General features: G+C 41.5%; 4 protein-coding genes and 1 long non-coding RNA gene across 5 annotated transcripts in view; 3 read left to right on the top strand and 2 right to left on the bottom strand.

Annotated features, from left to right (window-relative positions):
* LOC115638223 (olfactory receptor 14C36-like) overlaps nucleotides 1-487 on the top strand; it is a 936-nt gene extending 449 nt beyond the window's left edge. The window contains exon 1 of the mRNA XM_030539802.1: nucleotides 1-487. This exon is cut by the window's left edge and continues 449 nt beyond it. Within this exon, the coding sequence (XP_030395662.1) occupies nucleotides 1-487 (487 nt within the window).
* Nucleotides 488-18,897: 18,410 nt separating this feature from the next.
* LOC115638012 (olfactory receptor 10A7-like) lies at nucleotides 18,898-19,872 on the top strand. The gene has a single exon (XM_030539611.1). The coding sequence runs from the start codon at nucleotides 18,898-18,900 to the stop codon at nucleotides 19,870-19,872; it is 975 nt and encodes a 324-aa protein (XP_030395471.1).
* A 9,866-nt stretch (nucleotides 19,873-29,738) lies between these two features.
* Nucleotides 29,739-31,373, top strand: LOC115638010 (olfactory receptor 14C36-like). Its single transcript, XM_030539610.1, has 2 exons — nucleotides 29,739-29,813; nucleotides 30,411-31,373. Exons 1-2 carry the CDS (start codon nucleotides 29,739-29,741, stop codon nucleotides 31,371-31,373), a joined length of 1,038 nt encoding a protein of 345 aa, XP_030395470.1.
* A 10,368-nt stretch (nucleotides 31,374-41,741) lies between these two features.
* On the bottom strand, nucleotides 41,742-45,247 carry LOC115638207. Its single transcript, XR_003997405.1, has 3 exons — nucleotides 45,206-45,247; nucleotides 43,477-43,572; nucleotides 41,742-41,892 (listed from the first exon to the last, which is right to left on the bottom strand). It is a non-coding gene; the product is annotated as an uncharacterized LOC115638207 (long non-coding RNA).
* Nucleotides 45,248-45,275: 28 nt separating this feature from the next.
* LOC115638009 (cytosolic phospholipase A2 gamma-like) lies at nucleotides 45,276-62,635 on the bottom strand. Its single transcript, XM_030539609.1, is given in 13 exon segments — nucleotides 45,276-45,310; nucleotides 48,190-48,252; nucleotides 49,509-49,565; nucleotides 50,036-50,092; nucleotides 51,247-51,300; nucleotides 51,667-51,789; nucleotides 51,792-51,806; nucleotides 53,824-53,929; nucleotides 55,239-55,437; nucleotides 58,692-58,834; nucleotides 59,785-59,858; nucleotides 59,861-59,900; nucleotides 62,567-62,635. Coding segments are annotated over 13 exon segments (1,035 nt in total).
* Nucleotides 62,636-72,089: the final 9,454 nt, after the last annotated feature.

Here is a 72,089-nt window from a genome sequence, read left to right as displayed (position 1 = left end):
TATTGTCTACTCTGCCCTGCACACTGGGAACACCTTCAGGTTGCCCTTCTGCCAGTCCAGTGTCATCAGTCAGTTCTTCTGTGAAATCCCTCAGCTACTCAAGCTCACCTGCTCTGACTCATATCTCAGTGAAATTGGGGCTATTGCCTTTGGTATGTTTTTAGGTTCAAACTGCTTTGTTTTTATAATTGTGTCTTATGTTCAGATCTTCAAAGCAGTGCTGAGAATCCCCTCTGAGCAGGGCCGAGGTAAAGCCTTCTCCACCTGCCTCCCTCACCTCACTGTGGTCTCTTTGTTTTTTTGCACTGGCTTCTTTGAGTACATGAAACCCACCTCCAACTCAGCATCAAATATGGATCTCATGATGGGTGTTCTATATTCCCTGGTGCCTCCAATAATGAATCCAATCATCTACAGCATGAGGAACAAGGAGATCAAAGCTGCATTAAAGAAACTGATTGTGTGGAGGTTAATTACCAAGAATTAAAATGTCTGTCATTAGTACTTGATTGAGATTTCATTCTGAGCTTCTTTATGGATATAATCAACTGATGACAAAATTGTCCCCTTGAGAAAATAGGGTGCAATCTGTTTATGAAATCATAAAATCCAGACTAACTCCACTGAAGTAAAATGAGTTAATTTAGAATTACATCACTGTAAAAAAGATCAAAATCTAAATATCTATCCATAAATGTACACACACACACACCCTTCTATCTGTCTTATACTGCTAACATCACCTTGCTATCTGAGCATGTTGCACAGAATATCAATAGCCATAGCTAAGTCACTAGTAGACTTCGTGAATTTTCTTGAGCTTCTCCTTTTTGGCAGGATAAAATTTGTGATCGGGGTATGAGAGGTTTGGCTTGTTTGTTTACTTGGTTGCTTCTTTTTCATGTTGTTTCATTCTATTTATTCATTGCTTGGCTTGCTTCTTTGTTCCAGGTCACTTTTGGGGAATAGGAATTTGCAGGGTGGAATATGTTTGATTAAATCTGGATATCCATTTATTTTGTCATCTATTCATTGTGTCAATGTCATAATGTCTTTTAAAGGATTTTCTGGGTCACTTAAATTTTCCTTTCCCCAATGATGAAAAATTTAAAAAAGTTTCTGTAGGTTTATGGATACCTGAGTTCCTGTTTAAATGTTTGTTTTAGTGCTGATGGGATTTTTTTGTCTTATTTATAATGTGATAGGACACCTAATCCTTATAAAAATATGTATATAATCTTTTTTAAAAATAAATAATTAATTAAATACTGTATTCTCCTTGCTATGGTGAAAAGGCACTTTGGAAGAGAAAACTATTGCAATGTTTCCTAAAGACAAACTGAGTCTGGGTAATAATCATAAATGTTTATCCTACAAAACAACTGCAGTTACACTTTGTTCCTACAGTGGTAAATAAATTGTACTTTGTATGGTGAAGGCTGGGCTAGTCATTCAACTTACTACTGGTCACAGCTCCTGTGGGAAGAACTGCAGGTACCAAGCACAGTGGGAGAAATAACGGTGGGCACACAAATTGCTATAGACAATTTGAGAGGGAAAATCACGTCATTCAACTCTTAGAGAGGGACAGATGGAAGACGGAGACATGGGACGTGCACTAAAAGACCAGAGCAGAAAGCAGAGGTTATTCTAACCGTACAACCATAACAAATGAGATTCAATCATTTGTTTCAAAGGAAAGATTGGGATCTGGCCAATGGTCTCTTATCGTCATGAGGATCCAATTGTGTCTAGATCACATAAGTTGGCTGCATTATTATTGTTATTATTATTTATTGCCAGTTATCTGATCATAGAAGTCAATCAGGTTGGTCAAGCATGACTTGCCCTTAGAGAATCCATGGTGACTGTTGCTGATCACCTTCCTCTCCTCCAAGTGCTTCAAAATGGATTCCTTTAGGACCTGCTCCATGATTTTGCCAGGGACTTAAGTGAGGCTGACCAGTCTGTAGTTCCCCAGGTTCTCTCTTTCGTCCTTTTTTAAAAAATGGGCACTACATTAGCTTTTTTCCAGTCATCTGGGATCTCCCCCAGTCGCCATGAATTTTCAAAGCTAATGGCCAATGGTTCTGCAATCACATCAGCCAACTCCCTCAGCACCCTTGAATGCATTAGATCTTGACACATGTACTTGTGCATGTCCAGCTTTTCTAAAGAGTCTTTAATATGTTCTTTCACCACTGAGGGATGCTCACCTCCTCCCCATTCTGTGTTGCCCAGTGCAGCAGTCTGGGAGCTGACCTGGTCTGTAAAGACTGAGGCAAAAAAAGCAATGAGAACTTCAGTGTTTTCCACATTCTCTGTCACTATGCTGTCTCCCCCATTCAGTAAGGGTCCCACATGTTCCCTGACCTTCTTCTTGTTGGTAACATACCTGTAGAAACCCTTCTTGTTACTCTTCACATCCCTTGCTAGTTGTACCTCCAATTGTACCATGGGCTTCCTGATTACATCCCTGCAAACTCTAGTAATATTTTTATACACTTCCAAAGTCCTCCAAAGTCATCTGTTCAAATTCCACTTCGTGTAAGCTTCCTTTTTTAATCTAAACTCTCAAAGCTTCACTGTTAAGTCAAGGTAGTCGCCTGCCATATTTTCTATTCCCTTCTGCACATTGGGATGGTTTGTTCCTGCACCCTCAATGAGGGTTCTTTAAAATGCAGTCAGCTTTCCTGGGCTCCTTTTCCCCTCATATTAGCCTCCCAAGGGATCCTGCGCTCAGTTCCTTACTGGCGTCAAAGTCTGCTTTTCTGAAGTCCAGGGTCCATATTTTGCTATGCTCCTTTCTTCCTTTAGTGTGGATCCTGAACTCAATCATCTCATGGTCACTGCTGCCTATCTTGCCACCTCCTTCTACATCCCCTACCAATTATTCCCTGTTTGTAAGCAGCAGATCAAGAGGAGCACAGCCCCTAGTTCAGAGGTAGGCAATCTATGGCAGGTGTGCCGAAGGTGGCATGTGAGCTGATTTTCAGTGGCATTCACACTTCCCAGGTCCTAGCCACCGATATGGGAGGCTCTGCATTTAAATTTAATTTTAAATTAAGCTTCTTAAACAATTTAGAAACCTTTTTTTACTTTACATACAACAATAGTTTGTTATATATTATAGACTTCTAGAAAGAGACCTTTTAAAAACTTTAAAATGTATTACTGGCCCGTGAATAAATGAATACTCGGCACATCACTTCTGAAAGGTTGCCAACCCCTGCCCAGTTTGTTCCTCCAGCATTTGTACCAAGAAGTTATCCCCATCACTCTCCAAAAACTTCCTGGATTGTCTGTGCACTGCTGTATTGCTCTCCCAGAAGATCTCAGGGTGATTGAAGTCTCTCATGAGAATCAGGGCCTGTGATCTGGAACCTTCAGTTAGTTGTCCAATGAAAGCCTTGTCTACCTCATCCTTTTGATCTGGTGGCCTACAGCACATGCCCACCACGACATCACCCTTGTTGCTCTAGCCTCTAAACTTAACTCAAAGACTCTTAACAAGTTTTTCTCTAGTTTCATCTTACCGCTCTCTTATATATAATGCAACTCCTCCAACTTTTCTGCTTGTCTGTCCTTCCTGAACAGTTTATATCCATCCATGACAGTACTCCAGTCATGTGAATTATACCACCAAGTCTCTGTTATTCCAATCACATCATAATTCCTGGACTGTGCCAGGACTCTCATTTCTCCCTGCTTGTTTCCCATGCTTCTTACATTTGTGTATATGCACTCAAGATAACTCGCTGATGGTCCCACTTTCTCAATATGAGACAGGAGTCCTCCCCTCTTGTGCTCTCCTGCTCGTGCTTCCTTCCAGTATCCCATTTCCTCACTTACCGCAGAGTTTTGCTCCCCTTCCCCTTTTGAACCTAGTTTAAAGCCCTCCTCACTAGGTTAGCCAGTCTGCTTGCGAAAATGCTCTTTCATCTCTTCGTTAAGTGGAGCCCATCTCTGCCTAGCACTCCTCCATCTTGGAACACCATCCCATAGTCAAAGAATCCAAAGCCTTCTCCCTGACACCACCTGCATAGCCATTTGTTGACTTCCATGATTCAACAGTCTCTACCCGGGCCTTTTCCTTCCACAGGGAGGATGGATGAGAACACTGTTGGAGCCCATGTGGAGACGCAGGAAGGGGTAATGATCTGAGGGCTTGATGAGTCTTGGCAGTCTCTCCCTCACATCGTGAATCCCAGCTCCTGGCAAGCAGCAGACCTTTCCATTTTCCCAGTCAGGGCGGCAAATAGATTACTCAGTCCCCCTGAGGAGGGAGTCTCCCAATAGCATCACTCATCTCCTTCTCTTGGAAGTAGTAGTTAAGGAACCCCCATCCCTAGGACAGTGCATTTCATGCCTTCCAATGAGGTGGAGTCTCCTTCTGCTCCTTTTCCTCAGATGTATCATCTATTCCACTCTCCACATTAGTACCAATGGAATGAACATGAAAATGGTTGCTCACCTATATCTCCATTGCTGGTACGCGGACGCTCTTCTTCTGGAGGTCACATATTGCTAAATTTCACCCTCCTTCTGTCCCGTCTGCGCAGCCTGCTCTGATTCTTCAGAATGTTGCGCCCATAGAAGCATATCCTGACATTTGTCCAGGACAACTTCATTTCCTTGTATGCAACACAGGGTCGATACTTGTTTCTCCAGTCCTTGAAACATCTTTTCCAATATGGAGACCAGCTTGCACTTGGTACAGACAAAGTCACTTCTGTCCTGTGGAAGAAAGGCAAACATAGCACATCCGTGCAGATAACAACAGCTGAACGCTCACCATCCATATTACTTTCCTTCTAGGAGCTTCCTCAGCTGTTGCAGTAACTATTCAGAGATGCCTGCAAGATGAAAGCATCAGTGCACTTTCCCCAGGTGAACTCCCAGGCAAACTGCCTCTCATAGACACATAAACTCATAGACTTAAGATCAGAAGGGAACATTATGAACATCTAGTCTGACCTCCTGCACAATGCATCTGCACAATGCAGGCCACAGAATCTCACCCACCCATTCCTATAACAAACCTCTAACCTATGTCTGAGTTATTGAAGTCCTCAAATTGTGGTTTAAAGATATCAGGGTGCAGAGAATCCTCCAGCAAGAGACCCATGTCCCATATTGCAGAGGAAGGTGAAAAACCTTTAGGGCCTCTGCCAATCTGCCCTGGAGGAAAATTTCGGTTAAACCCTGAGCAGGTGGGCAAAACTCACCAGCCAGCATCCAGGAAAGAATTCTCTGTAGTAACTCAAATCCCACCCCATCTAACATCCCATCACAGACCATTGGGCGTATTTACCTGCTAATAATCAAAGATCAATTAATTGCCAAAATTAGGCAATCCCATCATATCATCCCCTACATAAACTTATCAAGCTTAGTCTTGAAGCCTCTGTTAGCTCATCTGATTTGCTGCTGACTTCCTTTTTATAACAGTCAGGCCCTCTCAAGGCCTACCTGGAACAAAGAACTCCCAATTCACACTTTTCAAACAATCAAGCACACGGTGAAACTATCAAACTATCCCTGGAACAGATACTCAGGTACTCACCAAAACAGCCCCTTTAATGCAGCACTTAATGTACCTCCTCTTGGACAGATTCCAGATAAACTCCCTCTGTTAGTCTGGAGTCACTAGAGTCAGTCTGGTTTCATACAGGTGTAACAAGGAACAGGATCCTGTCCAATATTTTCTTCCAACATGTTCAACTTCTTATGAAAGTTGGGTTCCAATATGAACATGAAGACTCAAAAATTTATGGTGTGAAGAGCCGCATGTTGCAAACTTTCAAGTCTGATCCTCTTAATCCACCTGGTTGAGAAGGAGCAAGTGGAGTGACAAAGTGCTGGGCCCTAGAGGGATTTGAACTGGCATTAATCTCTGCTGCTTGGGACAAGCTTCCTCCATTGGAAGATTGCATATCCCATGGTAGCCCTGCCTCGCTGTTTGTCTCCCTCTAGTGACTAGATCACATAGAAATATTGAGTCTTCTGCAGACTTTCAGCTGTGGGAGCTGGTTCTTCAGCAGCAGCAGTATAGCATGTGCTTGCAGATCTGGCACTGGTGGGCCAACATGGATCTTTCAGAAGCACCCTGTCAGCTGAATGAAATCTGTTTGAAAAGCCAATGAAAAAAGGTCCTGGATTGTTCTCAAGACCTTGGCATTTCATATTATTTTAAACTGATCTCTGGCCCAAATCCCTTCCCCTCTGGATGAGCTCTGTTGGCATTGTGTTCCTCAAGGTAAAGCAGCAGGTGAGAGTGAGCAGGAGAAAATGTCAAACAGTAAAATGGAGCATGTGTGAGACTCTATATTCATTGGACATAAATAAATCAGTTGTTAGCTTCACTGAAACCAATGGCCATGGGTCTCCTTTCACCTTGGTTGTGATCTGACATCCAATGTAATCTCTCCTTTTCAGGCTATTCCACTGTGGATAAATAAAATGCCTGTGTGCCAGAAGGAGAGACAGAACAACCACCAAGAGATTGTCTGTCAGCAGCTCTAAACAGCCTGTCCTCCACTTCCCATGCCCTGGTGTGGACAGCACCATGGGAAATCACACCTTAAGGGTTTGACATGCAGCAACCCCATGAGTCCTGTTTGGTTTCTTGCCCTATAAACCCAGGGGGCTATCCGGGAAACATCCAGGCAACTGTGGATCTTCTGTTGTTGCTAAGACTGTTCCTTCTCCTTACTGTAGAGCTTCTGGCCTGACCTCGGCTTCTTTCAGACTCTGCCTCCTGACTCGAACCCTTAAACCTGACTTGGACTCTGACTCTTGGTATTGATACTGGCCTGGAACTAACCAGAAACTCCTTGGCTACTCCTAGCCTGAGGTTTGCCCCAGCTCTGACCCTTAGTGCTCACTGCCCTTGGCGGGAACTCAATGAAGACTAGGTAGTCTGGTGCTTAGAGCACTGAGGTGGGAGTCTGGAAATCCAGAGCCTCTACACCAGTGATTTTATTTTCAAAGTATTTTTCCACTGTGGAACAGCTTCAGCAGGAGAGACTGAGAGAGACCTTTGCCCAGTCACTTGGGCAGTCTCCAGAAAGCTTTTAGATCCCTGTTCAAATCTTTTTGGATCCTTATGCAGTGGGGGACTGAGCACACTGACTGCAGGGTTAAAAGTTATAGGAGAGATTCGCATCTTCTCTCCCACCTCCCGCCCCCACCATGGGCATGTTTTGTGTGAGTTTGCATCCAGAGCCCAGTCTGCTAAGCAAGCTCTGAACATGACTTCCTCGTCGGGCCTTGCAGGTGAATTAAGGGGAGGGACGCCAATTTTTCCTGGGTTCATGCATCACGGTGGGGCTTTGGTGTCCAGGTGCCTACAGTGCAGGCAGAAACAAGAGTCCAGATAATGTTTTACTGCAGAAATTTAGACACCTAGTGTGTTTAGACACCTACAGTGTTAAGGTTGGAGGGTCAGTTGGAGGGTCTCACTGTCTCCTCTAACTCATTCTTCCTTTGCTCTGACTCCATATTCTCCCTTGTCTGAGGGCTCAGGCCTCACTATGCAAATTGCTGGCACCTCCATCTCTCTTGGTTCCCAGAAGTATGAGAGAGAAATGCCGACACTTTCTCCTCTTTAATCCACACCCACAGCTGAACGCTGCTCCTCTGCCAATCAAGATGAGTGGGACAACCCGCTGCAGCCCTGGCCCAGACCAGCTGCCTCTCCCAAGTACTCAGAGTGAATCTCCAAATGATTCTGAGACCCTCTGGAACTTTACAGGAATTGGAAAAAAGCAATTATCCAAACCGAGATAGTTATAATATGGCTCCAGCCTCTCCTACTCTCCTGACTCCTGTGAGTAACCCATGCTCAGGAAAGTGGTACCTTTAAATGCAGTGGAGGTGCTGGTATAAATAAGGATTTCTGTAGTGAGGTTGGCTAGCCTGGACTGGGATGTGAAAGGGCTCAGTGTCACATTTCAGCCCTGCACAGCAACCAGCTCATCTTGCAGTTGTACAACACCTGGAGCAACAGGTCCTGGGCCATGATTGGGGACCTTGGCTGATTGTACAATGCAAACAGTAAATTATATTTGTAATGTCAGCAGTAAAACTAGCAGGGATTCACATTTTGATTAAAATTTCAGCTTTTGATCAAAAAATAATATTTGTTTCTGCTGAAAACTAAAAAACAAAATCAACAATAAAACCCCCATTGGTATGAAAATGAAAAAAAAACTTTAACTGAAAACGTATTTAACCCACCAACCATTAGTTGAAAAACTAATTTTCAGACTGTTTTTTTTTCTTTTCAGGTTTTCCAATAAAAAAATCAAAAACTTTTTGAGGAAACCTAACATTTTATATGAAATTGTTCTTTAGTTAAGATCCCAAATGTCTTTCAGAAAAAGATTTCATAGAAACTTTGTGACCAGCCCCAGTCATGAGGTATAAGCAGTGAGATCTCATGTGATTTAGAAAATTGTTTGCGTCAGTGCTGTTGTCTGTGCCATCGACACAGAGTACACAGCAATGAGTCTCCAGACTCAGTCATTTAAATCTCTTTGACAAGCACTGTCAAGGGAGACACGACCTTCTCCTGAAAAGGTACAAACATGAGCAAGCATTTCTATTTCATAAGGAGCATGCACCACCACATGAAATTGTGGATTGTGCTCATCATTAAAATAGCCATACAGCATCAGATCAATGGTCCATCTAGCTCAGTATCCTGTCTTCTTGACCATAGGCAATGTCAGGGGCTTCAGAGGGAATGAACAGAGCAGGGTAATTTTTGTGTGATCCATTCAGCTTCTGGCACATGGGGCTCTTTAGCACAACAATCCAAGTTGTGAAGAAAACTCAGAGTTAAACTTGAGCTCTGGCACCTGAATCCTGCTCATCAAACTCTGAAAAATGAGAGGAGTCATCACTTCAAGCTGCAAAGATCTTGGAGTTCTAGGTAAGCACTATGCCCCCTACTGCTCCAGATTAGCATTGATTTTTGCTCCTGGCATCCATGGCTACCAACCATTATTTTTTTCCCCATTTAGATATTTAATTTGTCCCAGGCCCATCTTATTGTACATTAAGCAACAGATTCTAATCCTTACACAATTCTCCATGGGCTCTTATGTCATGCTCATCACTGTAGCATCTATTAGAAGTCAAGGCTTGAGTCTGTCCAGCTCTCCAAAATGTGTAATCATCTACCCCAGTTCAAAGTGAGTGTTCTCAGGAACCAGAAGACAGAACAAGAAGTAATTGCCTTAAGTTGCAGTGGGGGAGGTTTAGGTTGGATATTAGGAAAAATTCTTTCACTAGAAGGGTGGTGAAGCACTGGAATGGGTTACCTAGGGAGGTGGTGGAATCTCCTTCCCTAGAGGTTTCTAAGCCCTGGTTGGGATGATTTAGTTGGGAATTGGTCCTGCTTTGAGTGGGGGGTTGGACTAGATGACCTCCTGAGGTCCCTTCCAACCCTGATATTCTATGATTCTATGATTAACTTCTGCAATGAACAGATTATGTACATTTTTAGCCAAAGATTTTTGTCTTTCCAACCATTGATTTTATTTCGTTTAGTATTGGTTACTGTTTTTTTAGTTTTCAGCAGAAAACAATGTAATTGTTGGATCAGAAGTTGAAATTTTGATTAAAACTTTCTACAGGGACAAAAGCATCCCTGCTAGCTTTACTGCTGACAATACAAATACAATTTATTATTTGCATTGTGCAATCAGATAAGATCTCCAGTTATGGACCAGAAGCCCGTCGTGCTAAGTGCTGTGCAAACACAGGATGAATTGATTACACTGAATGGCTGAAATGTAACGCTGTTAGGTCCCCGAACCTGGCTCGATTGCCTCACTGCAGCAGCCCTTATTCACACCAGCACCTCCACTTCATTTAATGATGCCGCTTTCCTGATTACAGGTTAATCACAGAAGTCAGAAATGCAGAGACTCTGGTGCTGTACGTACCACAGGCCTGATAAAATGAGGATCCCAGGAGCAACCACAGCTATCTCCATGGGCAGTTAGGAGAGGTAGCTGGCCTGGACCAGGCTGCAGGGGGCTGTGTTAGGTCACCCATAACCAGAGCCTTCTCCATGGATGCTTAGGAGAGGCAGCTGGGATGGGCCAGGGCTGCAGAGGGCTGCCCCATGTCACCCGATTGGCAAAGGAGCAGTGTTCAGCTGCAGGTATGGGCTATAGAGGAGAAAAATTGAGCTTGTCTCTCTTGTGCTTCTGGGAACCAAGAGTTGCTGAAGGTGCTGTCTGTTTGCCCAGTGAGGCCTGAGCCCTCAGATGAGGGAAGAGATGGAGTCAGGGCAGAGGAAGCATGAGGTAGAGGAAACAATGAGATCCTTCAACCTTAATACTATAGTTGCCTAAACACTGTGCCTAAATTTCTGCAGTAAGGGGTCATGACCCCCAATTTGAGAACACCTGGTTTACAATAATATGAAGCGAAAAGTTCCTGAGAGCAATCCAAGATCTTTATTCATTGGCATTTCAAACAGATTTCATTTACCTCATGGGGTGAATCTGAAAGCTCTGTATTTTAACAATTCCATCTCCAGATGGACTGAACCTAGGAATGCCACATCTGTAAGGACACACCATACTGCTGGCACTGAAGAACCAGCTCCCACCACTGAAAGTCTGCAGAAGATTCATTGTTAAAATGGGAATCTTTCATGGAGGTCACAGAAGTCACAGATTTCATGATTTTCCAGGACCTCTCTGACTTCTATAGCAGTCAGTCTGACTGACCCCAGGGCTGTTTGAGCAGCTGGGACAGCTCTGGGGCCAGTCACACTGGCTTCTGCTCGGGCAGCCCCAAGGGATAGCTGTTTGGGTGGAGTCGGGGTCAGCCACACTGTCCACTAATCGGGAGGCCCCAGGCACTTGCCCCCAGGGGCTGCCTGAGTAGCACCAGTCTCAGGCTCTGCCCCAGGGTCACAGTGAGGCCCTGGGCCTCCCTTCCGAGCAGCAGTGGGGCACCAGTCCCCACCTCCCCCCAGAGCAGCAGCAGCAACAGTGCTCTAGAGGCCTCCAGAGTCCCCAGCTCCTCTAGCTTTCTCTCAGCCTTGCTCCACTCCCAATACCCTGCTCAGCTCCCTAGCAGCCAGGCCCCTCTTTCTCTACAAGCAGAGAGAGAGTCCTGAGCTTCTGGTTGCCCTGGCCTTCTTATAAGGCCCAGTTAGTCTGTTTGGGGCATGGCCCCAGCTGCAGCCACTTCCCTCAATCAGCCGTGGCTTTGCTCCCAACCCCAACTCTCTCCTGGGCTGTTTCAAGCCCTGCAGGGCAGGAATGGGTAACCACCTCGCTACAATGGGCATGAGATGGAGGGCTTCTGAGAACTCGGCCAGAGTGAGAGGCAGCTCCAGCTGGTCCCGGTCACCTGTGCTGACCTTCGGAAGTCCATCGCAAAGCACTCCGCAGGCATCTATGTTGGTTGGATCCGGGGAGAAAAGACCAGTGAAGAAGGAGGGAAGAAATAAAGGACAGGATCAGGGGCTGGGACAGGACATAAATCTAGGATGGGAAAATGGTTAGGGCAGGGAACAGGGACAAAATCAGGAGCCTGAGCGGCAGAGCTACCGGGACACAATGCCTCTTGACCCGGCATGGTGGTCAAAGGGGCAGCAAGGGGTTGAGTTGCCCCCACAGCGCTAGGCTTAGGCGCCTCACCAACTGAGGCACCCACAGTTACAGCACTGTGGGATGGCGAGGCTGCTGCCTTGCCTCATGGGGAAGGATGCTGGCAGGCGCAGAACCCAGCTGCTTGGCTTCATCCATTGTCTCATTAGGCACAGTGGTGTCAGCCAGATTACCAGTCGTGCATGGGCAGATGGCCAGGTCCTGAGGCATTGCAGTGGCCAAAGCAGGGGCAACCTCCTGAGGCAAGGGAAAAGTGAGAGAGGGAAGTGGCAGATTACAAGGGCTGTGACCGAGGCTCTGTGGTTGGAGTCAAGCCCAGTCCTCAATCTCATTGAAAATAAAATCAAAGTCCTCCTCAACAGCAGTTGGGGCAGTAGCAACTACAGTATCTACAGGGTGCATGGATGGCAAAGCAACAGAGGGGCACCTTCCATAATTTATAATTTCACTGTCCAGCACATAAACTTAGCAAAGTTGCTGCTCACATTGCTAAAACATAGGCATTCCTAAGAAGTCTTAGGCATTAGATATTTAGGTAAATATATTTCAGAAGGCTTGTACAGATATGCCCCAATCTAATATAAAGTAAGATGGTGTGACAGAACAAGGAAGAGGGATGTTGTGTCCAAGATGTAAGGAACAAGGGAAGGTAAAAAACAGATGTCATGAAACATGTAAAATGTACGTAAGCTGTGCATCCCAGTTGTTTGACTCAGGCTATAAATGTTAGGAGACCTCGTCTTAACCTGTTGTGTGGCCGAGGGGACAGCAGAGATTCCCACTGCTGACTGACCTGCTCCTTGTCACAGAGCACTCATTTTTCAATGTATTTGTGCAAATTGTGCAAATCATTAAGGCTGTGCCTTCTAGGCAATAAACCTGGCCAAATGCCTTTGTCACCAAACTGTACCTGTGGTCTTTCTCTATGAGTGTCTTCAAGGTCTGCTGAATTAGCAGGCTGCACTCTCTGCTTGTGCTAATACCACCAGAGCTCCAAGGACAGAAGAATTGAGCTGCTGGGACAGCAGAGACCAACAACATTCCACTCTGCTGCACCCTAAGAATTAGTGACTTCTAAATGGCCTGGTTGAGACACACTGTCAAGGACTGTGTGTGAAAAGGACATATGGCCACGGTCACTGCTATATAGCAACACATGGTAATCTCTAGGAATGCCTTCTTTTCCTAAAATGGAAATGTAAGTCACCTGCTCAGATCATTAGTTCAAATTAAGTCACCTGCTCAGTCGCAGTCCTGCACTGATCTTAAATTGGTGTCAGGCAGAAAAAAACATGCACTTTAGTGTTTAGGGTTTTAATTTAGGATTAAAGATGCCCATGTCCCATAATTTACTCTGTCACAGACTCTTTGTGTGACCTGTCCCATTCACTTAGAGCCTGATTTTAAAGACATTAGGTGCCTAAAGGAACAGATAACCACCTACCAGGAATTTGAGACATGACTAGGAGATTAACTCCCATTAAAATTGATCAGAGTTAGGTGCATAGCTGCTTTTGAAAACTCCCACTAGATGCCTGAATACCTCTAAAAATCTGGTTGTAAGTAATATAGGGGCCAAACTCCAACTGATTTCAATAGGATTTAGGCACCCAACCTGCCTAGGTTCTTTTAAAAATCCTACTGGGCTCCTATCTTTTTATTTAGATACCAAAATACTTATAAAACTCTAGACCCTTGTCTCTCAGTGACTCCGTTCCCCATCTGTAAAATGGGGATAATATCACTTCCCTACCAGCCCGGAGTGGTGAGAGGATAAACACATTAATGGTAGTGAGATGCTGGTATACTATGGTGAGGTGGACTGTACAAGCATAAACGGATACCAGTGTCTCTTAGGTGTCTTGTGTGAAGTGAATTTGGTGTATCTTGGTTCATAAGAAGTGTCCACAGGGGAAAAAAAATCCATTGTGGTATTAAATTAGGCTAATTTGGTTTTAATGATAGATTTTTCATAGTTGTTTTATTTGTGACAAAAAAATAAATTCTAATTAGTAATATCAGTGTATCAGTGTCAAGCAGTTACTCCTCACACTTAGAATAAAATATCACAAATAAGAGAAGCATGGTTTATTGGTGAAGCATTTCAAGGTGCTCAGACTGCATGATAATGAAATAAACCAATAAAAAGAAAAGTGAGACAACATATAAAATCAAAAATCAAGTAGATAAATCACCACAGCAAATATTCAGATTGTGTTAACTTTGGAATGTGTGTAAATTTATTTGGGTAAACTTTATACAAAAAGGATTCATTTTTTCATCAATAGAACGGTTTGTAAGAGGATAGCTAGATAATCACTGAGGCTCTTTTACAGTATTCTAGCAGTGTACAAGAAAATGAAAGTGGATGTAATTCTAATTTACACTCAGTTTTATACAGCCAGTTTGGTATAAAGGCCCCTCAGTGTAAGCCAGAATCCGGCCTCCAAGCTCTTATATTTATATATGGTCCCATATGCAGGAGCGGTCAGAAAGGGCAAGTGCAGGTAGTGGCATGAGATGACAAATACATCACCTCTTAATATGGTCTCACTTGGCATTAAGGTTCTACTTCTAAGTTGTTTAAAAAGAAATAGTACGTGAGCAATAGATGTTATCAGCATGTTACAGATCTGATTAGTATGTGTTGTTGATGGTTATGTGTCTTCAAGATGTTGTTGAATGTTATAAACCATATTTAAAAGCAATTTATTCATCTGTTGGACTCCGTAACAATTGATTGACCATGAATTAAAATATTTATTAAGCCTTTATAAACTATTTGTAACTGGAACCTTAATATAATGTGGGACCCAAGTTATATGTTGTATTAATTCCGACACGTCCCCAATTCGGCAAAGCACTTAATCATGTGGCTAACTTTAAGCACGTGAGTTGTCCTAATTTGCTGAATTGCAGCCATATATAAGAGTAGAGATTTGAGTTCCCTTTATGTAGCAATGGGTGCCTCTGTCCTGTATACAGAATGTGGATGCGGTGAGAGGGCAGAGATCAGATTGAAGCTGAAAACGTCAGTGTGAATTTCCTAACATTTGACTCTGAATTATTCCTCATTGTCTTTTGTCAATGAGAGACTCTGGTGCTCAAGGACTGCAGCAAGTGGACCTTCAAATGCTGCTGCTTCCAATGGTGGTATATTGCTTCACTGCTAACCCAGCATTCATCCCATAAGTGTGATGAAAACAATTCTTTGAAGTCAGAAGTTCTTCTCTCCCCATGACCTACACCAGAGGTTGTTTCACTCTATTACCCTTGATGTCTATTTGTCTAAAAATAAAATAAATCTTTATTCTCATGCTCTTCTTCATAATTGAAAATGCTCATTAGCAGAGGTGTCAAGGGAGATTTCACTTCTTGTCTGCAAGATAAATGATGAAACAGGACAGATATTCACTGTCTGCTAAGAGAAAGAAGGCAAGACGCACCAAGGATGGCAGCAGCATCAGAGTCTCTAATCAGGAGCAGACAGGTCTCTTTACTGAGAGATTGGAAGCCCATGAAGTAGGTGGGAATAGAAGACTGCAGCACCTGTATTCTTGTCTTTGGATGAAGTGGTCACAACTGAGATTTGGGTTTCTTCTGTACCTGTGTTAAGGTAAACACACTTTCCCACTCTCTTAGTTGACAATAAAATTATGCAGTATAGAAATCCTTTTCCACTCAACCTACCTGATGTAGGATTTTTCTACTCTGGAGCCCTACATAAGTCACAGGGTTATGTAAAGAGTGAACTAGTTTGGTCCTGTTTTAGCTCTCATGCACCTAAGTCCCACTGAAGCCAATGGGACTTAGATACATGCATAAACCTATGCAACACTAAAGTGATATGCTGAAGAAGTTGGTCATGTCCTAAGGCACCTGATCGAATTGGGGCCTTAGAATTGTAGAATACTTTGAAGATGAAAAGGACTCAATACATGTAAATTGTTCATGCTATTTTAGTGTTTAAATGGGGAAAATATGTCCTAAAAGAATCAGACTTATTCTGTAGCAGTCTTGCGGTAAATGAAACTTCAAGACTCTTTTTTATTAAATTGAGGGCTAGATACACAACCGCGCTACATCACCGCAGCTGCTGTAGTGAGTATGGGGAAGACATACTATGCCCACGCCGCCAGGAGAGCATTCTCCCATTGGCATAATTACTCCACCTCAAGAAGAGGCAGAAATTATGTCGGCAGAGGAGCATATCCTGCCGACATAGTGTGGTGTGGACACCACTTTAAGTCTCTGTAACTTACATGGCTTTTTCACACCTCTGAGCAAAGTAAATTACTTCAAATTAAGCGGTAGTGTACACAAGCCCGTAGATTAACCATGAGGGAAAACAAAGATGTGTTTATTTACCTTTTCCATGCAAGGATTTCCTACTGTAAGGGCAGTTTATATTTTGCTGTGGTTGGTCAATAATAAGCCAACTGGAAAATGTCAACTATTTTTCCACAGGACATTTCAATTCCCCTCTCACATATTTTTTTCTAAATTTCCCATAAAATGTCTTGTTTTTTGAAAGCCAGTCTTGGTTAGAAATACTTAGGTTTTGGTAGACATGTCTGATTTCCAAAAAACATTTTTCTGAAAACTGAACTGAGAAATTGCATTTTTTTAATTAAAAGAGAAAAAATATCCCCACATTTTGTGTTTTTTTCAAGAAAAAAAATATTTTTACAAAAAAATGAATAGTTTCCATTACAACTGTTCCTTTTGTCAAAAAACCTTTTATCATTTTAAAATATTTCAATTTAAAAGTTTCAATTAACTAGTAAGATTCAACAAATATACATTGTGAATTTCCTTTAAATTAAATATTATTATTAGCACAAACCCAGATATCTGTAGTGCAATTTTAAGCTGGATATTTATCTTCTAGATGCTATAGTTGAGACTACCAGCCTCAGGACATCCTATAACAAGCAGGAGAAATCTCACGGCCTGCCTCAGGTTTACATACAGCCTTCTGCCCTAACTCACAGCAGAGAGTTGAGGGATTTGAATCTACAGCTGTGAATAGAGCTGTGAACCCCTCTATTCGGCACTGGTGAGGCCACACCTGCAGTATTGTGTCTAGTTTTGGTCCCCTCACTACAGAAGGGATGTGGACAAATTGGAGAGAGTCCAAATTGGAGGGCAATGAAAATGATTAGGGGGCTGGGGCACATGACTTGCAAGGTGAGGCTGAGGAAACTGGGGTTATTTAGTGTGCAGAAGAAAAGAGTGAGGGGGGATATGATAGCAGCCTTCAGCTACCTGAAGGGGGGGCTCCAAAAAGGATGGACCTTATCTCTTCTCAGTGGTGGCAGATGACAGAACAGAAGCAATAGTCTCAAGTTGCAATGGGGGAGATCTAGGTTAGATATTAAGAAACATTATTTCACTAGGAGGGTGGTGAAGCACTGAAATGGTTTACCTTGGGAGGTGGAGGAATCTCTATCCAAACAGGTTTTTAAGGCCCAGCTTGACAAAGCCCTGGCTGGGATGATTTACTTGGTGTTGGTCCTGCTTTAAGTAGGGGATTGGACTAGACGACCTCCTTAGGTCTCTTCCAACCCTAATATTCTATTATTCTATGATTCTAACACCTGCAGTCATGGTATCTCCTATCATAGATCATAAGAACATAAGAACATAAGCATAGCCATACTGGGTTTGCCAATGGTCTATGTAGGTCAGTATCTTGTCTTGCACTATTGACCAGTACCTGAACTTCAGAGGGAGTGAAGAGAACCTGGCAATTATAGCTTCCTGGCTTCTGGCAGTCAGAGGTTTTGGGTCACCCAGAGCATAGGGTTGCATCCCTGATAATCTTGGCTTCTAGACACTGATGGTTTTGAAAGTCCCAGACTTCACTTCCTTTTATTTACTTTATTCAGAGAACCATCCAGCCTCTCCTCAAACTGTTTTGTTTCTTTCATATATTTTATAGAGTCAGAGATTCTCAGGCCAGATGGACCACTGTGATCTCATGAGTTCTACATGAGTCTGACCTCATGTAGAACACAGGACTTCCACAAAATAATTCCTGTCTGAACTAGATCATATCTTGTGGAAAAATAACCACTCTTGATTTAAAAATTGCAAGTGATGGAGAATCCACCACAAGCTTTGGAAAGATGTTCAATTGATTAATTATCTGTTGAAATTACACTTCATTTTCAGTTTGAATTTGTCTATGAAGTGTCAAGTTCCCATATTCCTGTGTGTGTGCTGATAGTTCAGTTAATATAGAGAGCCACATAATGGAGATTCAAATAAACAGGTTTCTACTGTATTTCTCATTAAGTGGAAATTCTCCCCAGGAAGACCCTGGTGGCTGCCGGGACTGATGGTTTTTGTCACTTTCACAACTTCAGTTAAAATATAATACTGATAAATATCATTGCAGGTGATGAGAAGGTGGTAACCAGTGTTACAGACTTACGCCTTGACTACTTATTTCCATCATTTTAACGTTTTCGGTTGTGGGGAATGGCTGGACACAAGAGCAATCTTTCTGTCTGTGCAATTGTAATTACAAACACAGACATAATGTAAATAAGTAGATAAAACATGCATTTTGCCAGCTGATTTTTAGCCCATGTTGAAGAGAACAGTCAATGCAATAACAAAAAACAAATTGCATACCAATTTAAAACTAATTCTTTTTAATGCTCTCTTTTGAAGTTAAGAAGTGACTTGATTACAGTTTGCAAGTACCTACATGGGGAACTAGAATTTAATAAAGACAAATTCTCTGTCTGAAATACACAATGTAGTCTCTCAAGGTCCTTTCCAGTGCTACGTTTCTATCATTCAAGGATCTATATTAGACAAAATCAAGACTGGACTCTATATGTAGAGGATGTTTCTTCGCCCATTTGTTAAGAGGTGGGGTAGAAGAGAAGATCATACAATGATTATGTCTGTCATTTGTTGGGTTTAAGGATGGATCTTTTCATGGATTTTTAAGACATAGGATTTTCTAAGAAGTAGCAGAAATTAAGGTACACAAATACCATTTCACGTCAACCTTAGCTGTATGCTTAACTCCCTTAGATGCCTTTAAAAATTCCAACCCATGATTCTAGACACCCTGGCACTCAATTGTGAGTCTTCCAACCAACCATTTTAGTCTTAGCCAACTGACTTGTGTTATGTAATATTTATGGAATTACATTTATATTGCTGCATAAAAACTTAAGATCATTTTCATCAAATAATGTCACAGACTTCCATTTAATTGTCCTAGATACACCTCATGGCAAAAACAGACCAGGGAAATCAAACAACCATCACAGAATTTATCCTCCTGGGATTTGGGAGTCATCCTGGACTGCATGTTTTTCTTTTCCTGCTGTTTCTAGTGATCTACATTCTCACTGTGGCTGGAAACGTCCTCATCATTGTGTTAGTTGTGGCTGATCAGCACCTTCACACCCCCATGTACTTCTTCCTGGGGAATTTGTCCTGCTTGGACACCTGCTACACTTCCACCATCCTGCCTAGGATGATGGCCAGTTTCCTGACAAATGAATATGTCATTTCAGTAAATGGCTGTTTCTTGCAATATTATTTCTTTACCTGGCTAGCAGGATCTGAGTGTTGTCTCTTGTCTGTCATGTCTTATGATAGATATGTAGCAATATGCAAACCACTGCAGTATGCAACTCATATGAATGGCAAATTCTGCCTCCATCTAGCAGCAGGGTCTTGGATCAATGGGATGGTGGCTAGTGCTATAGTAACATCTCTGATGTCACGTTTAATCTTCTGCGGCCCCAGTGAAATTGACCATTTCTTTTGTGATTTCACCCCAGTGATTAAACTCTCCTGCAGTGACACCCGCCCGATCGAACTTGTCACTTTAGTCCTGGCCTCCATATTCACCCTGCCCCCATTTCTATTGACTCTCATCTCCTATGTTTGCATCATCATCACAATCCTGAGAATTCCATCTACCACTGGGAGGCAAAAAGCATTTTCCACCTGCTCCTCCCACCTCATTGTGGTGACCATTTTCTATGGGACCTTGAATATTGTGTACCTGTCTCCAAAAAACCCCACTCTGAGAGACCTAAACAAAGTCTTCTCCGTCTTCTACACAGTTCTGACTCCTCTAGTCAACCCCATCATCTACAGCCTGAGAAATAAAAATGTCAAGGAGGCTTTGGCACATGTTAGGAGTGAGTGTGTGGCCTTGACAAGAGATCAGAGAATCCATGCTAATTTTTAAAGTACACTGAAAATGGAAACAATCATAGCTAGACAAGTCTGGCCTGTGATCTCTGACCTTACAGTCTGGCAGGGAGCCAGGTTATGATTCACTCTCATCTGGCTTCTGTTGTTGCTTCTCTTTCATTTTGAGTTTTAGAAAAGGGATGGTGATGGCAAGGGACAAGGGCAGGCTTCTGTTGCAGCGCACGGCTGGATGGTGGCTTTTAGAAATGGGCTGAGGATCCTGTCAGATAGATGGATGAACAGGATGAAATCCAGGCTCAGAGGCTTGGATACACAGAGGGGTGAGGTGCCTAATTCCAGATTTAGGAACCTGCATCCCATTTTTAGGCATTACCAAAATACACAAAATGACATCTGATGGGTGCCTCACCCAATAGGTTCCTAAACTCACTTAGCACCAACATTTTTGCACCTATCTTCCTGCCTTTGCGCATGTGCACTGCTTCTTTTATCTAGGCCTCGGGGCACCTACATTCTCCCTCATAACGTTTAGCCCGGGGTTTCAGGCACTCACCTGGGATATGGGAGAACTCCTGTTGCAGTTCCCACTGTGCCTGCTGAGGGAAAGGGATTGAAGAGGGATCAGCCACTTTTCAGGTGAGTGCTCTAACCGTCAGGCTATAAAGTTTTCTTGCTTTTTCTATGTCCCAATTAATATGTAATTATTCAATTATTTAATTAAAGTGGAGCCACTCTGACAGGAGAGATTGAGGAAGACCCATATCTGAATATCCCATAGCCCAGGGGGGGCTCCAGGCTGTAAGGGAGCTCAGTGTCTCAACACCTTTGTACATCACTTTGTGGATCTGGGCCAAAGTTCCTTAAGACAAATGGAGGGGAGGAAGCCTAGTTGTGTAGGAGATATGGGACAAAGACTTAGGCTGGGGATTTCAAAGGAGCTTAAGGGTCTTAGGCATCTAACTCCTATTGTATTTCAGCTTGGACAGCTAAATCCATGGCATTATTTGAAAAATTTCAGCATAAATACAGAGCAAATTATGCATGTAGCTTTTTGTACCTGATGGATTATATGTATTATAATTTTAAAAATTTGTTTCTATTGGAAATAAAATAACCTTTCTGCTGATACCTTACAAGGCATGCTTTATATGTGAGATTACGATTATATGAAAATGAGGAATATGGGGGTTACTGTACGCTCCACCAAGGTATAGAATGTCACACACACTCCAAGACTATTGTGGATTTGGAAGTACTGGTCCTTACATTATCTCAAGAAAATCAGTTCTACAAAGCATAAAAAAGAGCACACTTTAGAGTATCTAAAACCACGCAGAAGAGGATAATGGTTTATGCAGACAGAAACACATGTACACTTGTGTGTATGCACACATCAGCTAGTGTAAACATTCTAGCATAGTCTATAAAACCATTGAGTTAGTGCATCACAATGTATCGTCCACTTCTGGGGAAAGCTGTGTCACCTTGACCTGAATTATTTTGGTGTTTTGAGGGAAGCCTAAGACTAACAATTTCTTTCTTATTGCAAATCCTGTGGGGAAGATTGTTGTTCCCAGTCCAGTTCAAAGTATTTAAGAAGTACAGTTGAGTCTCAAAACTTTTTAATAAGGTCTCACTTCAACCCATGACCATTAACCTTTTATGTCTCCAAAGCTTTGTTTTTATTAATGCCTCATGCCACTGACTTGTGTTTTCCCAAATGTAATTTCATTTAGTGAATTAACCTAATGAGCCTCTGGTGGAAAATCTTTCATCATATTATGAAGCACTAGTTTATCTTTCAGAGTGATGACAATGGGCCAGATTGCCAGCTGGATTACATTAATGTGAACTCCATCGGAGTGAGTGGGCCAGAGCCCCAGCTGGTGTAAACCAATGTATCTCCATTGGGGTTAGTGAACAACATTCTCCTCTGATGTAAGTTGACGTAGCTCTGCTGGATCTGTGGACCAGATCCCCAGTTGGTAGGCATAAGCTGTAGCTCCATTGGAGTCAATGGGCCAGATCCCCAGCTGATGCAAATTGATGTAGCCTCATTAAAGTAAACAGAGCTATGAGTTTACTAGAACTGAGAATCTATCCCTATAGCTGCCTCTTTCTTATCCCTTAATTTCTGCAACCATGTAGAGCTCTGGGTATGGTATAGCTACCCCCTTTTTCCACCCTAGAGCTTCTGCTGATAGCTGCACAACATTATGCAGTATAGCTGCTCCTTTTTTATATCAATCATGCAATACAGTATGCATGCTAAGTTCTCATCAGTGATCCTATGCAGCCATGCAGCATGTAGACAGCACAGCTGCTGTATCTCCTTCCTTCCCAGGCTGAGGCAGGAAGGTCTGGTGGTTTAGGCACTAGAAAAAATAATTTGTTTCCTAGCTCTGTCACCTATTTTCTGTGTGGCCTTCCAGGAAAAAAGTGGAAATGGGTATGTCCAGTGTTGTCCATCCTTGGGCTAGTGGGTTTAGGATCCTGGACAGCATCCCTTGGGGTGAAATCCTATTTTTTCATCTCATGACTATGCCTACAGTTTGAGGTGTAATAGATATGTGTCGCTATACATATTTGTAACTATATAAATACTCTATGATGGAAAAACACATCTAGTCATTCCCCAGAATCTGTCACCATCTGAACTCCACACAGGTCCACTCCAAGTTGTGACTTCCTTTGAAAATGTGTTTTTAATGGCATCAAGTAAGATGGTTACACACAACCTCCATGAAAATGCAGTCTTTTGTGTAAATCAATTTTATTTTTGAATGCACTTCCTCTCAAGGTAGCATCTTCTGGCACAGAGAAATTTTGCAATGCAACCAGTCAAATTAAGAGGCTTTGGGTTTTATGGGGTAGCAAATGGGTGAGAGGCGATGAGATGGGAATGGGGCCTCTTGCTTTCTCATCACCAAGGAATGGAAAGCTGCTCTTTTACTCTCTCCTTTGTTTCTATTAGCTGGAATGAAGCTACAGGAGGGTCTCACTTGTGATGGCTGCTGAGAGGTGCATGGAAAGAGCTACACAGAGGAAGCTGTAGTTGTTCTATGCTAATCTGAGCCCACTAATAAACCTTCTCAGATATAATCTGAGAAACAAGGAAGTGTTTAGTTTAGTCTAGTTGCAATGATCCTCAAGAATCCTTCCATGATGTCTCAAATACGGGCTTCTGGCAGGCAGAACACCTCCTGGGAAGTCAGGTCAGGCAGGCAGATGGCCAGAGTCAATAAAGTGGCCCTTCCAATCAGAGCAGCATGACCTAATGTCCAGATTAAGTAAAGCTGTCCAACTCTATAAAACTGTGTGGCCTATTGACCCATTGGGGAAGTGAGGCACCACTCAGGGGTTTGTGGTACCCAGGTTGGGGGACTCAGACTCTCCCTTCTTCTACAAGTCCCACCCCAGGTCTCTAGCAGTGGTGGGGGTGCTCACCACCAAGTCAGCGCACATCCTCATGAAACACACTGACTGGTTCCCCTGTTCACTCACCGGAGAAAAGTCCAAGTCTCCTGGGCTGCTTCCTACCCTTTCTCCCCCAGTGATTTTCCACAGAATCTCCAGGTCTCTGGTGCTTCAAGTGGCATAGCTCCTGCCAGCGCGGACTCTTCTCTGGGCTTCTCAGGCAGTCTGGGGTCTGTCTGGAGCTCTGCATGCTCGGGACCTGTACTTGGGGCCTGGAGCAGCTCCCTGGAGAGAGCCTGCAGTCTGCATCTTCCTGCTTCAGCAGCCTGCCCACACTTAGTTGGGCTGCTTTCTTTTATACTCTGCCTCCAGGCTGAACAGGCCCAGCAGAGTCAGACAGCTGGGGCTTCCTCAGCCTGAAAAGCACAGTTAACCCTTTAGGGGTTGGTTCAGGTTAGGTACACCCCATCACACCTGATCAGAAACCTCACTGGTGAAAGATTACCCAATCTGCCAGCTTCATTACACTGAGCAGGTTCCCGAAGCACTTCAAGCAAAACACACTGGTTTAGGTAAAGCATATAACATATTTATTAACTACAGCAAGACAGATTTTAAGTGATTATAAGTTATAAACATACAGATCAAAGTTGGTTACCCAAGAAATAAAAGCAAAATTACAATCTGAGTACTATAAACTAGACAGGATTTGACTCAAACAATGTCTCACCATGATGGTATATTTCCTTCAAACACAGACTCGGATTTCTCTTTTCAGCCTGGGGCCACCACTCCTGTTCAAAACCTTTTTCCACAAAATATCTTTATGGGTGTTGAGTTGTGGGGGGAATGAGACCAAGCAATAGTGTCACTTCCTCCCTTTATAGCTTCTTCCAGCTTGCTGGGAAAATCCTTTGCTATGATGTGAGTAAAGCAGTCTCCATTATCTATGTGCTTCCTCTGAGAAGCCTTCATTGTATACAAATCCTGTGATAGTCCTTAGCAGTGTGGATTCCCTTTACTAGGCCTTTAGCACTGGCTGTCTTCTCCATTCTTCTACCTGAAAGGCTGGTTGTGGGTGTTTTCAATCTTACGATATATTTCAGTAACACACACATAGCAAACTTCATAACTTCCCATACAGTGATACAGGATACAGTGATAAAATGCAACAAGATATTAATTTTTTTTATATTAAGATTTTTGAAATGATACCTCACCAGGCATACTTTTATCATAGTCACAGCCAATGGAAAATATGGGGGTGCCAAGGTACTACTGTGGTACTAGAGAGTCTAACAGGGACATGATAGCAGTTTCCAAGTACATAAAAGATTGTTACAAGGAGGAGGGAGAAAAATTATTCTCCTTAACCTCTGAGGATAGGACAGGAAGCAATAGGCTTAACTTGCAGCAAGGGAGGTTTAGGTTGGACATTAGGAAAAACTTCTTAACTGTCAGGGTGGTTAAGCACTGGAATAAATTGCCCAGGGAGGTTATGGAATCTCCATCTTTGGAGATTTTTAACAGCAATTTATTTAAACAGCTGTAAGGGAGGGTCTTGATAATACTTAGTCCTTCCATGTGTGCAGGAAACTTGACTGATCCTACGATTCTATGATTCTAGGATAAATATAGAAATAGGGCCCCATTGCACTTACATGATGGTCACCATCTTGGCTGGTACCTTGTGGTTGCATCAGGGACCAGCAGAGATAAGGTTGCAGCTTGATCTAAAGAGACAGGCTCCCTGGTAGGGGTGTGACAGACTCACCTGTTCTGGGGATTGGACTCAGAGGGGTTTTGTAACACACAAATACCAGTGAGTGGCATATGTACGAGTGACTCTGTGTGGCTGATTTATCTGAACTGAATCACCTCCCACATCCTGGAGGCCTGGGCAGTCCAGACTTTCCCACTAATCCCATGTCATTGTTATTGTAGTTTATTCTCAGGTACACGCGGTCACTCAGATTCTCATACTCCAGAAATGTGCTCCTAACCCAGGCTAACACAGAGTGGCTCCTTATTACCATCTAGTGGTCAGATCTTGTACAGCAGCTTATGAGTCTGCTGTGTTCTCCATACTAGTTCACATAGTGCTTGTAGCAAAGGCAGTATGGAATCCTCATTGAAAATGGACAGGCCCTGTGCTGAAGCCATACATAGCTTCTATCAAAGGACATTATCATCTAGTGCCACACAATAGCATACAGCCAAACACACACAATATTGTACAGCCCACATATACACAAACACTCAGTAGAGTCCAGTCTTCATGCAAACACACAATCATGTTCAGGTCATGTACGCATGCAAAACCACAACAGTGTCGAGTCTAGATTTACACTGATATAATCAGCATTCAGCTCTAAGGGCTTATCTGCAAAGTGAGAGGCAAGCCATAACTCACAACAGTATGGCTGTCAACCAATAGTATTAATAGATTCCAAGGCCCGAAGGGACCATTGTGATCATCCAATCTGATTTCTTGACCACAAAACTTGGTAAATGGTTCCACTGGTTAAGAATTTACACCTTATTTGTACTCTGAATTTGTCTAACTTCAACTTTCAGTCTTTGGACCATGTTATACCTTTGGTTGTTAGACTGGAGAGCCCATTATGAAGCATTTGTTCCCATGTAGGTATCTGTATACTGTGCTCAAGTCAGTCCTTGACGTTATCTTTGTCAATCTGAATAGATTGAGCTCCTGGGAAAAATGTACATGTCAGAGCCACAGCTTGTGTAAATTGTCATATTAGCACCGGCTTCAATGGGCCCAGTCACTGGCTGGTGTAAATGGATGTAGCTCCATTGAAATCAGGAAGCCAGACCTTCATAAGATGTAAATTGGTTAAGCACTATCAAGTGAATAGAACTACACTTGTTTGCTAAGGATCTAGCCCTAATTGTTAAGGTCTGATTATTTTCTCACGTAGGCCAGTTTTATGACAGTCTGACTCCTTTGATATCATGTGGAACAGACGGACATATCGGAGCCCTCGGAAGTGGCAGAGGAAGGCTTTTATAAGTAGGGGCTTTGCCAGTAGATAGAGGAACATGGTCATTCCACTCTATTTGACATTGATGAGGCCTCATCTGGAGTACTGTGTGCAGTTTTGGGCCCCACCCTATAAGGAGGATATGGAAAAACTGAAAAGAGCCCAGCAGAGGGCAACAAAAATGATTAGGGGGCTGGAGTACATGAATTATGAGGAGAGGCTGAGGGAACTGGGATTATTTAGTCTGCAGAAGAGAAGAATGAGGGGGGATTTGGTAGCTGCTTTCAACTACATGAAAGGGGGTTCCAAAGAGGATGGATCTAGACTGTTCTCAGTGGTAGCAGATGACAGAACAAGGAGTAATGGTCTCAAGTTGCAGTGGGGGAGGTTTAGGTTGGATATTAGGGAAAACTTTTTCACTAGGAGGGTGGTGAAACACTGGAATGGGTTACCTAAAGAGGTGGTGGAATCTCCTTCTTTAGAGGTTTTTAAGGTCAAGCTTGACAAAGCCCTGGCTGGGATGATTTAGTTGGAGATTGGTCCTGCTTTGAGCAAGGGGTTGGACTAGATGACCTCCTGAGGTCCCTTCCAACTCTGATATTCTATGATTCTATGATTCTTTTTCAAAAGTGCCCCAATAATTTCCTAGAGGCACCTAAATATCCTTAAAACTTGGCCTTAGTAACTTGGGAGTCTAAGGACTTCTTTAAGCTTTTAGCACTATAGCGGTATAGCTGTAGCCTAGTCCATGTCTTTTTAGGGATCCTTCAGCATTAGCATTTGCCATTTTGTTACTATTAAGACAATAATTATTTTGAGCCGTATTTTAAAATGTTGCTTTTCTCTAGTTCCAATCTTGAAAAGCGACCGAACTAGGCAGACTTTTCTGTCTTGAAGTTCTCAGACTATTTTTAGAGCACATGGATTGTACATCAGCAGAGAGATTGTGTTGTGGAAGGTTCCTCTCTCATTTGTGATCCTCTGCCTGTCCACCCAGACAAAATTATGGGGACTATCCACATTGCCATTCAACATCACATAACATCTCTACACAAACTACAGAAATTGTTCATATGGAAATGTGATATTAGGATAGCATTAGTAACTGGATCAGTGTGAAATAAACAGTTTTAAGATGGCATGCAGCATTGCACCTGCAGTCTAACGTGCCTTTTATTTTCATGTTGTCTGCTCTAATATATATATAGAATTGCTGAAAGAATGAAAGAACAAAAGACTGTCAGGCCATCCATCCCTATGGTAGTTGAAATTCAGATACAGAAAATCTCTGCAACACTGAAGTCCTCCAAAGTTCTGTCCCCAGTCGGAATGAATTGCTCCTTAACCATTAAAAGTTACACTCTGGCAATTAATTCCATAGGACAAAGAGCTAAGAAAGTGCCGATTGGATAGAAACTTTTGTCTCTCATTCAGTTCAGATTCACAGGCAAATAAAATGGATTTGAAATTGTTTAAGGGAACAGATCCCCAGCTGGTGTAAATCAATAGTAGCTCCGGTGGAGTCAATGAGGCCTGATTCCCAACTGGTGAAAAGTGACATAGCTTCATGGTCATCTTAGGGCCAGATCCCCAGCTAATGTAAAATTAAGTATCTCCATTGAAATCAAAGGACCACATCTCCACTTTGTATGAAGATCTCTAACTACTCGGAACTCAATGAAACTGTATCAGTTTGCACTATTTTAGGAGATTGTGCTGAGCTTTTAGTGTTTGCCTCCAGGTACCTCTTAGTGACCAACATCAAACACCCAGAGAAGTCTCAGCTGTGGGTTCCTCTGGAGGCTGCATCCCAAGTGCTGCTGACAAAATGTAGGAGGAAAAACAATCTCTACTCCCCCAGAGCTGTTTATGTGGCATTAATGAAGGAACAGGCCATTTCGGGCCAGCTGGGGCTCTGGTGGCACTGGGCTCTGAGCTATTGTAGGTCACATGTCATTGCTACCAATATATATCCTATTTGGCAATCTTCTTGGGATGCCATATGGGATTCAGCCCTGCCTTGTTTTTAACCAAGGATCCTTGCAGGGAAGCTGCCATCATGTGAGATCCATGCTGGGTGCTCTTCCCCTTCTGTTGGGTTAGAGTCAGATAGGGAAGTTTGTCAAGGTGGATTGTTCCTGAGATGAGATCAGAGCTGGGCTCACTGCCCTGGTGACCAGATTCAGCTATTTAGCTCCAGGCAAGGTCTATGGCAAGGTCCTGCTCTATGACTGTGTCTGAATCCTGCACAAGCCAGGATCAATTTCAGAGATGGGAGGGGCTTTCAGTCCCCAATCCCATTCAGTCCTTCACATTTCAGCCAAGCCTGCCCAAGGAGGAGAGCACTCATCTGCGGAGTGGGTCCCTGTCTGCTTGGATCTGCAGAGAGACCCAGCAACACAAGAAATATTGTGAAGGGACTGGGAGACAGCAGCTTGATAACATAGTGATGAGGCATTACTGATAAGTGTACAGACAGACAGTGAAGAATCCTGGCAGTGGACTGTCCAGTGCTTCAGAGGCTGGCAAACATTCCACAAAGACCAATGCTATAAGTCTGCCATTTCAGTTAAATATGTTTGGGTGCTAATATACTGCAGCAATGTAATACTAGAACTATGAGTTACAATTGGAACTCTTTGAAACATTTACTATCATTAAAGCAAACATCTAGAGCTGCTCATTTTTTTCCAGCATAAAAAATTCTACTTTCATTGAAATTGTAGAAACCAAACATTTTTTTGGTTTTGTGAATCAAGAACCAAACTACTGCTCTTAAAAAATACTGAAAAATTGTCACAGTGTTTTTTGAAAAAAGAAAAAGATTTTTCCAATACATACATTGATTTTAAGGATAGGACAAATCTATCATAAAAATGTTTTCAGTTTAAAGTCCACTTTTCCTTTGAAATGATTTAAACAGAAAATATCTGAATACCCCAGATTGGAAACTAATAATTAAGCCAATGGGCCAACATTGTTATTGTCCAATATCACATTTATTGCTGTTTCAAAGAGATTTGTGCAGGATGGTAAAACTGAGAAAGTGGCAATATTAGTATCCTCTGACTATGCTTTATACATAAAGTCTCCCTTAAACTGAGGCACAGAGAGCTGAAGCCCCCAGACGAAGCCTGTCTCTGCTCAATGACATAGAAGAGGGCAACATGGCTAGACCCCAGATCTCCTGTTCTAGCACTGTATCCTCTGTCTCACATTGATGCCTGCTAACCAGAAATACTCAGGTGGAGCGCACACAAACATAGTAAGACACTGCTTATGTCCCAGAGAGTTTACAACTTAAGTGGACAGGACAGAGAAAGGGAGGGAGGGGAAACAGAGGTATTAGCAGGGTAAGTAACTGGCTCAAGGTAACACGGCAGGTCTACGGAAGAACCAGGAATAGAAAATAAGTCTCCTGATGGGGCCAGATATACAGTCACAGAGGGGAATTATACAACACAGATGTAGCTGAGTGATGGTATTAGCCTCCCATCACACAGAGATGAAAATGCAGCTGGGATTTGGTGCCAGAGATCAGTTTGGGAAACAGGCAAGAGATCGTCTATGTGGTGTTGCAGTGGAATTATTTCAACTGAGCTTCACTGGGGACGCTTTATGAGTTCATAGGTTTTTAAGGCCCAGCTTGAGAAAGCCCTGGCTGAGATGATTTAGTTGGGAACTGGTCCTGCTTTGAGCAGGGGGTTGGACTAGATGACCTCCTGAAGTCTCTTCCAATCCTAATATTCTAAGATTCTATTATTCCATGTCATAACTCCTCGGAAACTGGAAACCAGGCATTAGCTTTTTAATACATTACCTCCACATCCAAGTTTGCATATTTCCACAATGGTGGAAATATCTTGGCTAGATCATTGGTGTTGGAGGTGCTTGCCCCATCCTTCACATAGCATTTTATCGAGCCACATCCTGAGCCAGATCTTTGGATGGTGTAAACTGATACAGTTCCATTGACATTAAGGGACCCATGCCAATTTGCACATATATGATAACTCACCACTCATAGTTAAGAGCATGATAAGCACTGTTCATCGTTGACACTCACATCATGAGATATTGCAGCATGGAATCACTGGCACTCCCTCTCTCACTGTAATCCCCACCACTATCTTAGTGCTTCTCTCCACAGCCATCATACAATGAACTGAGAAAGAAAATTTCCAACAGAACCACCCTGAGTGAGTTCCTTCTCCTGGGATTCTCTGATGTTCGGGAGCTGCAGATTTTGCACTTTGTGGTATTTCTAGTGATTTACCTGGTAGGCATGACGAGGAATCTTCTCATCATCACAGCAGTAGCCCTCGACCAATACCTTCACACCCCCATGTACTTCTTCCTGATGAATCTGTCCATTATAGACCTCAGCTCCATCTCTGTCACCATCCTCAAATCCATGATCAATTCCCTCATGAACACCAGGGTGATTTCTTATCCTGGATGTGTCACCCAAGTCTTTTTCTTCGTAATCTTCATTGCAGTTGATATTGCCTTACTCACCATCATGGCGCACGACCGATATGTCACCATCTGCCAACCACTGCACTATGAGAGGCGGATGAACAGGATAGCTTGTGTCCAAATGACAGTCAGTGCCTGGATTACTGGTATTGTCTACTCTGCAGTGTACACTGGGAACACCTTCAAGTTACCCTTCTACCAGTCCAATGTCATCAACCAGTTCTTCTGTGAAATCCCCCAGCTACTCAAGCTCACCTGCTCTAACTCGTACCTCAGTGAAGTTGGGGGTAATGCCTTCATTGTATTTTTAGTGTTAAACTACTTTGTTTTTATTATTGTGTCTGATGTTCAGATCTACAAAGCAGTGCTGAGAATCCGCTCTCAGCAGGGCCGGTGTAAAGCCTTCTCCAACTGCCCGCCTCATCTCACTGTGGTCTCTTTGATGTTTCTCACTGGCATCTTTGATTACCTGAAACCCACCTCCAGCTCAGCATCAAGTCTGGACCTTGTGGTGGATGTTCTCTGTTCCCTGGTGCCTCCAGTGATGAATCCAATAATCTACAGCATGAGGAACACGGAGATCAAAGCTGCATTAAATAAACTGATTGTGTGGAGGTTATTCACCAAGAATTAAAATGTCCATCATTGGTACTTGATTGAGGTTTCATTCTGAGCTTCTTTATGAATCTAATCAATTGATGACAAAATTGTCTCCTTGAGAACATAGAGTGCAATCTGTTTATGAATTCATAAAATCCAGACTAATTCCTTTGAATATTCTGAACTAAGGTACTAATCTTGAAAAACTCATAAGCAAGTGCTTAACTTAGAGAAGACCCATTGCTTAAATTAGTGCTTAAATTAGAGAAGACCCATTGAAGTTTTACAGCTAAACCTATGTTGTTGGGTTTGTTTGATTTTTAGAGGGGTAGGGGGGGCTTTTGGGGTATGGATGTGATTTTCAGCTGGGCCTATCATAATTAGACAACTAACCCTTACGTATTGGATATTGCCCAATGTCACTAAATATGCAAGTGGCAAAACAAGGCGCCAAGGCTCATGGGAATTACATGCCTAAAAGCCTTTGAGGACCTGGACCTGAATCAAGTTCCTCTGAATTCATATCTAGTGCACTAACTACATCACCCTCCTTTGAAGTTCCAGACTAAATATTTAATTTGCATGTGCAAATATGGTGTAATTTGGGTTTCAGAAAAAGTTACATTTGCAAATATGACTCCAAACATTTCAAATATTACCTTCATAACAAGAAGACATCAAATACAAGCATGGATGGATCCTTAAAATGACCTGGAGTTGTCACACAACACACTGATGTATTGTTTGTCCCAGTTTTGAACTCATCTCTACATAACCCATCACGTTTGATAGGCAACAATTGTCCATTTTGACGGATATCACAGTCTCCTTGGAGAGAACATGAAGTGACTGGGACTAGGAGATTGAACTAGCCTTTCCCACTTCTGAGGTGTTCCCTTCAGATCAGGACTGGTCCTTGGTCTCTGCTGACGCTGCTCATATGGGATTGACAGTTCCAGTTTGGCTGGTTGGGATGTTGAGTGAGCGCACTCATGACATACCAAGGAGTTGATGCACAATACCAGTCTTTTTACTTGTATTTCTAGTGCTTTCTTTTTATTCCCCATATCTCTCGTATTAGATGTCTGTTAGATTTCCCCTCTGTGATCCCTCTTGTGTCTCCTTTGTTCATGATGAGATAGCCCATGTTTCTCCCAGATCTCAACCCTACAGCCAGGTCTCCATGCTCTGGACTACCTCTGGGATTTTGTTTCCTGCCCCCTTCAAACTTAGTTTAAAGTCAGCCTCACTAGGATAGCCAGTCTGTAGCCAAAGATACTTTTCATCTTTCTTCAATAGATGGACCCCAACTCTGCTCTGCAGTCATTCTTCTCAGAACAATATTCCATGGCTGAGGAAGCTGAAGCCCTCCTGACGACACCTTCCACGCAGCCAGGCATTCACCTCTTGGATGTGTCGATCTCTGCCTGGACTCCTGTCCTCATCTGGGAGGATCAAAGATAACACCAGCTGCCCCCAGCTCCTTCACCCTCACTTCCAGAGCCCAGTAGTCACAGATGATCTGTTCAGGCTCATACCTCACAGATACCATTACTTTCTGCTTGGATGTAGTAGTAGTAGTCAGAGGGGTGGATGATCCTCAAGAATCCTTCCATAATGTCTCAGATACGGGCCTCTGGCAGACAGCACACCTTCTGGGAAGCCAGGTCAGGCAGGCAGATGGCCAGAGTCACTAAAGTAACCCTTCCAGTCAAGGCAGCATGTCCTAATGTCCAGAGTCAATAAATTTGCCACACTCTGTGAATTGTGTGGCCTCTTGGCCCGTTGGGGAAGTGAGGCACCACTCAGGGGTGTGTGGTGTCCAGAGTAGGGGGACTCGGGCCTTCTCTTCTTCTTCAAGCCCCATTCCAGGGCCATGGTGGTGGTTAGTGTACTCACCACTGAGTCAGTGGGCATCCTCCTGAAACACGCTGACTGGTTCCCCAGTTCATTCACCAGAGAACAGTATACATCCCCTGGGCTCCTACCCTTTCTCCCCCAGTGATGCTCTATGACTCCCCTGGATCTCTGGGGTCTTCAAGTGGCATAGATCCTGTTGGCGCAGACCCTTCTCTGGGCTCCACAGGCAGTCTGGGGTCCATCTGAAGCTCTGCATCCTGTGGATCTGTATCTGGAGCCTGTAGCAACTCCCTGGAGAGAGCCTGCAGTCTTCATCTCCCCCCTTCAGCAGCCTGCCCACACTGAGTTGGGCTATTTCCTTTTATACTCTGCCTCCAGGCTGAATATGCCCAGCAGAGTCAGAGAGCTGGGGCTTCCTCAGCCTGAAAAGCACAATTAACCATTTAAGGGCTGGTTCAAGGTAGGTGCACCCATCACACCTGGTCAGAAGCCTCACCGGTGAAAGCTTATTACTCAATCCGCCACTTCTACAAAGGAAAGGCAATATGCACCAGCTTCTGTACACTGAGGAGATTCTCCAAGCACTTCAAGCAAAACAGAGTTTTGGGTAAAACATAAAACAGCTTTATTAACTGCAGAGAGATAGATTTTAAGTGATTATAAGTAATAAATGTACAGATCAAAATTGGTTACCCAAGAAATAAAAGCAAAAGTACAATCTGAGTTCTACAAACTAGAAAGAATTTGACTCAAACACTGTCTCACCATGATGGTATAGTTCCTTCAGACACAGACTGAGATTCCTTTTTCAGCCTGGGACCACCTCTTCTATTCAAAGCCTTTGTCCACAAGATGTCTTTCTAGGTATTCAGTTGGGGAGCGGGGGAGTGAGACCAAGTGATTATGTAATTTCTCCCCTTTACAGCTTCCTCCAGCTTTCTGGAAAGATCTTCTGCTATGATGTGAGTAAAGCAGTCTCCATTCCCTATGTGCTCCCTCTGAAAAGCCTTCATTGTATACAGATCCTATGATAGTCCTTGGTAGTGTGGATTCCCCTTAATGGGCCATCAACGCTGGCTGGCTTTGCCATTGTTATACCTGAAAGGCTGATTGTAGGTGTTTCCAATCTTACAATATACTTCAGTAACACATACATAGCAAACTTCATAACTTCCCATACAGTGATAGCACATATAATGCAACAGGATATTTATCATTTTTAAATGATACCTCATAAGGCATATTTTGTATGAAACCTATCATAGTCATGTATCACAGGGGTAGCCATGTTAGTCTGGATCTGTAAAAATCTACAAAAAGTCCTGTGGAACCTTATAGACTAACATATGTATTGGAGCATGAGATTTCATGGGTGAATACCCACTTTGTCAGATGCAGTGGGCAATCCCTCCCTGAAAGCTTATGCTCCAAATCGTCTGTTAGTCTATACGGTGCCACAGGACTCTTTGTTGCTTTCTATCAGAGTCATATAACCATGCAAAATATGGGGGTACCAGAGTACTGTTTTGGAGCAGAGAGTGTCACAGGGACATGATAGCAGATACCAAGTACATAAAAGATTGTTGGAAGGATGAGGGAGAAAATTTATTTTCCTCAACCTCCTAGGATAGGACAAAAATCAATGGGTTTAAATTGCAGAAAGAGCAGTTTAGCTTGGACAGTAGGGAAAACCTCTTAAATGCTACAGTGGTTAAGTACTGGAATAAATTGCCTAGGGAGATTGTGGAATCTCCATCATTGGAGATTTTTTAGAGCAGGTTAAACGAACACCTGTCAGAGATGGTCTAGATAATACTTATCCCTCCCATGAGTGCAGGGAACTGGGCTAGTCCTACGATTCTATGATTCTAGGATAAATATAGAAATTGGGCCCCTGTTGCACTTATATGATGGTCAGTATCTTGGCTGGTACCTTGTGGTTGCACCGGGGACCTCCAGAAGAAAGGGTGGGAGTCCCTGCAGCTTGATCTAAAGAGGCAGGCTCCCTAGTAAGGGTGTGACAGACTCATGAACTCTGGGGATTGGGCACAGAGGAGATTTGTAAAACAGAGAGACCAGAAGGTGGCGTTTGTATAAGTGACTCTGTGTGACTGCTTTATCTGAACTCAGTTCACCTCACACATCCTGGAGGCCAGACGTTCTCACTATTCCCATGTCATTGTTTTTGCTATTTATTCTCAGGTACACACGGTCACTCAGATCCTCATACTCCAGAAATGTGCACGTAACCCAGGCTAACACAGTGTGGCTCATTGTCTCCTCTAGTGGTCAGAGCTTGTACAGCAGCTTATGAGTCTCTTTTCATCTCTGTACTAATTCACTTAGTGCTTGTAGCCTAGGGATTATGGGATCCTGCTTGAAAATCTACAGGCCCTGTGTTCAACCCTTACGTAGCTTCTATCAAGGATACATGTAGATGGATGTATCTCAGTTGATATCAGGATTCCAGATCCCCATAGGGTGTAAATTGGTTAAGTGCTATCAAAATGAATAGAACTACACTGGTTTGCTAAGGATCTAGCCCTAAATGTTAAGGTCTTATTATTTTTTCACATATGTCAGTTTTATGTCAGTCTGACTCCATTGATGCCATGTGGAACAGCCTTCCAAGATGAGCAGTGGGGGAAGAAAAATCTAGCTGGCTTCAAGACTTAACTTGATAAGCTTATGGAGGGGATGGCATGATGAGACTGCCTACAATGGTATGTGGCCCATCGGCAACTGCCAGTAGCAAAAATCACCAACATCTGGAGATGGGACACTAGATGGGGAAGAGTCTGAATTACTACAGAGAATTCTTTCCCAGGAATCTGCCTGGTGGGTCTTGCCCACATACTCAAGTTCTAACTGATCGCCATATTTGGAGTCAGACTGGCAGACACCCTGGGAGATTTTCACTGTCCTCTGCTGCATAGTGCATGGGTCACTTGGAGGTTTAAACTAGTGTAAATGGTGAATTTTCTGTAATTAGAAGTGTTTACACCATGATTTGAGGATGTCACTAATTCAGCCACAGGATAAGGATCTATTACCGGAGTGGGTGGGTGATGTTCTGCGACCTGCAATGTGCAAGAGGTCAGATAAGGTTATCATGATGATCCCTTTTGACTTTAATTAATACACAAAAGGGAAAGAATCTCCCATCCTTGCTTTCTAGTGTCCCTGGAACAGGTGTAAGTGGCAACACAGTTTAATAGGCATTGCTTGAGCACAGAATGAAAGGCTGATTCTTCCCTTCTATGAAATGCACACCATGTTAACCCTAGGATTGGGTCAGATCTTCTGATGCTGTAAATCAGCCCAAATACATTGACATCGGTGGAATTAATCTGGATTTGCACTGGGGGCAATTGAGAGCAGAATCTTGTCCACTTCTGCATAAATTGTGTTGTTATGGAAATAAATAACATGGAATGTGAGACACAAACTGAAAGAGTATTTATTTGAAAAAGACAGAAAATTAATTCTTGATGAATAACCTCCCCACAGTCAGTCTCCTCAATGAAAATTTGATCTCCTTGTTCCTCATGCTGTAGATGACAGGATTCATCAAAGGAGGCACTACAGAATAGAGAACAGCCACCATGAGATCCAGACTTGATGCTGAGCTGGAGGTGGGTTTCAGGTAGGCAAAGATGCCAGTGAAAATAAACAAGGAAACCACAGTGAGATTAGGAAGGCAGGTGGAGAAGTCTTTATGCCAGCCCTGCTCAGTGGGGATTCTCAGCACTGTGTTGAAGATCTGAACATACGACACAATTATAAAACCAAAACAACTTAAACCTATGCATGCACTAAAGATGAGAGCCCGAATTTCCCTGAGGTATAAGTCAGAGCAGGCAAGTTTGAGGAGCTGGGGAATTTCACTGAAGAACTGATCCACTATGTTGCCTGCACAGAAAGTTACTGCAAATGTGTTCCCGGTGTGCAGTGCAGCATAAAGAATTCCACCGATCCAGGCACTGGCTGCCATTTGGACACAAGCTCTCCTGTTCATCACTCTCACAGTGCAGTGGTTGGCAGATGGTGATGTATTGGTTGAACGCCATGATAGTGAGAAGGGAAAAATCTGTTCCCATCAAGAAGATGAGGAAAAAGACTTGAATGACACATCCAGCATAGGAAATTGATCTGGAGTTGATTAGGGAATTGGCCATGGATTTGGGAATGGTGATGGAGATGAAGCCAAGGTCTGTAATGGACCGGTTCACCAGGAAGAAGTACATGGGAGTGTGAAGATGGTGGTCGAGGGCTATGACTGTGATGATGAGAAGGTTCCCCATCAGGGCTGCCAGGTAAATCACCAGGAACACCACAAAGTGCAAAATCTGCAGCTCCCAAATGTCTGTGAATCCAAGGAGAAAGAAATGGATCAAGGTGGTTTGGTTGGACATTTTCTTCCTCAGAACATCACGCGCTGCCTCTGGAGGGAAGGAGAAGGGCAATGGTCAGGATTACATCAGTAAAATAATTCTTCTTTTGTGAAAACCACCTTAGTTCACAGAAGTCAGACCCCTGGCTTGTGGAGATTGGTGTAAGATGGGACAGGGAGTGGACGAACCACTGACTCCAGTGGAGTTAGTCCAGATTTACACTGGGTAGAGTGAGAGGATATTCAGCCCCATTGACCAAATGAGATTGCTGCTGATTTACACCAAGCTGAAGGAAAACAGAGTAAGGACTAACTGCTTTTTAGGGGTCTGTATATCATTCCACTCAATGAAGTATTATATTAGGTGAATCTTATCTTCATTTCATAGAGAGGAAAATGCAGACCAGAGAGCTAGAATGTGCTGTCAGATACACCAGTGTAAATCTCTGGTAATGTCACTGAAAGTAGTGGAATTATTTTATATTTACACTACTGTAAATGGGAGTAGCATCTACCACAGAGATGAAAGGGCTCACTGATGGCTATACAATGACTGACTGTAGAATCAGGAACAGAATGCTGAACAACCCTGAATCCCAGTTAGCTGTTCTAGCCATGACCCAGCACTATCTACCCATAACAGAACAAAAAAGGTCCCAAGCTGCTTTCTCACTTCTATAACCTATAACACCCATGACCCCATGCTCTCGCAGAGGGGGGGATTTGAATCCAGGAGTCGTGATATTGCTCCACTCCTCCCATAATCATTGGATTACATGCTAAACCCAGAGCTGGGAATAGAAGCAAGAAGTTCTGACTCCAAGCCACCTACCCTAATCACTCCACTATAAGATTCTACTGTTAAGAATTGTAGAAATGCTGCACAGTGCTCTTAATAGCATCAAGATCAGTAGTACATAAGAACAGCCATATTGGGTTAGACCAAAGGTCCATCTAGCCTCGAATCTTGTCTTCCTACAGTGACCAATGCCAGGTGCCCCAGAGGGAATGAACAGAACAGGAAATCACCAAGTCTGCTATAGACAACCAGACAAGGAGGATGAGGTGGACAAGGCATTTTTTCCAGCAACTAACAGGATTTACTAGATCACAGGCCCTGGTTCTCATGAGGGACTTCAATTACCCCGATATCTGCTGGGAGAGCAATACAGCAGTGCACAGATAATATAGGAAGTTTTGGAAAGTGTAGAGGACAATTTCCAAGTGCAAGTGCTGGAGGAACCAACTAGGGCAGTGGTCCTGAACAAGGTGCCCATAGGCAACATGGAGCCCGCTGGGGCATGTATGTGCACCCGCCTAGTGCTCAGCAGGAGAAAGAAGCCACGGGCCTGTGGTTGCCGTGGACAGAGAACACCAGGGCTGCGGTCACCGGTTCTCTCTGTCCCCAGCAGGTGCGGGGCTGCGGCTAAGCCGGAGAGAAGCCATGGCCCCACGCCTGCCAGGGACAAAGAACTCCAGGGCTGTGGGCGCTGGTGCTCTCTGTCCCTGGCAGGTGCGGGGCTGCAGCTTCTCTCTGGTTTCTGAAGAAAAATGTAAGAAAATGAATCCTTTTCAAACTTTATGTCTTATCATTGCATTATCCATCAAGAAGCTTTGTGCCTCAAAGTTCTCTCTTTTCAACATGTTATGAACATTGTTATTAAAATAATTAACTGTATTTGAGCGAAACCTTTGCAGCACCTACTTTTGAAAGTCCTGTTGGAAGATGTTGATGATAAACAATCTGATCTTATCTTGCACACAAAAGTACGATGGCTGAGTGAAGGTAAAGTTCTTGCACATTTTTTAAACCTAATAGAAGAGATCAAAGAATTTCTGAAGTCCACAAATCAGAACTTTGAGTAACTAGAAGATTCTAACTGGTTAATGGACTTGGTTTTTCTAGCCGACATCACTGACAAATTTAACTTTTTAAATCTTGAGCTCCAGGGAAAAGACAAACATGTGGCTCAAATGATAGTTTCCATAAAATCATTCAAAGCAAAACTGATCTTATAGATGTCACATATGAAGACGAAGTCTCTCGAACATTTCCCAAGTATGAAGAAAATGGTATATGACAGTGATTTTAACCCATCACCATTTGTTATCTACTTTTAAACACTTCTGAAACAATTTGAAAAGAGATTTCAACAGTTCACCACCATTGAGTCTGTAATTGCCTTTCTTGTGAATCCTTTTACTTGCCAAATAGAGGTAACAGAAATGGCTACATCAATTGCGAGTCTCATTCAAGTAAGAACAGAAGATGCAGAACTGGACATTTTGGACCTTCAAAATTATATTATTCTAAAATCCTCTGCAACAGATGAAAACTTTTGGAATCTGGTTGACCGAAAAAAGTTTCCTGCCTTAAAACATGTAGCATATAAAATAAAATCTTATTTCAGTTCCACTTGTCTGTGCGAAGTTCTGTTTTCAACAATGAACATCATAAAATCAAAATACAGATCTCAGCTTACAGATGCCCATCTTGATGATTGCTTATGAATGGGAATATCATCCTACTCTCCCAAATATGAAAAATTGGCTGAAGAAATGCAGTGTCAAAAATCACACTGACTTTATCAGAATAACCACATGAATTAATGATATTTGTTTTCCATTAAGTGCTGATGAGTGCTCATGATTAACTTGTGTTTAATTTTTTTCATACTTGTTTGTTTGTTTATTGAAATACAGATACAAGTAACAATATAAAGAATATTTTTAATTAACTATAACTGGCTATCTATGTTAAAGTAAGAATAATAAATATATTTGGACCAGCAGTTCAACAATGTTTTACTTTTTAAAAAATAAATAAAATGAAAACTGTTTATGATATTTATTTTGTAAAAACTTCTTAATTTTTCATATAGGTAGACAAAAAAGAACAAATTCACATGGTAAGGTGAAAGAGTAATTGATGAATAATTTAATTAATACCTTTTACATGTGCAAGTATTTATTTTATCTTATGGATTCATATATTATGTAATATTAAATACGATGTTTTTCATATTATTTATTGTACAAATGCAAAATAAGCCTTGAAAAATTGTTGCTGCCTGCCACACTCTTCTGAAAACATGAATGTGCTACTTCCACAAAAAGGTGGGGACCACTGAACTAGGGGCACAGATCTTCTTGACCTGCTGCTTACAAACCAGGAAACATTAGTAGGGGAAGCAAAAGTGGATGGGACTCTATGAGGTAGTGACCATGAGATGGTCAAGTTCAGGATCCTGACAAAAGGAAGAAAGGAGAGCTGTAGAATACGGACCCTGGACTTCAGAAAAGCAGACTTTGACTCCCTCAGGGAACTGATGGATAGAATCCCCAGGGAGAACAAAATGAGGGGGAAAGGAGTCCAGGAGAGCTGCCTGTATTTTAGGTTTCAGAGTAGCAGCTGTGTTAGTTTGTATCCTCAAAAAGAACAAGAGTACTTGTGGCACCTTATAGACTAATAAAATTTATTTGAGCATAAGCTTTTGTGGGCTACAGCCCACTTCTTCGGATACATAGAATATAGTGAGGATATATATATACACATACAGAGCATGAAAAGGTTTTAGTTGTCTTACCAACTCCAAGAGGCCAATTAAGTAAGAGAAAAAACTTTTTAAGTAATAATCAAGATAGCCCATTACAGACAGTTTGATAAGAAGTGTGAGAATCCTTATTGAGGTTTCAGGAACAAATCATATCAGTATGTAGAAAGAATAGTAAATATGATAGGCGAACAGCTTGGCTTAATAGTGAAATCCTTGCTGATCTTCAACACAAAAAAGACGCTTACAAGAAGTGGGAGACTGGACAAATGACAAGGGAGGAGAATAAAAATATTGCTCAGGCATGCAGGACTGAAATCAGGAAGGCCAAATCAGAAATGAAGTTACAACTAGAAAGGGATATTAAGAATAACAAGAAAATAAATATATTTATAATATAAAATATTTCCAGAAAATAAAGTAAAGAAAATACTGCTTGATTGTTTTTTAAAAATTGTAAATTTCTTTGTTGGATTCTTATCTCTTGGAGTCAGGGACCATGTATTTTTCTGTCTTCAAATATCACTTAGCATAATGGGCCCTCATTACTAACTTGAATGACTGTAAAAATGTAACAATGATAGGAGTTACCTTAAATGGTTCAAAAGGGCCATAGTCAAAGGAAAGGATCAGTTTCACTTTCCTTTCTGGGCAGAGAACCAGAGGGAAAGCACAGTTTATAGCTATTCCAGCATCTACCAAGGAGATGACTTTATCCTTCACTAGCTCAGTAGAATCAAGAGCAGCTAAAGAAATGTAACAAAAAATAAAATTATCATACTAAGAGATTAGAATCTGCCCCTTGTCAGAGGCAGGATTAATAAATAATATTCACTTCAGCTGTGATTTGGTAAAGTGTCTGTGTCTTGTGTCCTTATAAAGCAGAGCCACCCCTCACCTTCTGCTTCCCTTAGTACCCATTGTACAGTATGAATGCCCTTTCCTCAACTCTCGCCCTCTGCTGTGCCTAGTGCCCATTATACAATATAGTTCTCTTATACTTGATCTTTCCATCCTCTGGCCATTATACAGTAAAACTACCACATTCTCCTTCCTGCCATTTACGAGGCATCATTATAGGCTGTAGTGGGGTGATCACCCGCTCTGGCCTTAAAGGTCTTAAAACAGTCCAGGAGAGGGATGTGGCTGGGGAAGGCTGAATGGAGAAGCAGACTCAGCTATGGCTACTCCCCAGTCAGGGCCCAGCTGGCCCTTTTAAGAGGGCAGTGGGCCAGGAGCAGATAGTCTCTAGAGGGAGAAGGGCATGGCTGCTGGCAGGCTGAACAAGATACCTGAGTGGAGCAGGGCTGGGGAATAGGGCAAGGGACCTGAGGATCTCCCACCTGGAAAAGCCCCAGTCTGCGGCCTTGTCAAAGGCCATAAAGGTACTAGGGTGCAAGGGTGCAGCCCAGGGTATACAGAGGTAGCCAGTCCAAACCCCTCTTGCCTGTGATGAGTGGCTTTTACACTGCAGTCTACACCAGTGAGCGGGGGCTAGATGGTGACTGGCAGTAGCTCAAGACTGAGGCGAGATGAGGATAGCGGGTGAGGGTTCCCCTGGGTGGGGCATGACTCCCACTGGCCATGGTTCACGGCTCCAGGCTAATGGGGACGGTGAGAAGCCATGGCCAGCACATCTCTCGGCCCATGCTGCTTCCCACAGCCCCCATTGGCCAGTGGGAGCCAAGATCGGCCAAACCTGCCATCGTGGCAGGTAAACAAACTGTCCTGCCTGCCAGGGTACTTACCCTGGTGAGCCACGTGCCAGAGGTTGTGACCCATGCTCTACATAAACCAGTAAAAAAAACTGTTTCCACTGATAATCAAAATTTACTGATAAGCAAAATAAGAAAAATGCTTCTTGAGAATTTAAATTAGAGTAGTTATAAAATAGACTAGTGAATGAATATTAAAAACCGGTTGATTAGTTGATTTAAGGACATTAAGTTTGCATATTTTGACATATGATGTTGACAATTTGTGTTTTAATGGTTTTTAAAGATGTAAGTTTTTGAATCTCTGTGTCTACTGTAATTAAATATTCATTTCATTATCCTCTTAATTTTCATCAGCTGCTAGGATTTAAATTGATAAGAATTAAAAATGCTTAAAATCTATATTTTCATGCAACTGAAAATTTAAATAAAAAACCCCAAAATGCTTACAGTAAGCATTGACATAGTCTGTCAAAATTTAAAAATAAAAATTTAATTCTTCCAACCTTAAAAATACTGTATAGGAAGACAACCCTTTCTCATGTTTCTGTGTGACGTATTTACCATCAAAATGGGACATCCACACCTAGAGTCAGTAACCCATATTTCACTTACAACATTTGTAAAGAAAGTTATTATTCATTCCCCATTTCCAGGTCAAGAGACCATGAGTGGTTTTTTGCTACATTCTAGTGAAATCCACTACTGAGCCTGTGAGAGGGCACAAACTAGAATTCAAATATCAGAGCTAATTATATAAATATATTCAGAAACATCTGAAAATCAGCAGAGATTTTCTTATCTCTTATTTGCTAGTGCAGACAAGAAGCTGTGGGAAAAATAACCAGTGTGTCTTGTGTATAGAGCAAAAATTAAAAAGCAAAGCTGATTGTGAGGAAATAAAGGGCATTTGTTACTGAGACAGACAGAAGCTGCGGTATTTTCAGAATCTCGGATTCCTCAATTGTGCCACATAATGACCCCCATGTGCTTGTCTGATTTAATAAACATTTTTTTTAGTGATTTGAGATATGCCTATTTCCTAGAACTGGAAGGGACCTTTAAAGGTCATGGAGTACAGCCCCCTGGTCTCAGTGGTAGGACCAAGAACTGGTTTCAGCTGCAGATCCCTAAGAGGCCTTCTTAAGGATTGAACTCACAATACTGGGTTTAGTAGACCAACGCTCAAACCACTGAGCTATCCCTCTCCCCTGGATAAGATATGTCAGCTGTCAAGTTCTTCCCTACACAGAACACCTGATGGCAGTATAAATCATTTCCTGTATTTCGTTATGTAAAATATGTGGCTCAGTTCCTTTCGCTGCTGATTTGAGCTGTGCAAATAACTGATTTTTTTGGTTCCACTATCGAGCAAACAATTATAATTTAAAAATCCCAAATGAAAATTTAAAAAAAAAAGTCAAAGGAGAAAGTAAACAAAACAAATTAATTTTAGGTAGAACTAAATGTTTGGCTTTACTCAGAATGAAAATAGAGAGAGAGAGAGAGAGAATGTTCTAAAAGTTATTTTAAATGAAATTGAACCATTTTTTAAAATTGTTTTAAGCTGAAAAATCAAAACATTTCACTTTGAAAATTTCAGTATGAAATATTTGGGTTTTTTTTCTGATTTATTTTTGTTATAAAATAAACAGTTCCAGAAATTTGATGCAAATTCATGAAATATTATCGCTGACCCAAATGTGCATTTTTCAGGAAAGAAAATTGAGCTGAAAAATTTCACCCCCTTCTAGTGCTGAGTTCCCTCAACTCCCATTAGAATTGGTTTGAGCTGAGGAAACACAACCTTAAATTGTTAAACACTCAAAATGGTCAAAATCCAAACACAGCCTGCTTATAATAATAATTTTAAGTCAATCTAAACATTTTGGTCAACACAAAATGACTTTTAGATGCCTAAGTGCTTTTGAAAATCACACTAGGCACCTAAATATCTTTGAAATCTGGTGCTATGTGACACAGGAGCAAAGTCCCACTGAAAGTTAGCAGGGCTTATTCTCTGACCTTCTGTTCATGCCTTTTGAAAACACATTCATTGATATTGATGAAGGGGCTCAGAAACTTTCATAAAGAATATGACAGAAATCTCTACACATAAACCGGGCTAGTCCACAACAGCTTTGTGCTGAGCAGACATTTGTCAAAAAATGATAATGTAAGAATTATTATTTATGAGGAAGGGTGAATAAGAGCCAAGGGATTTGTTTGACTGAACAGTTCATTGAGCCTGAGTTTCTCCTCACAAAGATGCAAATATCTCCTCACACAGCCAGTGTACAAGAGGAGATTCAAACTCAGTCCACAGAGGATTAAAATGATATACCTCCTCCACCTTTAATGTCTTCAGTAATTGGCTTGTTCTTAGTATCTGAAAAATAAATTTGGGTTATAGGTCACTGCACACTCTCATTGACAATAATGCAATCACCTAGGCAAGAATCCAGATAAAGATAATGAAATTATATCACCAGTTCTGATTTTTAAAGAACCTAAGGGAGTTAGGTGCTCAAATATCATTTAATCCCAATGGGAAGTGGGTACCTAATTCTCTTAGTATCCTTTGAAAACCCAGCCACTGTGAACTGTATTCACTAAAGTCTCACCTTGACAGAGGCAAGTTAAAGGGACAAAGGAATGCTTGTCTCTTATTCTCTAGATCCACTCTGTGCTCACTGAAAGCTCTTTGGAAATAACTTGTGAAAATCAATACTAATCAGTTCAGGGAACATTCCCTACTTCCATGGCAAAGCTTTCTGATATAGATGGATCTTGAAAAAAAAAATAACGCTGAACTTTGGCCCTTGTGGAGGGAGATTTCATTTCAGTTTCAAGAGTCTCCATGTTTATTTTGTTTGTCTCCTCTACTACTCTGGGTCTACTAGGAAGCCAAACTATGACTAATTTAGCCATGGCTACTTACATAGAATCATAGAAATGTAGGAAAGGAAGGGGCCTTGATAGGTCATCTAGTCCAGTTCTGTGCATTGAGACAGGACAAAGTATTATCTACACCATCCCTGACAGGTGTTTGTCTAATCTGTTCCTAAAAACTTTCTGTGTCAGAGATTCCACAACCTCCCTAGGGAATTTATTCCTATGCTTCACTACCCAGACAGGAAGTTTTTCCTAATATCTAGCCTAAATCTCCCTTGCTGCAATTTAATCACACTGCTTCTTGTCCTGTGCTCAGTGGTCAAGGGGAACAATTTATCACCCACCTCTTGATAACAAACTTTTACAAATTGAAAACTGTTGTCATGACCCCCTCAGTCTTCTCTTCTCCAGACCAAATAAAGTGAACTTTTTCAATCTTTCCTCATAGATCCTGTTTTCTAAATCTTTAATTATGTGTGTTGATCTCCTCTGGACTTTCTCCATTTGTCCATATCTTTCCTGACATTTGCTACCCTGAACTGGACACAGTGCTCCAGCTGCGGTCTTGTCAATACTTCTTGCACCTTGCTTACAGCACTTCTGCCATGTGCTTTGTGATTGCACATAATATGTGTGCAAAGAAAGCTCTAGCTAAATATTTTGGGAGTACAATGAAAATTCCACCTCCCTGCAGAGAAGGAGTCTCTTTTTATTTCCAGAAACTTACAATTACTCGGTGGTAGCCGCAACACAGGACTGGGAATCTCTACAAAACATTGGACTTTAAAGCTCTGGGAGTAGTCTGTGAATATTTGGTCCGAGGACCCATCAGGAACTGTGTTTATGCAGATTTAGATGTGTCACCTAGAGACGATGAGGGTGAGAATTATTGTTTGTTCTGAAAGACTAGAAGACATGACCACCAGAGATCTTGGCAAAATGCAGTAAGCTAGATTCTTTCCTCATTTACTGATGGGTAATTCTATAGTAACTGCTAAGACTTACTCTTCCTAACATATGCCATTGTTGCAGAGAATAGCATATGACTACAGAATGCCAAAATCCTATAAGCTGCAGTATTCATTGGACAGATTGGTATGTAGGTTTAAAGCCAGAAAGGACCATTAGGTCATCTAGTCTGATCTATTGTATAGCCTGGGCCACACAATTTCATCCAATTACTTTCACCAAGCCTGTCAACTTGTGTTTAACTAAAGTATGTCTTCCAGAAAGGCATCCAATCAGGCTTTGAAGTCAAAGAATTGGAGATTCCACCACTTCCCTTGGGAGTTTGTTCCAACGGTTAATCACCCTCATCATTAATATGTGTGCCTTATTTCTCACTTTGATTTGTCCACCTTTAACTTCCTGACATTGCTTCTTTTTATGCCTTTCCCTGCTAGATTCAAGAGTATGCCTGTATTTTGTCACTGTGAAGATATTTAAACACCATAACCTAATCACCTCTTGAACTTCTTTTTCATATATTAAACAGACTGAGCTCCTTAAATTTCTCACTGTATAAGACTTAGTATTATTTTTGTGACACATCTCTGCATTTATCTTCAATGTCTCAATGTCCCATTTTCAAATATGGACACCAGAATCAGACATAGTATTCAAGTATAAATTTCAGGAAATGGATTGGGAATCAACTGAAGGCAGTTCTACTCCTGGCTTTGCCAAAAAATTTCTAGGTGATATTTGGAAGTCACTTAGGCTGAGATTTGTAAGGTATTAAACACTCATATCCCACCTAATATCAATTTTAACTTGTTGAGATTCCTTTGAATTTCCCCACTTTATTTCTCATTGAACCTCAGTTCCCCATCCTGAATTTTTGAAAGCTTCTCACATACTTTGGTGTTGATCATCAAAGAGTTGCCATATTATTTAAGAAACAGGAGAGTCCAGGAAGGCTTTGGTCCTGAGCACATACTCAGAAAACAGAGAACATGAGAATTACTCGTGAGACTATGTCATTAACAATCTGGATATGATTATCTTCTCAAGCAGGAGTAGATCAGAAGCAATTCCACAGCTGTCAATGCAGTGGTGTTAGTCTGAAAATGTGTTAGCAATAACTTTACTTGTAAGGGGTTTCCTGATCAGACTTGTAGGCTATGGGGCTATGAGGGAGGCATGTGATCTAGGTTTTTAAGCTGTCATTCTGAATAAAGCAAGCCTAGAGCAAGGTGGGGAGAGTTTTGCCTCTCTGTCTTAGGGGGAAGACTGCTTTTTCTCTCTGTGTTTTTATTTCCTGAGCATTAAGGTCCTGTTTTTGCTTTTTTTTAAATAAAGTAATATTACACTGCAACCTTCTAGCAAGAGTATTTAATGTTTTTATCCAACTTCTCTGTTTGAGTGCTATGAACATAAAAGCAGTTACAGCTATAGGGTCAGAGCGAAAGATCCAAGATTATATATACCTACCTGGTGAAAACCCTCCAGATGAAGCTCCTGCTGGCTCACTGTGCAATAAGCCTTCCATATCACCTGAAAATGTCATAAGGATTTCCAGTCATTTCACGCAGCCACAGACAATAACACAAATATCAAAGAGCTGCTTTAAACTGAAAACTAAGGTCAATTTAGCTACTTTTTTCAAAAATGTGAAAAATTCACACCCCTGAGAGACTTAGTAAAGCTGACCTAAACTCCAGTATAGATACAGGTAGTTTGATGAAAGAATTAGCCAAGCTACGTCCTCTCAAGGGAGTAGACTAACTACAGTGATGGAAAAACTCCTTCCATCACTGCAGGAAATATTGACAAGACAGCACTATGGTGACACAACTGCAGCACCATAGCTGTGCCATTGTAACAACTGTAGTAGTGTAGACAAGGCCTAAGAAACAACACACATATAACAATGAAGATATTCTCCAATAGCCCAAGGACAAAGTTGTTAGTTGAAATACCTCAGGATAGATTCTTCCCTCTCCTTCCACATGGCTATAATCAGTGTCTAGACTTTATTATTTCCCTTCTCAACTACAGCAGCCTCTTCCCCTATTGCCTCACAAAAACATTCATTAATCCCCCTCTGGTCGGTCCAGATTCTACCCCTAATGTCATCTTCCCTGTTGTCTGGCAATATGGCCACACCAGCTCGCTTTTGGAAAGTTTTCTGTCAAAACTATTTTTAGCTGCAAAATAAGGGTGTGAGGAGTTTGAGTTGTTAGGACATTATAATGAAAATCCCCCATATGTCAATGAAAACAGAAATTTTATATATTTAAAATAATTCCATTTAATCAAAAAGCTATTGTCTCCCTCTCTCTCTCTCTCTCTCTCTCATACACACACACACACATGCACAAACATGTATGACATGGTCTACTTTGTTGATTAGAACTATAATGAATTCCATAAATAAACATTTCTATATTTACAAAATATGGTTGCAGATTCAGAGGCTGTAATATTCATTGAAGGCTGGGTATCACAGAGGAGAAAGCCAAGAGATGGAGTTGTGAGAGTGACCATGAAAAGGAAGCACAGAGATTGAGCTGCTTGGGCACAGAGCTCTTTGAGTTGCAGACATGAGGATTTCTGAGCAAGGAAACTGCTGGTTTTATTGGTCCTACTCTGCTCAAGGAGACATGATTTACTGTACTTTTTTTTTTTGGTAAATAAAGATGTACTTGACTTGTATCATCTATTCTTCCCCCAACAACATGGCCCTGAAGGCCACAACTATTGGCTAATGACTTAGAACAAAAAAGGCAGCCTTATACATATATACTTACCAGCTTCAGGTTCAGTGGTGGGTACTGGAAATCCCTTGACTATTCCTTGCGGACAACCTGAAAATGTCATTAGGATTATCAGTCATTTCATATATCCATGGACAATCACATAACCAACTAGGAAGCAACATTCAGGTTACAAAGATCATGGTCAAGTCAATATTTTCAAGTTTCATAAGAAACAAAATTTGTAGAAATTAGAGGAAATCCAATTTTTTTTACCTGAAGTAGTTTTTCAGACAAAACCAAAAGTAAACCAAATACAGTTTCTGCAGGTTGAATTTTTTCATTGTTTTCATGAGTGACTAGAGTAAGAAAACTGATTTTTTCCTGTCAATTTGTTTTGGTTTTGATAAAAAAATATTTTTTTTAGAAAATTATTAATGAAATATTTTTGATTTCTGGTATTTCAGTGAAAAAATGGTATTTTTTCCCCCAGGGGAGGGGAAGGGAATGACCTTTTATAGACATCAGCAGTAGGCACATTTGGTAAGTAATTGGAGTGACCATGGACTATAATGACCTACTTTCTTTAGATGGTGAATATGATTCTTTTTCTCCCTTAAAGAAGCCAAAGAATATATCTGGGGAAAAAAAAACTCAATTAGACAGGTCAGTTATTTCACAATACATTGAAAATAATTCAGTCCTTTAGAACACAAAATTTAGACCACAATGATTTAGGAGAAAAAATATATTGATGAAATTATACCACATCTGTTTCTGTCTACTCCCTACCAATCTTGTCACTAAATCTCTATCTTATCATTATCCCATGTTGAACGCCTGCTTAGTGTCATGCTGTGTCACCTCCAGAAGTGCCTGGGACACTTACAGATGTTGATATCACTTCTATTTGTGATTAAACTAAAGGGGGACAAAATGACACTTGGAGTGGCTTATGGATCCTTTTCTGGCTGCTCATCTGACTCAACCCATCATCTAGACCTATTACTTCCCATTTGACATATTGACTTATTACGGGCTTTTTAAATATATAAAATTAGAGCTGATATAAGTGTTTTGGCCAACATTTTTTTCCTGTCTGAAATGTGGCTTCATCAGACTTGAAAACTTCCATTAAATATCAATTTTGACCTTCTTTTTTTTCAAAAAAAGAATTCCACTAGGAAACTATAAAAGGAAACAAACAAAGAAAAAACAGTGTAAGATGACACTTTATTTCACTTTTTAGAAACCAAAAATATTTCATTTTTCTATTTTTGTTGTTTGAATTTTCACTGTATTTTACAATCTCTCTCTTCCTTTTGTACTTCTTGTCTTTTTATAAAAAATTCGCTGAGGAAAGTAGCAGGTAGAAATATAAAAAGATGGGAGAAAGGTGGAGTAAATCCCAATTTTTCACACTTATTTTACTATTTTCCAACTAGAAAAGTTGGGCACTTTTTCCCACATAAAATTGTGGTTTTCTGATTTCCTTTAATAAAAATTAAAAACAGCCAATCTAAAAACATTTGACAGAACCTCAAATAGAATAAATAGCTAAATTAAAAAAAGTCTGCAGAACATGAAACACCCTCACCTTCAGCAGCACACACAAAGAGATGCAATTTGCTATGCGCTGTAAAAGTCCTTACACCTGGGTTATTTTAGAGCAGTGCAGGAAGCTTGTTCTGGAGTTGATAAAGAAGACTTCACTCTAGAGTGTCCCATCCAGCAAAATGTTGAGGATCTGAGCTCTGACTCCAGTGTGCTATGAGGACAGAAACTGGCATACCTTTTATGACTTTTTCATTTTCTGTTTTGCTGCCAATGGCACTTCCCCACAAACCTGAAAACAAGAAGGAAAAGAGTATAAAAAGATATGACTCTGTTTACTTACATAGGTTCTACTTAGGGATGATCAAGGTATTTTCTTCACGCCTGAACCAAAACTGTTATTTTTTATTTTTGTTTTGTGAAAAAATGTTATTTTGATTTTTTGTTCTGACTCAGGAAAGGAATTTCTTTTGATAACTCAAAATTTTGTATGGCTTATGAAAACTGTTTTTACCCCACTCAGCTATTTACATAAAAGCTCTCTAATATATGTAAATATTTCTCCATTTTAGAATCTCATGGTTTACTTCCGATATCTATGCATCTAACCAGCCTCAGTTGTCTCCATCTGCTAAGAAACAGGGGCATGATCATTCACCTTTTAGGTAACTCATGTTTTTCTCTGCTTTCTGCTTCTTTAGCTCTCCATTCTTGTATTCACTTCTGAAGTATTCCATGGGTACACTTGCTGCATAAGCAAGGAAGCTGGCTTCATGGGGGTGAACTCAAACCAGGTTGCTGAAAAATAAAAAGAAAGAGTTTGGAAACAAAGCCTGGCAACAGTTTTGAGGTGGCAGATGAATCAGCCAGCAAGGGTGGTGTGAGGTATCCATAACTCAGGGGAGTGTGAGCGTGCTTCAAACAATGTCTACATTAATAAAATTTCTTTCCATCCACGTTGTTGCATCTTCACATCTATCCTTGACTCCTATTCACATTCTGTATGAAGCTGTTTGTCCTCACCATCCAGCTCCAACTACAACCTCACACCACCTGTGTCTCAGCTCAGACTTCTCACCACGAAAGCTGAGCAAATAATGTAATTTTTAATTCAGTAGCAGAACCAAAAACTCTGGAGAAATATCCAGTTTGATTCGACCTGAAAAAAAAAACTATTTTTTTCACCAAATTAAAAAGTAAATAAATAAATTAGTTTGAGTTGACAGAAAATAAAACTTTGTTTTGTTTTATTCATTTCAAGTCTCACAAAACATTTTAGTTGACTCATTTCTTTCCTCCCTCCTTGATTAATCGGTTTTCACTTTTCTCAATGATCACATTTGAAATTAAAAGGCCATTTGAAATCAAACTGTAAAACCAAAATGTTTCCCCAAGTGAAACTATTCATTATATTTGAATTTTTAAAAAAGGGGTCTGGAAATGCATTTTTAATGAAAAAAAAAGTATTGAAAATATTTTTCCCAGCTTGACCTGATCATCCTCTTTGCTGCACTATTGAATTCCTTATCTTCTCACCTCCTACCTTACCTTCTCCCATTATCATCTTCATGCTATCTTCCAATATGTTCAATCATGCAGAGTTCTGTCAGTGTTCCAGAAAGCCCATGTGATCCCCTAATTCATCTATAATTCCTCCAATTGGTTCTCACCTCATCTTAGACCCTTAGCACCTCCCCAAAATGTGTGAGCTACCACCTGGTTCTAAACCACATACAAATTATAAGGGAAATTCTTGGCACATCTAAGGCTGTGCAGAAGTTGTTATTTCCCATTTGGAGGGAAACTCCACATTTGTGAAATTTGGTTTTGTTCTGAATTGGAATGAAAACAAAACAAAATGAAAAATTCTCTGCAAAAAGAAGCGTTCAAGACATTTTTAGTTTGGTCAATCAAAAAAGTTTCATTGTGATTTTGACTTTTTATTTCATATTTATTTTTTATAAAACCTAAAGTAAAAATAATTTTGAAGCAAAATGTCTTCTTGAAACTAAAAATTGAAAGGCTTCATTTTGATATTTTTCTAAATTGTTTTCTTGGGGTCAAAACTGACCTATACTCATGGAAAGTTTTTTTTTTGGTGGATCATTTTTGATCAGCTCAAGTTATAGGTAAAAGTGAATGGAGTGATGACTGATGATTTTCTTATGAAATTATTCTTTCATGCTCCAGGAATTTTATTGTGTTATTAATGATGTTAGCATCCTAGATGCTTCAAGATGCCTAATTTTATATTGTTAAATCTAAATAAGTAAATAAGATAATAACTAAAGTGTGTATCCACCTAAATACAAAACTAGAACAAAGGGAAAAAGAAAACAATAGTGAGTTTGAATTTTTCTCAAAAAAGGTTTTTGCATAAACAAAACTTATTCTCAGCAATAGTAGATGTTATCTGGATTTTCCATGTTTTGTGAAATTTTCTGCCATAGTTTTACTGATATTTTAAGATTTTTTTAAGATTTTGTTTCACTTACTCTTTTCTTACTGAAAATCAAGATTATTGCTAAAGAAAATCAATTTAAATATATTTTTGATAAAATTTCTTGGGGGAAACAAAGGAAACAAATATCACGGAAAATCTCATGCAATGTGAAAAAGGGGCCCATTAATAATCCTGCTGAGCAAAAACAATTTAATTTTTTTGGATTTTTTTTCACAATTTGTTTTTTCATTTTCAATCAGCTCTAAAGACAACCTTTACATCTCTGCTGCCTCGAGGAGTTGCATATAGATGAAATAAATGACAGGCTTCTTTGCACTGACATTTCCTGTAGATTTGGTTGTTCATTTTTACCAGTTGCTTTGGAAAAACTTTGTTCATCCACTGCTGCATAGATAGGGTAGGGGTTATTTCCATTCTCAGAAGCACTCTGCAGCTCAGACAACTGTCCCTTGTCCAGCTGTAAAGACAAAATTTTATAGGTTCAGACAAACACACTCCTAATTTTAAACTATGATTGTAACATTGCCTATAGTCTCTGCCCTGACAGCTCAGTCCAACCCTGAGCTCAGGGATCCAACACATTTTCACATGTTGAGATGTTAGCTAGACAGATGTGGAGTTGGCCCTCAGTCACCCAGGAGTATACATGAAGTAACTCAAGTAACTGCAGAATTCAGTGGAGTCACTCAACATTTATTTATTTATGAGACCAAACCTTCCTCAATGACTAAGTGGTCAAGCCATTAGCCTAAGACTTAATATCCACTTCCCCTGAGAACGCCCGAGACCTGTTTCTGTACATACACAAATCAGTCTGACTTGGCTCAGCATGAGCTTAGGACCCAAGGTATTAGGTCATTAATAGAGGGGTGAGTCAGAGCTAGTGTCCCACAACGACTCGGGTCCAAGTCCTCTTGTTTTGCTGTGTGGGCTCAAATCAAGCCGCAGTCTCAAGTCAGAAGGTTGGGCAGTACAATATGACCATATTAGCATGGCTGTGACACCTAGGTCCAGCAGCTGTAGGTACATCTGCATTGCAAAGCGAAACCCACAGCATCAATTCTTAGAGCCTGGGGTCAATTGACTTGGGTCACGGGGCTTGGGTGGTGGGGCTAAAAACAGCAGTACAGACATTCTCCTGTGGGCTGGAGCCCAGGGTCCGAGACTCAACCCCATCACCAGGTTTTAGAGTCCAGCTCTAGCCCAAGCTCCAGCCCCAACTTATGTTACTATTTTTAACCCAGAAGCCTGAGACCCATGAGTCCAAGTAAATTGATCTCGGCCCTGAGACTCAGCATCACAGGTTATTCTTTGCAGTGTAGATGTAACTTTTAAGCCCAGGTTTACACTGCAGTGTGGACACTCCAGCCCAGGCTTGGAAATGCCAGATATACCATCCTGGGTCCCACAGACCCAGATTTACAATGCAGTGTGGACATACCTTATGTGGTCTTGAGCAAGTCAAGCAGGGCCAGTTTTTTAAAGGTAATTAGGTATCCTGTGGGATTTTCAGAAGCATGTAGGTACCTAAATCCCATTGAAATCAATGGATGCTAGGTGCCTGCATGCTCATCCCACAAGGTGATACCTTAAAAATCTGGCTTTTGGGTGCTCAGTGCCTCAGTTTCCCCTCTGTACACTTCCTCACGTCACAGAGATGTAGTGAGGCTAAACACACTAAAAGATCCTGAAGCACCATGATACTTTGGTGAGTGGGGCCATACAAGAACCTTAGAAAGTTACAAAAAGGAATGTTTTTCACCTACCTCATGTAACATTCCATAGACCACAGTGTAGGCCCAGAAGTCAGTCAGGGAGTAATTTTCATCTTTAGCTGCCTCAAGAAGCATTTTTGTTGCCTTTGGGACACTCCAGGTGTATTTGGAGAGTCTAGCACACATACTTTCCTCCAAGGCCTGCAATTTCTCTGTCCAGTCCCCATTTTTGTAGAGATATGACATACACCTATTACAGAGTCAAAACACAGATGGTATGGGGAGCAGGATGTGGGCTATTTTCCACAGCCATTTCAATATCTGCATAATTATTTATTAGAATATTATCACTCATCGTTCTATCATTGCAATGCATTTGTAACCTGCAAGGATCACATTGTTGACTGGATAGGTGCTGTGGAAAGCCAGAGCATCAGCAGAGATAAAATCCAAATCCCCCAGGTCCTTACCAGGCTGAGTAAATGGAGAATCTCTATTAGCAATACACAGGGTACCTGACACTGAGTTTGAACAGTTCTGGTTACATTCAGGACATTTGTAACATCCACAGATCTGTCCAGACCATCATGACTCTGCTGCTCTAACATTGACTTCAGTGGGACTATTTGTTCAGAAAGATTCGGAGGAGAATGATGGATCAGTAATTAGGAAACTTGCCTAGAACTCAGGAAATGTGGGTTCTGCTCCCTGCTCTCCCAGAGATTGTAGCCCTAGTTCCCCATAGGAAAAGGGGGATACAGGCACTTTCCTACCTCACTGGGGTGTTCTGAAAATAAATACAGTGGTGCTCAGATACTATGTTAATGTAGGACAGATAAGTAACTACGATGATTAGGAAGTCGCCCACTGGTATCAGTCTCCCTTTGAATTGCATCAACAACAGAGTGATTAACTCCCTTAGGATCCTGTGTCAATTACTACTCACTGTGAATAAGGCAATCAGTAAGTGGCCTATTAGATTAGCTGGATGTTCTCTTTTTCCTTTGAGAAACTAACTCTCCATCCTATCCTACAACCTTGCAACCATTGTTGTCTCTTTTCCACCTGGATAGCCCCGTCTTGTGTTAAATCCTGTCACTTGTTCCAGTTTACCGAACCCCATTATGTCCACTTCTCACTATTTCCATGGCTCAAACCATTGTACACACTCTGCCCTCTTGACTGGAAAAAAAGGGACAACAAAAGGTAGTAGGTACCGTTCTGCTACCCTGCTTTCAGCACTAATGCCAACAACAAGTGTGCCAAAAATCACAGTCAGGTCACAGAAAATCCTGAGTTTGGTTTAAAAATCATGAGATTTATTTAAAAAACATGGGTTCTTTTTACTTGCCTTCTGGTATTTGAGCTGGTAGGGTTCACATTTCCAAGCTTTTCTCCACAATCACCAGAGCTAGACACTTATGCTTCATAATATAATTAAAGCCTGTTTTACCCTAGACTGTTTGGCCAGCATAATTTTTACTCTAGGGGAGTGAAAAATCCGCACTCTGGCTTGGCACAGTTAAGTTGATTTATGTCCCTATTTAGTTAATGCAAGTTCAATGGAAGAATATTTCTGCTGGCTAAGCTACTGCCTCTCAAGAATCTTGATTATATACACTAATGAGAAAACCTCTCCCATTATTGTAGCTAGTGTCTACACTGAAGCATTACAGAGGTGTAACTGCATCAGCTGTGGCATTTTAAGGGTAAATAAGCCGTAAGACTCACAAAACACCCATGATTAAAGGATGTTGGCCTTTAAGGGAAACAACAGATATCAAGCAATTCACAGTGACACTGCAAGATCTATAAATATTACATTAGATGTATAGGGCTTGGCCTCTATTATTTGTGCTCATGTAGAAATCTTAGGAGGGTCTGACCTAAAAGGCATGTCCACACAGCGATGTAAGCCTAGGATTAGCAGAACTCAGGTTAGCAGGCTCTAGGTCCGCTAACCTAGGACTTGAGCATCTACACTCATTTGTAACTTCAGGTTTGGAATTATTTAACTCTGGGTTCCAATCTGGGGCTCCAGAGTTTACACTGCATTATGCAGGACCATATTCTGTCACCCATATCCCAGACTTTGAAGAATCCTCCCAAAATGTGGCTGCATTAGCCCTTTGTTTGTGGTGCAGTATGGGAAAATTTGACTGTCAATAGGAAAAAGGAAGTCATCCCTTGGGACATCTTTGGTTGACTCTGAGAGCATGAGTCCAGCAGGACTGTGTCTACACTACAAAGTAATAGATCTTGAACCTGGATCCTGGCCTGACTCAGGCTAAGACCCTCTACTCTCTTGGAGTCCTGGGACCCTGCATCTAAGCTCTGGATTTGCATGATTTTGGGGTAGATGGAAGAGGTATTGAGTTTTAACCTGGACTTACATTGCAATGTATGTAGGCCAAGGCCTTTCTGCATTAAGAAACAACAGCCATAAGAGGACAGCAGTCACCAGGAGCTAAGAAGCAGGGAGTCACGTCCCATCTAATTTGCGTCAAAACAATATAATATCAGGCTGCTAAGAATGGACTCCTGTCCTAAAAGTACCACCATCACCAGGTAAAGAAACAGATCTTAGGATGTTTATAGATAGTTTTGTTTGATAGTGTTCTTTTTGCAAAGAAACCACTTATCAACAGCTGTGATGGTTAAATCCATAGTTCTATTGTTTTGCCTTTATGGCCCCTATTTCTCTATTGTTTGTATGGTTCCTGTGTAATTATTTTATTGTTTCTGTCCATTGCATAAATAATTTCTGCAAGATTTAAATCAGCTAAGATGTGGGAGTATGATTGGTTAAAGAATTGTTTCATAATGGGCTAGGATTGGTGAAAAATACTGTTTAGTTTAAAATGATTGAGTAAGATATTTCTAAGTAAAATCCAATTTTAACTGTATAAACTCGGGTCCATAGAGAAGTTCTTTGGCTCTTCACTCTAGGACACAGCTCAAGATCAGAGCTGCCAGACCTCAGCACCTGGCAAAAATACCGTGCAGAAGCTGGAGACTTAGAAGATCTAATCTTGATTGGCCATTGAGTAAAGTTTACCTGCCTTATCAGGAGTAGTGAGAATTGTATATGTAGCACGTGTATTCTGTTTTGGTAACTGTTAATAAATAGAGGTTAAGGATATTACTGTGTAAGGTTCTTTTACTCGTAAAAGAGCCCATGAACCCCCAGAAGGTTACGTCTTGGGCCCAGGACTGGTAAGGGTTAGGGCCTTATGCCCCAATCCCATGCCGGGAAAGGGTGGAGTGACTAAATTAACTGGGTTGTGCCTTGAGCTTCGGTAGGATAATGGTGGAGTGGGGTGCCCTAGATTGTGCTGGTAACACGTGTATTCTCACCTCCTCAGGAAATGGACAGAAAGTGTTTTCCTATTGGTTATGAAGTACTCAGTATATCTTTTGTTAATAGTAACAATAGCTATAGTTTCCTCTGGCCGTCACTTCTACAGAAGGACACAATTTCATTCATTCTTGACATGCACCTACCAAGTTGAACCTGAGACCCCACATAAGTACATGATGGTGTCCAAGAGACTATGTTTTTGTAGCTCCTGCAGGGTTCCATGATGGGCGATCATGGCTCGCAGACCTCCCCCAGCTCCTAGGATGGCAATATTGGGCACATCATCCTGAGGAAAGGAAAGGAGATAACAGTGTTTAAACTGGGATTACTGAGGACCCATCATTGCTTGTCTAAGTTACTTTCATGGTATCTGCAGTCAAACACCTGCCATTCCCACCTAGGATATCCCCCATCATGTAACTTAAAAGAATATCTTGTAGGATTCAATTCTTCAAGCATTCATCCATGTAAGTGTCTTTATTTACACTGGTTTAAATGAGACAACTTCCATGAGTAACTTTATTCACAAGCTTTCCTGAGTGCAGTAATGAGGCCTGATTTTACCTCTTCATCTACAAGAATAACTCCAATTACTGCTATAAAATATGACATTTGTATGAATTATGTAATCCATGTAACATGAATACTATTAATTATCAGAACTGCTGGAAAATATTTCAACAGATTTGTTGTTTTCTTTTGGTTTGTGGGAGGATTTTGATGATAAAATCACCTTTTTGTTTAAAAGGATTTTTTTTATTGATATTTTAGGAGTTTCTCCAAAACCTGGAAAAAAAGAATCAAAACTGATATACATATATACAGGGAGAGAGAGAGAGACCTCAATACCACTATATATGTGGTTTTAGGAAACAGAAAAAATCAGGTTGAAGTTTTAAAAGAAATTGTGAAAAAATTCAACATAAATGAAAAAAAATGTTTTCTTCATTTTTCAGAACCTGTTCTTTACATCATTTATATTTAAACATGTATTTAAGTCCATCCCAGATCAGAAAAGCAATTAACCATGCACTTAATTTTAGCCATTCACTTATGTCCCATTGGATTCAGTTTGTTTTATCCTAAAAGCTTTGAAAAAAAAAGACAACAAAAAAACAAAAAACACTTACAACTTTTTGATTAACACATTTCACCAGCTCTGCATAAATAATTATTACCATTGTCAATTTTCTGTATGTTCCTCTATAATTCTATAAGACATTTATAGACTCCTACCAGATTACAGGGAATCCCAAGACTATCCAGGCATTTCTTCACCCTCACCTTTCTCTTACTTCTTCCTAATTTTCCCCTTCTGAGAGTTCATGGGAAATTCTGATTTTACCTTCACCCTGGGGGAAAAAATGTCAAGAGAATGTATCATCTCTGAAAAATCTGTCAGGGATGAACAATGTACAGAGATCCAGAAAAACCATTAAAGCGTATTCCAGGTGGAACCCAAAGCCTGTTTGGAAAGATTTCACACATCTCTTCTACACTGGAACAACAGGGGGAAAAACTCTGTGAGGAGAAAGAAAGATAAAGTGGGTGAGGAGGTATCTTTTATTGGACCAACTTCAGTTGAGGAGAGAGACAAGTTTTCAAGCTCCACAGAACTCTTCTTTAGATCTGGGAACAGTACTCAGAGTGTCACAAATAAATACAAGGTGAAACAGCTTGTTAAGCATAAGGAGTTAACACATGTTGCAAGAAATCGTTCAAAATCTAATATCCTAGGATCAACACGGTTACAACTACAATGAAAACAGCTGAGAAACTCATGGACACTTCCCAGCACTTGAGCCAGTCTCAGCCAACCCAGAGTGAGCTAAGCTGCTTACTTTCATATGCCCCCTTCATTGGAAGCATGCCATCAAGGATGAAGGGGTGGAGCCTCTTTGACCCCAAAAAATGTTTAATTCTTGTGTCACCGGTGCAGGGTTGATACACCACATCACAGAAGATAAATGGAAAATAAGTATTGGTCATGATGAACCCTACTGTTTAGAGTTTAAGATGTATTTTAGGGGCCACTAAATATAGCAAGATTGGCCTGAGTCTGCATTACACCTCTACCTCTATTTAATGCTGTCCTTGGGAGCCAAAAAATCTTTCTGCATTATAGGTGAAACCTCATTATATCAAACTTGCTTTCATCCACCAGAGTGTGCAGCTCCTTTCCCCCAGAGCACTGCTTTACTGCATTATATCAGAATTTGTGTTAGATTGGGTCATGTTATATCGGAATAGAAGTGTATATAGTGTGATAGACCCCAGCCACTTGGGTACAGCAGAATAGCAGAAGGCAGATATACTGGCCACTGGATAAACAGTTCTTTTTTCCCTGACTGACCAAAGCAGGGGCTGCTTCAGGGTAATTAGAACACCTGACTCTAATTAACGTGCAAAGACTCAGGTGAGGCCATTAAGCTAATGTGACCACCTGACTCTAATTAAGACCCCGCTGATACTATAAAAAGGGCTCACTCCATTCAGGCAAGAGGGAGCCAGGGAGCCAGAGGAGAGGAAGTGCGGCTGAAGGGCTGGTTAATGAAGACACCCTCAAACCATTGGTAAGGGAGCCCTAAGGTAAGGGTGAAGAAGGGAAAAGCAGGAGAGCTGCTGGGAAGTGGACCAAGGAAATGTAGCAACTCCGTTAGTGAAAGAATGGCTGCCAACAGCTGCTACCATTAGGGTCCCTAGGCCGGAACCCAGAGTAGAGGGTGGGCCTGGGTTCCCCCCAACCCACCACTACAGAACCATCTCCTGGGAGAAGTCAGGGCCCTGTCAGGACAGGAGGCTAAACTGTTCTGAAATAAGCCCCTAGGGACAACAGAGACTGTGGGAGTTCTCTCACCAACCTCCTTGCTGGCCTATGATGAAAAGGGCTCAGTGGACTGTAACCCTGGCACTAGAGAGAGAAGGGCTACATGGAGGGTCACAGTGAGCCACTGAGGCTAGTATAAACCACCTAGAAGCACAGGACCCATGGGGGTAAGGTCAGAGCTCTGCCACAATAGCTACAATGAAGCAATGTGGCATTGCTATTCAATAAATGGAACACATGAACTTCAGAAAAAATTGCACAAAAAAAGCTGAAGATGAAATTGCTTAGTCACCCTTCATATTATAATTAGTTAATAAACAGTTAATAGATGTTATAAGCTCACCGAAGACAGAAGCAGTGTGCATTATAGACAGTGATAAGCACACCAGTAAAATATATTATGGTTGCTTATACCCTATAGCTAAAATAATCTGTTGAACTGCTGGACCTATAATAATTGATTAGCCATTTATTTAAAAATCTATTGATCCTTTATGAACTCTTTATGAGCTGTTTGTGAATGCACCTTTAATATAAAATGTGATGAAGCATTTCCAAGTAACAATAGGTAGGAAAACTGCAAAATGTAAGAGGAATGGTGTACTTTGGGTTTATGAAATATTTCCATTTTTGCTTTCCTGTTTTTCTGTGAGATGCCCTGTGATTTCAAATTCCTCCGTCAGTGAAAAAGGAAAACTCCACCTCTTTCAGGACTTCTAAAAGCTCAAGCCAACATCTAATTTATTCTTCCTTGCTTTAAAGTATACAAGAGAAAATGAACATTTAATATAGTGACATAGGAAGTGCTGAAGTACTGAATCAGCCTCTAGGTCCATCTAGCTCTGACTGCTACCATGGACCTTGGTCAGTACCAGATGTATTTCAGAGTGTGTGGGGATAGATAGATAGATACTTTTGTTTTATTTAAAGTTATTTTTGTAATGTAGTAATGGCTCTAGTGGCTACATTTTCAAGCTTAACATAGTGAAAGTCACCTCTGCTACTTGCTTCAGATTTAGAGTCTCTAGGAACACATAAATACCAAGGGTAGTGATAACACAGACATTCACAAGTACAAGGTTCAGTCTCTTTTACAAGTTTTGTTAAAATTACAATTTAAGCTATGGTTACCCAAGCACATAGAAATCCTATACAGACTTATGCAGAAGTTACAAATATAGTTATACTCACAGTCTTAACAATAGTGTTGGGGTCTGGTGGGTCTCTCATGGATTGATCATCAGTAGAGGGATGATTCATGCTGGAATTTCCCATAGAGAGCTGAATTTTCCTGCTGTTGGCACCCTCTTTTTTCTAATGTGAGTCTGTCTATACCTACATTCTGTGCATGTCCATAGAAGTGTTAACCTTCCTTTTCCTTATTTGTCTGATGACCCCTAAAAACTAAAGGGACCCTAATTTCTACAGGTTGTGTATGTTCTCTTCATTCTCATTAGCATTGACACACAACCTGTATCCTGTAGTTAAGACATCAGAAAAAGATACAATTAATCTTCCAGATAATGTTTTGCAATATTACCACTTGGTTCCTCTTTCCTCATAATCTTAGGGAATCTGGTTATTTTTCAGTCACTTACATATGTCAGCATTTCTTAGCTCCAAGGCCTAAAATAGCTAAGCTAAAATCTTGTAGGCATGAACCTACAGGCTTTGTGCTTCAACCCTACTTATTTCGATACCTAAAACATAATTATCCCATCTAACTGCTCATCAATCTTATCCTTCTATAATCCTACAATTTAATTTTCTTTAGCATACAGTGATGATATATGACATAATATGTTAGTTTATTATAACATCACGCAGTAAATGAACAATAAAGTAAAATAATTGTCTACAGTAGAAAATAGACAGATTGAAGATAGAGAGATAGAAAAGAGAGAAGGAGACCGAGAGAGATCCCGGGATGTAGAAGGCAGCCACTTTTATTTTTCAGGCACCCAACTGCTTTTGAATTTCAATCAGATTAGGGCACCCAACTCTCATGGTTCTGCAGAAAATTCTAGCCATATGAGTAATGTATTGCCCTCTTGCTACAAAAGAAAAGAGAATGTCTACATTCATACACCTTCAAGTCTTTTAAAGTTAATTATAAAGAAATATAAACAGATACATAGATAGAACATATAGATGATACTAGATAGATAAATAGAAGCCAGATAGATAGAAGAGAGACAGCAGAAGATAGATAGATAGATAGATAGATAGATAGATAGATAGATAGATAGATAGATAGATAGATAGATAGATAGATAGATCATCCTGGGATTTTCAAGCCAACCTATTTTTTCTCCAGACACCCAACTACTTTTGGATTTGGGCATCCAACTCTCATAGGTTCTGCTGAAAATTCTAGCCATATTAGTAATGTATTTCCCTCTTGCTGCAAAAGAACAGAGACATTGTACATTCACACAGCTCCAGTTATTTTAAAGTTAATTTATGATCAAAGAAAATCAGCCCAGTCCAGTGTTGTCATTGGCGTTGTTCTCTAACAGATCCTCTCAAGACAGCATACACAAGGAATTGACCCAGAAGAGAAGCATTGTGGAACACAGCTGGCCCTGTTCTTTTCAGTGGATGTCAGGACACACATCTATAATCATGATGTAACACTGAAAAATAGGCTTTGGGTGCCCCTAAATAACCTGTCAATCACCCTCTGGTTTGTCGTTCCCAAGATATGGGCCTCCAGTCCAGGGTAATAAAGGAAAATACTTGGAGGACATGTATGTAACCTTCTGATAAAGTGATTGACATGGGCAGTACTCTTTTCAGAGCAAAGTATCTTTTTATTAATGTATCTAATAATCCCTACTACTGTGTAATCTAAAATTCTCTTATTATAAATTAAAGAGCAGCTAGACCACAAGATCGCACAGTTTAAATGATTCTAAGCAGTGCACTTTGCTACAGAAGGCCAGGCCATAACAAATCACACAAAACAGTTCTAAGCATTTATGAAATACTATAATTAAAAACTAGCAGGCTTACTCCACCCTTTGGCTTTGCTGCATTATTTTCTTGTTGCTGTCTGCTGCTTGCAGCGTCTGCTTCTCCCTAGTCAGCTCTGGCCAATCAGCTCTGCTCCTCTGTCTGTGGTCAGGTCTCTTGGCAGCTTTAAATTTCTTTCCAGCAGCTCTTCTGGCCAGCACCTACTTGTCTTCTGCCTGTCAATGATCTACCCTTTATACTGCCCTAGCCTTCAGTGCTTTTATACTATCTATTCTTAACCTTAGATAACATATGCTCACTGTCATGCATTAACTCATCCTTGGATAATGCCAACATTTCCCCCATACTTACTCCAGTTGTTTACTTAAGAGCTATGACCTTCCCTAATGAGCTTTTTGTCATTATGCTATAGTGGAACCCCTTGGCTTTTTGCTAATGCACTTTAATAACTCTTAGAACCTTCTACTTGGCCTGCTCCATCTAGAAACACTTTGTGGCTGTGCCTCATTCTGCACTCAGCTCTGGTCATGTGATCTATGTTGTCCTATGGTAAGTGACTGCAGCTGTCAATGGGAGCCCTGCAGAGGGTGCTTGGGGTAGGGGCAGCATGTGGAGGGAGGGTCATGTCACTGCTCCCAGGGAGCATCACAATAAGCTGGGTAGGGAGCCGGCCAGCCCCTCCAATCACCCCACCCAGAATAACTGGGGTTCCCAGGCTGCTCCCACCTGAGCACCAACGGTGACCTACAGATTGCCACCCCACAAGATTTAGTCTGGGGTGCATAGTACAAGCCTTGGACAGGTCACGGTCTGTGAATATTTTTTTTTACTGCCCTTGACCTGTCCATGATTTTACTAAAAAAACCTGTGACTAAATTGTAGCCTCATTGTTGATCCATTCTCTAAATAGGTGGATGAATTCTCCTTAAGGCAAATGCTGCTTTAGCTATGACAATCTTAGTGGAACTAGTCTTCTCTCGGTGGAGATTCACACTTGGGCAGAGCCAGACAAAGGAACACATTTTACTAGGCAAGTCTTCCAAATGGGTTTGCAGTTCTTGAGAGTGCAAAAAAATTGCACATTCCAAATAGTCCTAAATCATCAGGGATGGTAGAGTGAATAAATTGCACCATCAAACTAATGCTGCAGAATCTGGTAGATTCCAACAGCATGCAATGGAGACACTCTAATTCCCCGTACAACCATTGAGGTAAAGACTGGGCCATCCATGTGAATGCTGCAGCATCTCTTGAGGCATGCCAGCAGCACACAGCTAGAGGGAGTCAAACTGGAGACCTATCTACACTCATTAAAGAAACATTTAAGCAGATTCACTTGCCAGTAGCTGTTAAATTGGGAAAATCCAAACAAAAGACAAAAGGCTACTTTCATAACGGTGAAAGAGAGAGAAGTTGGAAAATTGGAAATCAGATGATGCTTCTATCATACGTTGTACCAGAATGTCATTTCTGTAACCAATGAACTGGGTCACACTATATTATGGATGAACTCAGTTCCTCTCTGTATACAGAATTAAGATCACAAAAGAGAAAAGAAAGTTAAAATACATTCTATCATGCTAATCACTTAATATTGTACCATACAAGAAATATATTTCCACAGGCAAAGGAACCAGAGACGTTTACTGCAAAAGAGGAAGTAGATAATTAGAAACAGACAGCCTAGAAGATGGAAAAGAAAAAATGCATGTCATAACAACACTGATGCTGCAATACTGCTATAATGCCGCACTTCAAACAAAACAACCAGACTGTTCCAGTAAAACAAGAACCTCCAAGGTAAATGAGAATTATTTTGAGACTAGCCTCAAACTTGCCTCTTGAGGCTGAAGATCCAATGATAAGAGTGGTCTGGGCACGAGAACGAATAAGCAAAGATAGAATCACAGAATCATAGAAGATAAGGTTTAGAAGAGACCTCAGGAGGTCATCTAGTCCACCCTCTTGCCCCAACACTAACTAAATCATCCCAGTCAGGACTTTGTCAAGCTTATAAGGATGGAGTTTCTACCACCTCCCTAGGTAACCCATTCCAGTGCTTCAACACTCTCCTAGTGAAATAGTGTTTCCTAATATCCAACCTGGACCTCTACCACTGCAACTTGAGACCATTGCTCCTTTTTCTGTCATCTACCACTACTCAGAACAGCCAAGCTCCATCCTCAAGGATTACAAAGGATTACACCACATCTTTCAACTGAAATTTTCTTCTAATGAGATATCAATCTGCAGAAGAACAATTTATAACTAAGACTTGTGATAAAATACTGTTTACTGCATGGAGTAATGGTACAACTTTAAAAAATACTTAAGGTGCAAAGTCATATGTCAAGTCTGTATAGATAGCAGTACATCTAACATTGAAAGATGAGCATTGTGGAAGGATTGTGTATTGTGGAAGGATTTTCCATTGGAGGTCCAGAAATTTAGAGGAAGCTATATACATTATTTTCCAAAAAAAATGTAGTTGGTCAAACAGTTCTTCCAACCAATCATAACAAATTTAATCAAAAGGTTAAAAGAGTAATAGGTGAGAAACTTGTTCTTGAATATGACAGAGAAAAAATGATCAAATGACTTTATTAAATTGAAGGAAAAAAATCACTCCCTTAAAAGTAATCCTCCATCCCCTTCAGGCAGTTAGAATCATAGAATATCAGGTTTGGAAGGGACCTTAGGAGGTTATCTAATCCAGCCCCCTGCTCAAAACAGGACCAATCCCCAGACAGATCTTTACCCTAGTTCCCTAAATGGCCCACTCATGGGCTGAACTCACTACGCTGGGTTTAGCAGCCCAATGCTCAAACCCTGGAGCCTTTCCTCCCCTAGTTGAAGGATGCAATTAAATCCCCCCTCCCTTTTCTCTTCTGTAGACTAAATAATCCCAGTTCCCTCAGAATCCCCTTGTAAATCATGTGCCCCAGTCCCCTAATCATTTTCATTGCCCTCCACTGGGGGGGTCAAAACTGGATGCAATATTCCAGGTTTGGACTCACCAGTGCCGAAGAGAGAGGAATAATCACTTCCCTCAATCTGCTGGAAATGTTCCTACTAATATAGTTCAATATGCCATTGGCCTTCTTGGCAACAAAGGCAAACTGATGACTCATATCCCGCTTCTCATCCACTGTAATCCCCAGGTCTTTTTCTGCAGAACTCTTGCTTAGCCAGTCAGTCCCCAGCCTGTAGCCGTGCATGGGATTCTTCCCTCCTAAGTGCAGAACTCTGCACTTGTCCTCCTTGAACCTCATGAGATTACTTTTAGCCCAATTCTCCAATTTGTCTAGCTCACCCAGGACCCTATCCCTACCCTCCAGCACATCTGCCTCTCCCCTCATCTTACTGTCATCTGCAAACTTGCTGAGGGTGGGATCCATCCCATCATCCAGATCATTAATAAAGATCTTGAACAAAATCATCCCCAGGACTGACCCCTGGGGCACTCCACTTGATTCTGGCTGCCAACTAGACATTGAGATATCAATCACTATTTGTTGAGCCCAACAATCTAGCCAGCTTTCTATCCACCTTTTAGTCCGTTCAGCCAGTCCATACTTTTTTATATTGCTGGCAAGAATACTGTGGGAGACCATATCAAAAGCGTTGCTACAGTCAAGATATATCACATCTACTGCTTTTCCCGTATCCACAGTGCCAGTTTTCTCATCAAGGAAGGCAATCAGATTGGTCAGGCATGACTTGGTCTTAGGGAATCCATGTTGACTGTTCCTGTTCACCTTCCTCTCCTCCAAGAGCTTCAAAATGGATTTTTTGAGGATCTGCTCCTTGATTTTGCCAGGGACTGAAGTGAGGCCATAGTTCCCCTGGTTTTCTTTCTTCCTTTTTAAACTATGAGCACTAACTTTTTGCCTTTTTCCAGTCATCTGGGACCTCCCAGTTGTTGCTCTCACCATTAAACATTAAACAAAGATTCTCAAGAGGATTTTCTCCTGTTTCAAACTGGAGCTCTGTCTGCTCAGAAATCAGACTGATCTGTTACATTCTATGCAATGCTTCCATCTTTCCTCCTTATCTGTCCTTCCTGAACAGTTTTTACCCATCCATGACAGTGCTCCAGTCATGTGAACTGCTCCACCAAATTCCTGATATTCCAATCACATCATCTTTCCTTGGCTTCCAATTCTTCCTGCTTGTTTCCCAGGCTTCTTGTGTCCGTGTACATACACTTAAGATAACTAGCCAATTACACTACTTTCTCAGTATGAATCAGGAGGCTTCCTGTCTTGTACCCTCCTCCTTGTGTTTCTTCCTGGTATCACACTACCCCACTTCATCTGGGCTTAGGTCACCATCCCCAGGGGAACCTAGTTTAAAGCCCTCTTCACTAGGTTAGCAAGCCTGCCTGCGAAGATGCTCTTCCCTCTCTTCGTTAGGTGGATCCCATCTCTTCCTAGCAATCCTTCTTCCCAGAACTGCATCTCATAGTTGAAGTAATCAAAGTCCTCTGCACCACCTGCATAACCACGCATTTACCTCCACAATTTGACTGTCTCTACCTGAGCCTTTTCCTTCAATAGGGAGGATGGACTAGAACATAACTTGCACCTCAAGCGCTTTTATCCTTCTTCCCAGATCATTCTTGGCAATATCATTGGTGCCCATATGGAGAAGTAGCAAGGGGTAATGGTCCGAGGTCTTGATCAGTCTCAGCAAACATTCCATCACACCCTGGATTCTAGCTTCAGGCAAGAAGCACACCATCCTAAGGCTCTGAGAGAGATTCTCAACAGACCCTCATCTTACTGATCAGTCCCTTCGGAGAGACTATTCTCATACTTCAAGGGTGTGTTCAACCGCTTACCTCAGAACAGCACACAGTGCCTTCATCCTCTACCCCACATTTACTGTGCTGGGAACCTGGAACAAGACTTTACATCAGGGGTTGACAACCTTTCAGAAGTGGTGTGCCGGGTCTTCGTTTATTCACTCTAATTTAAGGTTTTGTGTGCCAGTAATGCATTTCAACATTTTTAGAATGTCTCGTTCAATAAGTCTATAATATATAACTAAACTATTGTTATATGTAAAGTAAATAATGTTTTTAAAATGTTTAAGAGGCTTCATTTAAAATTAAATGAAATGCAGAGTACCCAGGACCAATGGCCAGGTCCCAGGCAGTGTGAGTGCCACTGAAAATCAGCTCGTGTGTCACTTTCAGCAGCCGTGCCATAGGTTGCCTACCCCTGCTTTACATAATGGAAAGTAGATACCAGACTTACAAAGATCAAAACTGCAGCCCCAGGAAAAGACAGCATTTGCTATAAATTCCTGAAAAAAAATGATACCCTGGTTGTTTCGTATGAAATGCCATTTTCAACAAATGCAAAAACAAATTCTGCCACACCTCCATCTCCTGGAAGAAGTCTATGATGATGCTTATCTACAAGAAAGGTGAGCGAGCCAATTCCAGACACTGGAGACCCATCACTCTCTACTCCACCATGTACAAACTATGCCAGCTGCCTTGCATCTATAGACTGGTCTGTGAAAGGAGGAGCCATTAGCTCCATCCAGAAAGGCTTTATGTCCTGCACAGGGTGTTATGAACACAACTTTGTCCTTCAGACTGCCATCCACACAGCCAGGAGGGCACAGAGGCAATATGACATAGCATGGATATGCTGGATAATGCTTTTGGACTGATGCTCCACCAGCATATTTTTGCCATGCTGAGAGAGTTTGGGATGCTTGAAAACTTTCTCCAACTGATACCTTAACTTTATGAAGGCTGCACAACCACCATCCACTTCATGGAAGGAGAGACTCCTGAAATTCCTATCCATAGCGGTATGAAGCAAGGTTGTCCCATCAGCCCCATCATTTTCAACTTAGCCATGGAGCTGTTCATTTGAGCCATCTCCAGCAGCCTAAGCAGTTTCAACCTGTACTGCAACAGCATGAATATCCTGACCTATGCAGATGATCTGGTCCTGATTGCAGACAACCCCGAGAGTCTCCAACAAATGCTTGATGTCACCAGGATGGGACTCTGCTTCAACACTAGGAAGTGCATATCCCTGCATATCAATGGCAGCAGAAGGGACTTGGTCCAGACGAGGCTATTTCAGATCCAGGATGAACCCATGATCTTCCTTGAGGACAAGCAAATGTAGAAACAACTCAGCATATCCACAGGTTTCAACATCCAGCAAACATGTGAGGATACCATTGTGGAGATACTATGAGATGTGGCCAGGACTGACTCCTCTCTACTAGCAACACAGCAGAAGATCAACACCTTGAAAAACTTTCTGATCCTCCATATCTCATTCATTTGAAAGTATCTACCACTGTGAAGGTACCTCTTAACAAGGCAGACAAAACCTCAGGAAGCTATTGAAGAAGAGGATGATTCTTCCCCAGAGAGCCAGCAATGAACTGGTGTACATCTTGCATGGGCAGGTCAGTGCCAATGTCCCTCCTATGGATGATCTGTGCAACGTTCTGGTGATCACTCATGTCTTACACCTTCTGGTGTGCTCGGATTCCATGGTGAGGAGCATTGCACAAAGTGCTATGCAGGATGTCATCAAGAAGCAAATCGCAAGTACCCCCTCCAATCAAGATGTCACCACCTACCTGAGTGGCTCACTGGAAGGTGAATTTGGAAGAGATGAGTGAGACTTTGATTCACTCTGGACATGTGCCCACAATGCTATGCGATGACTGGAGATGCGCATTAGCTGCCACTTGATGTGGTGCTAGGAATGCCAAGAACTGGAAGTCCTAGTGCCACAAGTGAAGAATGCAGAGCACACAATCATCACTCTCTGAGCTATAACCATGCTAGAGAGGACCCTGAAAGATGCCATCCGGGGTCAATACTTTGAAAATCTGAAATGGAAGTTGGAGTTCGAGGTGATGTGCAAATGGGATGCCAGCAACCACTTCCACTTGCTGACTGGAGGTTCATTCACAGAGCCCAATTCAACTGAGTCCAGCTGAATGGAGCCATCTGCCATGGAAGTCAGGACAAATGATGCAGGAAGTGTGGCTATACCAATGAGACACTACTCCATGTCCTGTGTAGCTGCAAGCCCCATTCCAGAACCAAGGAGCTGTGATATAGCACCATCCATGATCATCTAGTCAGAGCCATCCCACCACCCATAGGGAAAGTGGCTGTGAACTCTGCCATCCCTGGAACTGACAGCCAACTGCAACTAGACATTGTCAGCACCAAAGAGGACCAGAAGAAAATCATGATGGTGGACATCACAGTTTTCTTTGAGAACAGGGCCCCGGCATCCCGCAATGCCTGAACTCAATGGTGGAGAAATACGCCCATCCGGCTGAAATCTTGAGAACTAAGGGTTACCGTATTCAGACACACACGCTGATCATCAGAGCCCTGGGCACATGGGGCCTCATTAATGAGCGAGTGTTGAAAGAATTCAGAATCTGTCAGCGATATGCTCAGCTGATGTAGCAACTCATGGTATCGGACGTCATCAGGTGGTCAAGGGATATGTACACAGAACACATCACCAGACATCAGCAATACCAGGAAGGATGAGCTATAGTGCCAATGAGAAGCACAGTGGGGAAAATAACTGTAATACTTTCCAAATGGATTGTATTTTCTAAATGGACAGCCTACCCTAAATTCTCAATTACTGAAGGACAATCTGCGCTCATTATCAGTGACTTCAGCTCCATTGTTGTTGCAACAAGACTCTCTCTTGAATCTTAACTG

Source organism: Gopherus evgoodei, chromosome 21 (assembly GCF_007399415.2).
Source record: "Gopherus evgoodei ecotype Sinaloan lineage chromosome 21, rGopEvg1_v1.p, whole genome shotgun sequence".
Lineage (NCBI taxonomy): Eukaryota > Metazoa > Chordata > Testudines > Testudinidae > Gopherus > Gopherus evgoodei.
The sequence above is the reverse complement of the archived record's forward strand: the minus strand, read 5'-3'. Positions and strand labels throughout refer to the sequence as shown.

Bases quoted from the DNA above. Each gene is read 5' to 3' on its own strand.
- LOC115638012 (XM_030539611.1), top strand. From the start codon at position 18,898: ATGGCAAAAACAGACCAGGGAAATCAAACAACCATCACAGAATTTATC.
- LOC115638010 (XM_030539610.1), top strand. From the start codon at position 29,739: ATGGTATTAGCCTCCCATCACACAGAGATGAAAATGCAGCTGGGATTT. The intron at 29,814-30,410 runs GCAAGAGATCGT...TTCTCTCCACAG, and splicing joins GAGATCAGTTTGGGAAACAG to CCATCATACAATGAACTGAG.